The sequence below is a fragment of the Melospiza georgiana genome, chromosome 2 (genome assembly GCF_028018845.1).
Source record: "Melospiza georgiana isolate bMelGeo1 chromosome 2, bMelGeo1.pri, whole genome shotgun sequence".
In the NCBI taxonomy this organism is placed as follows: domain Eukaryota; kingdom Metazoa; phylum Chordata; class Aves; order Passeriformes; family Passerellidae; genus Melospiza; species Melospiza georgiana.
In genome coordinates, this window is record NC_080431.1 from 91,863,677 (window position 1) to 91,935,765 (window position 72,089).

The following is a 72,089-nucleotide window of genomic DNA, read 5'->3' on the forward strand; positions in this document are numbered from 1 at the left end:
TGCCACAGGCATCATGCTGCCACATGTTCTTACCTTGTGTTGGCAGATATTTGTTTAGTTACAAAGCTCATTTTCCTACCTTTCTCCTCCTTTCTGTGTATATGTACAGGCCCTAGGTTTAAGTAATGTATCTCCAGAAATATTTGCCATATGAAGTCTCTCCACTGGCAGGGTCTATTAGGAAATATCTAGACAGAGATAGATTTTTCTCCTGCAAGCTCTTAACTTATAAGTTCCTGAAACAAAATCAAGAAACAGACATGGAAGCCAATAGCTGGAAATGTAAGACATGAATTATTCTCATGCCATGGATCATTTGTTGAAGCTTGAAGAGGTGGATCTTTTACATCATGCAATGTATTTTCTTCTGAGCAATAGAACCAACAGCAAAAAAATAATCAGTTCTCCTTCCAAATGAGGTGAGTCTTTTGATGTGAGGTGTTCTGAGCTGACTGCTCAGACATGTTCCCAGATGATAAGAACACAGATCAAAAATCTTACACAGAAATGAACTAGAAAGCCCTTAGGACCAGAGTAAATACTATCTGACTAGAAAAAGAATTCTGATAGGTTCCTATCAACTTTAATTACTTTAAGACTATTAACCACATAACAAGCTTCTCTGGCATTTCTAAGGAAAAGGTATATTTAATAAATGAAGAAATTAGTAAAAAATATTCCCTAATTAAATTCATTAGAAAATTTAAGCTACAAGAAAACCAATAAAGCTTCTGCTGTTTCTCACACAGACAGCAATTAATAAACAGTTATCTTAAGTCTGAATTAGCAAGCAACCTTTGCTTTCTTGAATTCTTGAATGTGACACTTGAGACATCGTTTCAGTGAAGGAGGATATCTTATACACATTCGGAGTAACTGTTCTCAGTCTGCGATTTGAAAACCATGTTGCCATTAATTAATGATGTACTGGTGTTGGAACTATAACAGATATGGAAAGGAACATATTGAAATAGTATATAAACCAAAAGAAAGGCAAAAGGCAAGCTACAGAAATGTGCATTTGGATTAATTATTTTCTTTGAAGAACTCCACAAATTAAATAGTGCATGAAATCACTTGCTGTCACACAACTTACCACATTGAAAGGTCTGCAGTAAAAATAAAGTTTTTTGTCTGCCTTCGCACACCTCCCTTATCATTGTCTTTCTGGACTGATTTCTGTCAAGGCAACTCTATTCTCTAGAATAGATGACACATGGAAGAAATATTTCTATTGTTTATCAAAGGAACCAAAAAGAATTAACATTTCTGTATTTTATTTTTTTACCAAGCTGTACTTAAACTCTCTGCCTCTTCTGTCTTAGAAATGGGCAGGGTCCTGTATTGCATCTTATCCCCAGCCAAATCTTAAGACATGTAGGACTTTAGTGCTAATTAAATATGTTATGAAAACTATTCCCTATACAAAACACTGTCCCTAGATAGCAAAAATGATTTGACTTGTAAAGAAATGTTAGCTGCATACAGCAAGAAACTCTTCAGTTAATTAGACACCTTATGTTGTAAATGCAAAGATAAATAACTTATATTGAAAATGCACAGATACATTCTTGAGTTAATACTTTGATCAGTTAAATGCTGATAAAAAGTGTCTTAAGTAAACTGTTGAGACAATGTGATGCTTAATATCATTTGGATCAGTTACATATGTTTTTCTTTAAACCTAAAAGTAAATAACCTCTCACCTTTTGGTTTGATAACCTTTCTCCTCAACAATAGGTCATTTAAGATTGTTGCTTTTCCTCCAGTTCGTCCCTCTTGGAAGCAATACAGATTTCAACTCTCCTTTTTGTAGGTTATCTAAGACTCATACAGGAAAGGTCCGTTCAGGGCAAAGCAGAGGGATGAAAAGGTTACGATGACCTTTTCATCCCTCTGCTCTGCCGTGAAAGCAGTGGTGTTTTGTCACTGGGCTATATAATTAGGGCCTCCTTCACTTCGTTAGATCTCAGGCACCCTGTGGGGCCAGTAACAAACTGAGCCAAGTTTCCAAGGAAAGCTCTCTCTCTCTCTCCTGTGTGCAATGTCTTAATTAAAAAATTAAGTCATTCTGAATTCTGACTTGGACAGGTTTAACTTTGATCACAAAGAGACATGCAAAAAGAATTGCTTTCTTCTGTAGGAAAACTCCAAAATGTATTGGAAAGCTGCATTAATCTGCCCCACTGGGAAAAGGCTCTCAAGTGTTGAGAGAGAAAGCTCTAGTATGACTGAGAACGAGAGTATCACTTTGTGTAGGTTTCATGACAATTAGGAAAAATTGTGAAAAGACAAAAATTAGTATCCTATTTCCACAACTGCATTTTTGTAAACTGCTAATTACAAAATGCTACAGTGAAGATGGAGGGCAGTCAGATTTAACCAAGATCATTTTTTGGACAGAAATAGTCCTTTCTAGTTAAAGACTGATTTTGCAAGAGAAGTTGAAATGACAGTTTTCTCTTTAACAAAGAACAGGTAAGAGTAATGAAACTGATTATGAATACAATTGCTAATCAGTGCTGGATGGTAGTAATTTTTGTGCTTATGTAGTTGACAAAATGCAGGTCAGGTCCAACAAAATCTGTAAAACTCCCTTGCGAGTCCTGTTAGCCAGGATGTTAGCACTGCAGTTTCCATTGCTCTCTTCACTCTCTGCCACCCATACTGACAGTCAGGACAAATTTATGCTGAGTTAATAATAAAGAAAAAGGATACAATAATTGCAACCAACTAGAGATCTACAGATTATTACCCTTACATTTTAGGCCTTTTTTTTCTCATAAAATATGAGTGCTATCAATGGAAAAATATTTATTATTCAGAAGAACAATATAATATAAATAGAAAAAAAGTCGTTTAAAGAGGATACTTTGAAAAAAAAAAACCTCTGTACTCAAATATCTACAAGGCCTGAAGGAGTATACACAAAGAATGAAGTAAACATTAATAGAAAAGGTTAATTTCTCAACTTCTGTTTTCTATGTGAAAGAACACAGTAATTTACACCTAATAACAGGGAAATAATGCCCTGAAAAAACACAGCTAACACAGCTATTCTAAAGAACGCACAGAAATTTTCTCCAGTCTAGATGCTGAGGTCACCTTAAAGAGTTTGCTATGAAAAGACCTGCTGTCAGTAATATATTCAGCAGTAGATTATGGAGATTTACAACTCATGTACACATTTTTTGTGCTCTTCACGTGCAGCAAGTGTGATGTGGGAAGCATTGCGCCCACTCCTTTTGGTCATATCTGCACTGGCAAATCTGTAAGGTTGAGCTCAAGGATGGTAATGAATCATGTGGGAAAGAGGAGGGAGGAGTAAATACCAAAGTTATAATAAATTAATTTTGGCAAGCATAGAAGAGAAATAATAGAAAAAGCTAGTCTTGGTCAAGAACCTGCAATCTGGGGAATTGCTACAGATTGGAGAAAAGGTCATGGAAATACTGAAACAGAAACTGTGTATTTCACTGCAAAATTTAAATATGATGTTTCAGCTGTGGAATTGTAGTGCTTGCAGGACTAAACCTTTTACCTAGTGTAACCCAAATGTTATTAACATTTGGTTGGACTAATAATTTCTTTTTCCCTAACCAAAAGGTCATGTGCCTTCAGGAGTCACATTTTAGAAGTTATACTCACAGGACTTATTTTAACAGTATTGTATTATTTTTAAAACAAAACACTATTTCTGAAGGGATAGTATAAGATAAAGGAGACAAATGTATGTCAACTCAAACCATTTGAATAAGCTTGGCCCAGATGGGGTGGATTAAGTTCCCCTGATGCTATACAACTTGCTTTCTGTGTATACACAGATGGGCTAAGTTTTGGTGTCATCAATATGACAGGCTTTCTAAATCTAGAAATGGTTTTCTAAGTTTGAGGTCAAAACACTGGTCTTGGTAAGATTCACCATGTGTTTTTGTGATCGGGAGACTTTAAACGCTAGTTCTGATGAACTTTCTAATTATGACAAGGGTTTTCATTTTTCCCATTCTCCCAAAGATGGTGAACAAAATTTAGTAAGATATGTGTCATATGTATAAGAAGAATTGTAGCCCAGCAAAATATTTATAAGAATTTTGCTGCCCACACAGCTGAGGCAGATGAGAAGGGTTAGGCTGTGTATCTGTACAGACTGAGGAAAGCCAGAACCCGGCTGGATACCAAGAGGCCTCGTATTTGCTATTGGTCAGCTAAAGGCTGGGGTTTCTGACTATATGCCTATTTTGTTAGTCTTTGTGTTTCATCTATCTCCCAGCTAAAGAGAGGAAGACAAAAGGAAAAATACATGAGAAAAACCAAGTAATGGTTGAAAACAGGGCAATTAAGGAAGGCAGGTTATGAAACTAACTCCTCTGTGTCTATCTTGCTGTGCAAATGCAGGTTATTCTGAATCTCTTGAAAAAGCTCAAGCAAGAACATAAAATCAGAGATTTCAAGGGATCGCATATAAGGAAATTGTTTAAATGAACTTAAATGAAGCTAGTTTTGCTCTGTTCAAAGTTTGAGAGCTCCTCTTTTGGCCTCCACGAAAGCTTTAAAATGTGTGTCAGCTTGCTATGGCATTAGGTAGCAGTCACATCAACAGCTGAGCCACTCATTCTGGTTTTACTCTTGGTTTTGCTTGCTATGAGCAGCCATTTTTCTGCTTGACAGGCATAGATATACTAGAGCCAGCAATCACACAAAGACTCAGTAAAACAGAGGGCTAGAAGATAGGTACTCACAACCACTGATGAGTTCTTGGGGGTCTTTAGGGGCCAGGTCAAAGGCACCTAAAAGAAGAAAAACAAATTAAGACATGGGTAATGTCACCTCTGCTCCATTTGGCTTACCTTAAAACATACCGTGCTGAAATGAAGTGTAAGTGAATTAAGCAAGGATCCAGCTGACAGGGGGTGGCTGTTTTTCTCCTTTCTCTACCAGGTTTTAAATGACTCAAGCATTTGGCCTCACCCTGAGGTTCAAAGGCTATGAACCTGAGTGAGTATACATTTTATGTGAAAATACTGGCAGAGCAAAGCCCTGAGTCAGGACAGTGAGACAGAGTGACAGGTGCTTCTTTCCCCAAATCCTTGCTGAGCCTTGTGTTTTTCACTGATGGGATTTTCAGAGACTGCTAGGAGTGCGCAGCAGAGACCTGGTGCTAGAATAGCAGAAGATAGTCTTCAGTTGTGATCTTTTACAAATGCTTAACACAAAAGTAAACTTCCTCTGTTTCTTTGGTATAAAATCCATTGGTATGACTTGTACTAGCCCCAAGACTTTCAAAAGCCTTTGGAGCACAGTAATAGAAGAACGCACTTCATCCAGAAGTTGACTCTTTGCTTAAGATTTCCTAATCCCTGCAACAGCTGCAGCTTCAGTACTTGAGGGGATCTCTTGTTAACCCACTGCACAGCATATTGCACAGGCAACAAATGCTACTTTTGTATATTTGTGTGCCTTTTATATTCACACTGTAGGAGAGGGGCTGCACGTGCTTGACCAGTATGTGATAAATAGCTGCAGAAGATAGTTCAGTGTGAAGGGAGCTGTGAAAATATATTCTGGTTGGGAATATTGTGACAGTTACAATAAAGATGCGTTACTTAACTACCTTTGAGCATCTGGCTCCTCCCACAGGGTACTTTGTTTGGGAATATGATCTCTACTATTTCATGCCCAAAGAGTAGCAACTGAATGCGCTCAGACAAATTTACCATGAAAGTATTGCATTCCTTTTATCTTTGGACAGAGGAAATTCTTCAGGCAATGTTTCCTTTGATCGGTAAATGCCAACCCAGCAGTCTGCTGCTGCAGCAGAGATGAAGCTGTAGGTATCTGTCTTTTCTGTCTTGACAGTATGGCCTAAACCAGAGATGTATGAAATTCATTCTCCTACTGCTTTGGCAATGCCAGCCAGGCATGATGACAGTGAAACTAATTGTTGCAATGCTGTTGTCTAAACCTAGGGAGAGGCAAGGAGGCATGCTCATAGCACACAGTCTGTGGGACAGTCTAAGGACTGTAGTGGGAACCCAACTAAAAAGGAAAAATTCTCATTGTCAGGGGGCTCAGCTTTCTTGCTTTTATCAATTCCCTGAAAGCTGGCCTGTAAAACAGCAGCACTTCTGCCACCCAGCTAAGATTGGTGCTGTAAGAATAAAAGCAGCATGAATCACAGTCAAAAGTCTAAATAACAAGAATTTGGGATTAATCATCCCTGCTCTTTATGGAAGTATGGATCTCTTTCTCCGAGTTCTGCTGAAGGTGTCCATCTTGTCATGACAAGTAGACACACTGCGTTTTTAGCATGATTATCCAAATTTAATAATTTATTCTTGCTATAAAATATGTTTTTCCAAACTTACTCTAACAGATATTTGCCAGGTGAGATACTGTGTAGATGGGATAAGCACATATTATCCTACCTGAGTAATGAATATACTCAGACTGGTTACTGTTCTTTCTTGCACCAGTATATTGCTCATACTGGTTAGGAAATCTTTATGGAGTTTACCCTCCCCAAAGGCTTCAAACTAAAACTAAGTCATAGTTCTGGGTTTAGAATACTTGTAGACCCAAAATCTTTAAAAATCAGAAGGAAAGGGAGAAGTGCAAAATAAACATGTGCCATCAACCCTTAAATTATTTAACCTTTTTAATAAGGGTTAGGGAGTATATCTGTTGGTAGTTAAATATCTGACAAGTAATTTCTAATGAAGAGCAAAAATAATGATTTTCTGAACTCCTGTTTTGGGGCAATGAAACACAGCAATGCAGGAGAATATTCTAGATTATATTTTTCTATCAGGTTTGATAGGAGTGACAAACTCCTAACACACAGAAGCTCCAGAGAGCTCCTGGCTGAGCTGGGTGGAAGTAACTTGTATTTTCTTAAATGTAGAATTGCAGCCAGTCAGTAACTGTCGATCTGCTTCTTCAGTCCTAAATTGGCATCTCATACATGTGTTCAGAGCTAACTCTGAAATGAAATATTAGAAGCTTTGAGATAACAGATGACAAGAATCAGATGCACAACATAAACTGATTTTGCAGAGAAAATACCAGTTCTGAACAGATGGTGCTATGTCCTGTTATCTATACTCATGTTGGTTGTCAGAAATGTATCAAAATCTGGTACCCAAAAACATGGGAAAGGTGATGGGCATGCTGCTACAAATCCATGAGAAGGTAGCATGTGCTCTAATTGTACTGGAGTAAAAGCAGACCTCTAATTAATAAAAAGATGCTAGCTGACTTCCGGGTGAGATGTCCACCAGAGACTCATACCCATGGGTGAAACACTTCTGTCACAGAGCTGGTGAAAACTGTTTTGTGTTATGTCATGTAAAAGACCCAGGACCTCTGGCTAGTGGTCTCAAAACTTACAGCAGATTTGGGCACTGGAAAATGAAACCCTTGACCATCCTTCAGAATCTCACATTAGCTGGGCATTTTAAATGTACAATGTGTTGCTGCTTTTGAGAGATAACTTTTCATGCCATTGTTGTAATGAGCGTTTTAGGACTCAAAATTCTTCATATCCTTAGGTGAAAAAGAAGAGCACCTGTGAATACCATCAAAAACATTAAAATTACATTCAAACTGAATTTCTAGACTAAATGCTCAGCTCTCTATCACTTTTGTTTCTTTATAATGTCAGACTTGTAACTTATATTTGAATGGATGCACTAGTATATTAAAGGTATTTTAGGATATAAAAGCTATCAAAGTTAGGAACTCTTGCTCAGATATGGGAATCATCACAGTTCAGAGACCTCTGCAGAAATGGAAGTTGCTTCTTGTGGTTAAAGTCCTATGTGCTAGAAATATAAAAGCTGAAAAATTGTGACTTTATACTGACTGTGAACAGAGTGATAAAAAGGTTTATATTAATCTGGATTTCCCTTTCAGATTGTTAGAAACCAATGTGGCCTATTTTCAAGGACCCTGGCAAGACCTACTTAGTTGTGGCTGAGGTATCTGCGGCTATAGATAAATATTGCTTGACACTTTCAATTGTGATTATATTTCTGTTTCAAAACAACGTGAATAGCACTCAGTCACTCTTTTTGTGGTTCTGTCCTGTACTTGACGTAGTCTGAAATCAAACTGAAAGCTTAAATTTAAATGCTGGATATTACACTTGTCATACGAGAATGGCCTATATACATGTCTGCGTGTGACAGAGCCTCCCTAACTCCAGCCAGCTGAATGTAGTCTCATCTTCGTTGGCAGGAGAACTGAGAGTGAGACATCCTGTGTTCACTAGGTGGCTCTTCAATATTGATAATGAAAACACAGGTGGGAACAAAAGTTTCATGAATCCAATGCAGACATAAGACATAGGATGTTTCATAGGAAGTGTAGCTCAGCCTTGGAAGGCTCCTGAAGTTGGGAGTGCCAATTTGGAGAGGTGCTCACTGTGAATGTAGAGTTCACAGGTTTCTGAAGGGGAGCTGCAGCTCAAAACATAGGCAGCACGGATGGACCTCTTGTCAATCAAAACATGACTCTGTAGCAGAACTATAGACTTTGAAGTTTGCGATACTGAATGTTACAGTTAAAGATTATATGGAAGGATCACTGAAATTAACCAAGTTAAACCCTCACGCTGGGAGTTCCCAATAATATTGTCAAGTTTTGTCCAGGGTTTAGCCTGCAGCACAGACCAGGCTCTAAGGATGGCAAATCATTTCTTGCATACTGCTTAAAGAAAATTATGTTTAAAAAATATGATAGATAGAATAAGAGAGTGCACTCAGTTTTGCTTGCCATACAACCTACAACCATTTTGTTGTTGGAAGTTAGTGCTACCCCTTTTGGTGATTAACCACCATTGGTTCAAATTATTATTAGTTTAATATTTGAACTACTGATTTATAATTTTGGTAACAATAATAAAAATAATGAAATAAACCTCACCTTCTTTTAAATTTTTGAGAGATAAAACTTAATAGACACCTGGAATTTCATAATCAACTGTTATTTTAGCTTAGTGCAAATATCTTTACACATAACTGTGCCAAAGCATAGGAAAAAAAATTGCACATTTGAAAAATCATTATATGGAATCGAGACCCAAGGAACAATTGCACCTCAAAACAGAGAGGAGAACTGGCTAATCTAACTGAAATGGAGGGAAAAGATGGACACAGATTTAAATTTATTCGAGAGGAATTTGAAAATTTTTAAAAATAGTAATATCAGAGAAACAGGTTTTTGAATCCAATGTCCATCTACAAACTTGAGGGAGCAACAGTTAAGTTTCAACCCAGAGAGAAAAGGAGGTGATTCCCATGGCTCCACCTGCAGCTTTTGTGTTTACACTCCAGGTCCTGTCTGAGCTGTGAGTGATTTTGGTTGTGAGCATGTTGTGTTGCAAAAGGCTGCACTAAGAATAAAAATTTCTTCTGGCATTGCCAAACACAGGACACAGAAGGGAAAGAATGCAGTAATGAGGGTGCAGGTGGGGTGTGTTAAATGGGTTTGAAGCTGAGCAGGGTGGTGGCAGCAGGAGAAACCCCCTTGTATTATAACATTACCTTAAGGCTAACCCTGCATATTGAGCTGTCAAATCTGAGAGAAAAGACACATAGGAAGTCATTTTTCTACTTGATGTGCCACGGTAGGATTGAGGAATGAAAGTGAAAAGCAAAATTAGATTCTGCCAGCAGTACTTAGGAGGTAATGTAGTAAAAATTGGAAGAGTGCTAGGAGCCTTTAGGAAAGAGATGAGGGTTCAGTAACACAGGCCATTATTTGGGTTCCTTGAAGTGCCTACATTTCTGTGATCCTACATTTTTCTCTGACATATTTATTTTTATTGTACTTTAAAACACTTACTGCCTTTGTAGCAGGTAAGAATTGCATACAAACATAAAAGCATCACCATATCAAAGTAGCCATTTAAACAGCATATCATGAACAAGAGAAGCAAATCAACAAAAGGTGAGCAAATTATGTTAATTTTGTGAAATTGACAATATTTTTACTAACAATGAAAAATTGGTATAACGGCAATAAGTACATTCAAACAAATGTTTTGATTGTTTCCTAGTTAATTGGCTGACTTATCCACTGATTTTTGGGTTTTTTGTTCAGCCTTCAGAACACATTAAGGTTTGCAGTAGTTGATACATTCTTAGACATCAATTTATTTTGACCGTTCCACATTTATGCAAGTTCTAGACTACTACATAAAACCAAAATTTGAAATCCTTAAGTTTAAGATATAGTAAGAAAAGAAACATGATTCTTTTTAGGAAAAGCAGTAACGCTTTTCTTTTTCTTTAATAAAGAATAAATAATATAGCTGGATCTCTTCACTCACTCAAGCAACCTTCCCTTCTAAACTGTGAAATAATCTTACAAGTGATGTGGTCATATTGTCATTATTCATAGCCTTTCCCCACCTTGTTAATCTTTTTAACCTTGTTAAATGCCCCTACGTTCACATTGTTCTGATGCATGGTTTTAATACAGCTGGTCTCAGGAAAATATTCTGTAAGTATCATTCTGAAGTGAAAAATCAAGTATATTTCTTGAACACTTTTATTAAGATGATGTCTTCACCATTCATGTAATACATACAAAGAAGACATCTGCTTGACTATGCATTATTTGCACTGATGATGATTTCTGCTGTTCAAATCAAACCCTCTTTCATCATGGACATGGTGGCAAGACAAAAAATCTTTCCTTTGTATAAGGGAAGGAGTGCATCATTGAGGTCTATAGTTTTGCACATTTTCTGCAGTTCTGTGTTTGTTTTGAGGTTAAAAATGAGCTGCTTGAAACGGTGGTTGTGACTTGGAAAGGATAATAGAGTAGCATAGTGTGTGTTTTTAATAGCTTTTCAATAGATCAGCCCATCTGCTTGTTGTTCAAGGCTGGGAAACAAGTAACAGTAATCTGTTCTTCTGCATTTGTTCTCTAGTTTGTCAGGAAGAAGTTGTGTCTGAAGGGTTGAACAAATTGCAACCATCTTGTCAGATAATGTTCTGAAATACATGCAGTATCCATCTTCCCTCAGTCCCTCATGGCTTCAATGGGAACTTTAGTCTTGAGCTATTTCAGTAGATGCCCTATTTAAAAGAATATACAGCTGGGGGTGGGCAAAGAAGGTGCAAACTGCCAGCGTTTACCCTCTGGGTTAAATTGAAACTTGCTTTTTTCTAAAATTTAACAGACTCCACAGCTTACCTTGTATTCCAGGCATTTCTTATTCATATCTGCTACTCTGTCTGATCACTCCTCACCAATGATGATAAACAACTGAGGGGGTATAATTAAGCTTTGACAAAGGAAGAAAGTGCCTTGAATTTGAAACCTAGAAAGAGAGAGACTAAGCTGATAGAGGAAAGAAGACAAGATACTTATTTTATTGTGCACAAGAAAATGCTCATCCAAATGTATTGATTAAAGCATGTCCCTCATCACCAAGCCCTGAATAGGAACTTCCTTCTTGCTTTTCTCTCTGTAAGCATTATACACTTTGTGCCCCTTTGCTTGCTGGTGAATTCACTGCCTGGCTCTTCAGTGCTTGCTGTCTCTGCCTTACCCTGGCTCTTGGAAAAGAAATTAGGATTTAAACAGGATTCCTCTCAGTCCAGGTGTCAATGGAACAGAGCATAGGGGGGAAATAGCACTATTTACCTAAGATTTACTATTTTCACAAAAGAAATTGAAGACATTCAGGCACCCACACGTTTGACTTGCTGAGGTATGATGCTGGCCTTAAACAATATAAATTCTCTAAAATATTCAGATTATCAGTAGTTCAGTTCTTGATAGGCAATCAAATCATATTTACCAAAAAGAGAACCCAAAGTATTAAAGGCCTTTTTGCATTTTTTAAACAATATTGCTCTTGTCTAAGAAAATATTAACCAAGTTAATTTTTCATTTTACAGGCACTGGACCCAAGGACTTCTTTTAAAGATTAGTAGTTCAAGATCCAGCTAGGAAAGGTTACCACTGGTATCAGATTCTTCTAACTGCCTTCCTATGCAATACACTGAGACTAACAAAATTGGTAATAATTTTTTAAACAGTGCTGTATCTATAAAATATAAATCATTAGAATTATGCAGATAATATTTCTTTTAACAGTACTATACATGTGGTATATTACTTGTAGTAATAATCACATCTATAGGTAACAGATTTAGAGCTTTAACAGTATTTTTTTTAAAGGGTAGAAAAGAGGATGGATAGTGCTGTCATATGTGTTTGCTTAGTACTACCTGGACTGCCTATATTCTGTCACACTGAAGAAAAAATGCTATGGGTAGTCCTGAATGCTGTTTTTCCTGTATGATTATAGAAAGGGGTTTGACTGCCACCTTGCTCTGTAAGAACGGGAACAGAAATCTGGCACCAAAAAATAATAATGGGAAGCAAAACTCATTCTTAATGCATTTAAATGAGGAAGTGAGACACTCTATTGGGTAACTTTAAAGATCTCAGTTATTAATATTATAGAAAGTTCCTCTTGATGAAAAGAAATTCAAATCAATGATCTCTTACTTTGGAGACTGGAGTAATTGTAGAGCACCATTTAATTCAACCTACAAAAGCACTTGTTCTTCATTTACTTTTTCTGTAGCTTTTGAGCTATGATTCAGTTACAGTTGGTCTGTGATGGAAATAAAAAATTTGGCTCAGTTTTTCCATGTGGGTAGACTTCTCCAAAGCTGGTAAATTCCTAAGTAAAACTGGATCTGGGAGAAGTAGAAAGACATTACAGCCCTTCTCTTGTGAGCAGTGGTAGTGCAGGCTTCCCCTTTGCTGCTGTAGGAGAGAGTTCTTTTTAATAGTGATACCTGCAAACCCCTTTGGGGCTCCATTCTGGAGCAGGCTGTCAGGTTCCTATGTACTCAAAAGCATTTCCTAGTTTATATTTCTCCTTCATTTGGCCTGTTTAACATGCTTTAGGCATGGACTAGGCTTTAGAAGGTGAAGGCATCTGTGCTATTTTCTTTATAGACATCTGTGCTATTTCCTAATATACATATTGGGTTGGTTGAAGCTGCTGTGCCTCCCTGCACTGGGATCAGCAAAAGAATCTAGCTGGGGAAGAAAAATAAGAAAAAAAAAAAGTGGCTCATTTTCAAGATTGCTGCCAATTACAAGGAATGAGGAGAGAGCAAGTTGCCACAGTCCCAATGAAATAAAATATATCCCAATTAGGAGTGAGAGTCTCACTCTGCTTCCCAAATCAATTCAGCTTTTGCTGCCAAGTCCTCCCTCCCATACCTCTAGTCAGCTTTGGAAGAGCAAGGTGTTAATTTTCTTTGTTAAGTATGTCGACTCTCACTTGCAGAGAAAGTATTACTGGACCCTTTGGGCCAGGACTAGCTGGGCACATCAATGCACGGTTTTAGTGAGATGAATATGCATGACCTCTGCATAGGCAAGAAGATGTGGGTGTGCAATTGGTAAAAGTAGGTGAGTTTCTATTCTTTTGAGATAGTAACAATCACAAAAAAAGGCTAGGACAGAAAAGGAAATTATCTTGCTTTAGATTCTTGTGACTTTTCTCATAAGAAAGCAATAACTATTTTAACTATGGAAGAAGGAGAACAAAATTAAGCTGCTGATGACATTTCAAAGTTGTTTGTCAGTAAGAATGCACATGCAATCTGATCTTTAACAATTCTACATGTAGGAGTAATTTCCATTTGTAATACCTTACCTTACTGAGTATAAGATAAGCATTGATCTTTTTTTTTTTTTTCTTATGGCATGGTGCAAAATTATTTAACAGCTATCTTGCAGATACATAAATCAAAATTAATATGTGAAATTACTTAAGGGGGCTATCCTGAAAACCTGCAGCTACAGCTTTTCTTACAGAAAAATCTACTTATTCAACACTTGCACGCTTTCACCTCACTAAATTGTTAAATTTTAAAATTCTTAAGATTTTAACCTGCTTTTGGATATTTTAGTCTGATGAAGGTCAACTGCAAACACTATGCCAATTATGCAAACAATATGATTACAATAAACATATTGCAGTCGAACTGTAATGGAAAATTTCCTAACATTAAATCTTCTATAAAGCCAGGTATCATAAGCTTCCAAAGCAGACAAATACTTCACAACTAACAGTGAGGTACTGAGTGAGTGACCTTGGCTGAAGTGCTGACAGACTAGCATAAGTCAAAGTGATTAAAATCAGCATCTTGGACTTCTCTGATGGGCGCTACTGGTAGACCTGATAGATCTTCTATATTTGAAAAAGTACATAAAGCCTCTCTAATTTGCAAGCAGTATATTGTGTTTTCACTGGTGAAAAAATGGGTTTACTCCTGCCCTCGTTTAAACAAAACTATATGAATTGCAAACTTATCAGTAACATTACATCTCTGCTGCATTTTTTAAATTGACATAAATGTCACACATTTCTCTACATCTCAGGGCTACTCAATTCTGCAACATGATGACTGGGATATTTTACTATTTTTTGCTTATTCTAATATACCAATTTCTAATGCAATGGAAGGAGAATGCTGAGCTCAGTTTTGTCTCTTTACTAATCTACTGCAGATGAACATGTGTCAAATAATATACATGTATCAATTAATAGGGACAAGACAAACTACTTATTGAATTAACAATTTGTGGGTTTAGATGAAAGTTTTAGACTACAGGGTATTGAAACTTGTTTTAACCATCTGCCCTTCCATGGTGCGTTCAAACTGCACCGAAGAAAAGACTCATTTTGTATCTCATAGAACCAGAGAATCATAGAATGGTTTGGGTTGGAAGAGACCTCACAGATCATCCAGCTACAAGACTCCTGCCATGGGCAGGGATGCCGACTTGCTAAGTCAGGGATTTCAGAGCCCCGTCCAGCCTTGCCTGAAACATCTCCAGCTATGAGGAGTCCATAACCTCTCTGGGCAGTCTGTTTCAGTGTCTTCCCACACTTACAAAAGAATTTCTTCCTCATGTCTAAACTTAAGCCTAATCTGTACCTACTCTCCTTCAGTTTATAAGGCCATTCTCTCTTGTCACTACTTGCTTGTGTGAAAAGTTCCTTTCCATCTCTCTTGCAGGCCCCTTTAGGGACTAGAAGGTACTACAGTATCTCCTCAGAGCTTCTCTTCTCCAGATGTAAGAGCCTTTCCTCATAGGAGAGGTGTTCCAATCTCCTCATCATCTTCATGGCCCTCCTCTGGATTTCTTTCAATAGATCCAATAGATCTGTCTTGTGCTGGCAACCACAAAGCTGGTGGTGGGGTCTCTCCAGAGCAGGGCAGAGCAGAGGTGCAGAATCCCCTCCCTTGCCCTGCTGGCCGCACAGCTTTTGGTGCAGCCCAGGATATGGTTGGCTTTCTGAGCAGCCAGTGCACACTGCAGGGCAACGCTGAGATTTTCATCACACACACACACACACACACACACACACAGAGCCAACCTGTACTCATGCCTGGGCTTGGCCTGACCCCGGTGCAGGACCTTGCGTGTGGTCTTGTTGAAGCCACTGAGGTTTGCATGGGCCCAGCTCTCAGGCCAGTCAAGGTCCCTCAGTGCGGCATTGTTTCCCTCCAGCCCACAGGGTGCAACACACTTAACTGGGTTCACCTGGTTGTTTGGTTTTCAAAGAACTCTGCTTATAGACTCCTTATAGGTTTAATTTTGCTAAGATAGTAAGGATTTGATTTTGCTTGGATAATCTGCTTTGCTTGACAACATGGTTGACAACATGAAAGCCTAGATAAAATCTCAAGGAGAATTCATTGTAAGAAAAGAGTAATTTAGATGCAGGAAGAAAGAAATAAGGTATAGCTTCAAAAATTGTTTTCAAATTAATCCTTATGAAAATCTGTGTAATTATGGAAAATAACTAGATAAACTGTACCTACCTAACAAAATGTAACATTTGAACAGAGATAATTTCCTACCTTGATTGAATTAGCAAGATTCTGAAACCCATGCATTAGCTAAACAGCACACTACAGACACCAGCTGTCAAAAGGAGTTAGTGAGAAATGCTTCAAACTTCCTTGCTCTTAAAAATCTCCTTACAGCACTCCTTACAGGTGCTATCATACATAATTAGTTCTGCAAACTGTCCTACTGTCAGCATCTGATAGCTCATATCACAGTGGGTAGACTAACTGCTTAAAAAACAGTCATAGCTTGTGACCTGAAAGCTTTCAGAAAACTTGCATAAAATTCAGCCTTATTGTAGTAGGTAGTGTTTTGTCACCCTACCTCCACAGCCATGGAGAGCTACACACATTTTAAAGAGACAGAAGGAATGGGAGAGGAGCAAGTGTGGGACCAAGTAAATTTGGTCCACAGATGAGGTGTGAAAAGCATTTATTTTCAGTTGGAAGTGTGGGGTGAGGTTTTACCATATTGTGTGTTTAATATAATGGGAAGTGGTTAAATTGCAGCAGAGCCCCAATATGCCATGCAATGCAGTTGCTCATACAAAAACACTTCATGAGCTTCTGGTGATATTGGTGCACTTTGTATGCATGAAGCCACCACTGTCTACATGTGTAGCATTCTGATAAAGCTCCTAGTAAACACTTAATCACCATTTGCAGGACTGTGAATAAATGGAAAGGTCAGTAAAGACCACAGGTGGTTTTTAGCCTACAATAAAACAGGACAATCCTTAAAGCCGTATTTCTAAGTGAGACTTTTTGTTGATTTGCTGTTTTACTGTGAAGCATCCCCATCTACCTTCCACTTTGGAAGCAATGGGGCTTTTGACTACAAGGACAGAAGCTCAGAGAAGAGGGGTAGCATACTCATTTTTGGGACTGCTCTGCCTTATCCTGCCTGGGTTAGCCGCATGTGGTAAATGTGAGGCTACAGCAACAGACTCAGTAACAGCCCTGCTGTACCCCCTTCCTGCTCCCTCTGTGGGGCCAGTGGGGTTTGAGCAGAGCCCAGCTTGACCTCGCTGCTCCTCTTCACTGGATCTTAGATACTGTGGGACATCCTTGATCCTCTGGCAGCTGGTAATGACCAGCCTGAGCAGGGGGAAGCGGCACAGAGGGGGCCACTCATTCCTGTACCTGGAAAGACAGCTCTAAGATTTCTGGGAAAAATGTGAAAACCTTAACAATGAAGTCCTTAGAGCTTGATGGTCCCCTTTCCACACCTGGGAAAGTGCCAGGTGCACCCAAATGCCTTGGCTTTTCCCACAAGAGAAACAGTTTCAAAATTATGGCTTGAAAATTCAGCAAGGATGAGAAAAGCTTTAAGGACTGCATTGACCAGTCCCAGGTGGTTTAGGTGAATTAACTTCTTGAACAATCTTTTCTAGCCTGAAATCTGTGCTTATTTTGTAAAATAAAAGTCAAGTGTGAAAATGAATTTTGGTTAACATACCTTTTTTTTTTGTTTTCACAGTTTTGTTTTGAGATTTTAAACAAGATTTTGTTCTCAATATAATATGTGGGAGAGAAAGAAAAAAAGCCATGATTAATACAATGGAAAAAAAGAGGCCCCACTGTGTAGAAAGCTGGAGTCATAAAAGGAGAAAGGATGTCTCTTTTGGTCCTCATATTATATTGCAAAGGATGAGTTGCTGAGACTGAGTCTATCTGAGGGGTGGGGCTTCCCTCTTTCCCTAGAGCCCAATGCTGCGCTTAGTCCCTGATTTGTCTGTAAATACTTTAAGAATTGTGCCACAGTCCCAGGTGCACTAATAGGTGTGCAGTAGGCTGACCCTGGCCAGGTGCAAGGCGCCCACCAAACCTGCTCTCTCTCACTCCACTCTGCAGCTGGACAGGGGGTTCATTTGTTTGGGTGAACTATAAGCTCCTGTGGGCAAGTAGCTGCTCTACCTCTTCAGACTCCTGAGGGTGACTGCATTAAGAAAGTGGTTCTGACAATAGCAACAGGAGTAGCAGCTCCAAATCAGAAGAAAGCTGGGGCTGAGGATCAATGGAGAATGACTACAGGGGAGGGATAGGCAGAAGCTGCGTCTCCCTTCCAGAGAGATGTGTCTGTAATGTCACTTGCCTGTGGCTCTGCAGTTGCTTAATTTACCTGGTGAAGTGCATGGCTGGATTCATGTGCTGTGGGGCTGTGTCTGATGGATGCCTGGAGGGAAGAAACAGAATGAAAATTAAAATATAATGTTATAATGTCTTTTGGAACAAAGTGGGTGTTTGACTATTTGGTCTTCCTGGGCTGGAGGCTTTCTTTGCAGCCAAGGCGGCAAAGCCTCCACAGGTTGCCCCCTTTCTTTGGCCTGCTGCTCATGTCTTGTTTACCTTGATGGAATGAATAGTCTCCAGTATCACCATGAGGCAGACATGAAAACAGGTTTATCTTCAACCTCTTCTCACCAGAGTTCAACTCTATTGCAGCTAATTTAAAATACAGTTGTCATCCTCATGCAGATAAAGGGAGGCTTACCAAGATTCCTTTTCTTGGAAGGGGACCCGCAGGAAAGATCCGTTCATCAGAAAAGACACATGGAAGTGTTGTCCTTTTGAAAGACTTTAAAAAATTCTTACATTCTTTTTCTATTACCTAATCCATGTTGCTAAGCACTGGCATATATATGTGGGGAGGTTTTCCCAGCAACCAGAGGCAGAATGTGTCTTTCTATTGGACAGCTAATGAATACCATAGAAAACAGGAAAATTAAATATGTAGTCAGTGAGTAATTTCATTCCATGTCCTGATACTGGTACACTAGTGAGGCACACAAACCCAGAAAACAAAGAAGCTGGTGAGTTAGTAGTAAACTTGCCACATGATGTCAGTGACCTGTGTGTGCTGTGGCTAATCATGGCACAGCTCTATAGCTGTGTGGTTTGCCTTTTGGCTTTGTGCTTGGTGGTGTACCTAGGCAAGCTGCACTATGTGCATGTTGCCAAGAGGCTTGCCAAAATGCTCACCAGGAACTGCAGTGCAATAGTATTTGGTATTTAGCCTGTATAATAATAGCTACATATATACCAGATATTTTGAAATTCTAAAAAGAAAATATTTTAAACATTTTGTATATGTATTGCAAAATTTTAATGCAAAATTTTAGCTGTGTGAATGCTTTAGGAGTGCAGGATACATTGGTTTAAGATGCTGATTATGGAACATATTTTTGAGGAATTTAAATTCATGTAAAGAATAGTTGTGACAATTTCCTGGGAACTCACTGTAGAGGAATGTGTATCTGTGTCCTTGTTTGTTGTCTTATGGACCTTATGAAAAAGCTTTTTTTTTTTTTCAAAGCACGATTTTGAATGAAGGCCTTCAGGGAACCTCCAGTCCCGTTCTATTTTCTGTGGACTGAAACTCTTGGAAGAGTACAGTATCTCATTTTTCCACTAGAAACTTTATGAGATCCTTTATTATACATTCTGAGGAAGCCCATCTTGTGTTTGCTTTTATTTTTCCTAAACACTGTTCTGAAGCTGAGTTACAAGTATAAAAACAGGAGGCTTGGGAGGACAATATATTAACTCATGAAGCCTCAAGCCTGAAATCAGATCCATTGTGTTTTTTCAGGTGTGTGATTTTTCTTAAGACACCAGCAGAAGTTCAGCTGCTTTGAGATCTGCAGGGAGCTTTTGTGAGCATCAGGCTTCTTCAGGCTGAATATACTGCTTAATCATGTGTTGCATAACAGGCACTGATCTGCAGGGTTTGAACTGAGCTTTATCCTGTGTTGTGGATGAAAAACCTGTAGTCACCATAAAGGACTATCTTAAGTAGTCACACAGAGGCCACTTACAACACAGGGGGGCTCATCAACTTTCTACTGTTTGAAACCAACCCATGATTTTATGCCTGTGGGTGTAGATGAACTGCAGTATGAGGGCCAGCAATCCTCAGATGAAAATCTTTCCTCTTCTTTGCTCTCAAACACAACTTTTAACATCTCCAGTTATTGTTACCCTTTGGAATTGCATAGCTCCTTCTTAAGTAATATGTTACAAACCCCTATTTTGAGAAAGTGATTTAAGACGTGTAAAAAAAGTCTACGTGTTAATTTGTGTCCCTAACTTGGAAATATTTCTCCTTTTTTAAAGGCTGTCAAATCTTCAAGCACAGCACAAGTTAGTTTTTAGAGGATGTTCAAGTATTTCTCTGCTACAGGAAGAAATGCCAGGAGGATGTTTTGGGAAAAGGAAAAATAGTACACTTGAAATTCTGTATTTAAATCAGATAAGTTGAAGTATGAGGAGTAGTTACAAAGGTTAGTTACTGAAAATTATATGAATGTCCCACATAAAGGACCAAAAGGATATATGCATCAACCTTCACGTTTCAATCTTTAAGTATCCATGGAATTGTATGAGGCTGATGAAAATTATTTTCTACTCTGAATATTGTATACATGTGCAAGAGCTTAAAATAGTTGCTTTGAACTGTCAGGAAAGAATATGCTGTGTAAGAAATATTTTGGTTGAAGGTGACTTAATGAAAAATAACTTTGGTAGCTTATCTGCATTCTTTCAATTAATATTCTGATGAGTCTTAGGTATTTTTAAGTGATTTCATACTTAAAAACTAAGAAAAAGATGGTTTAGTACCATCAGTCTGGATTTCTTGGGAGGAAAATATCTTCTGTATAGCTATAAAGACACTGAGCATTGATTCTAAGTAGCATATTGATACATTAATATTTTGTTTCTTAAATTGCAATAAATTTCAGTAGCTTGAGGGTGGTCTTGTGGATCTTCATTTGTGGTTGTCTCTTTGCTTGTCCTAATTTAGAGCAACCACAGCTCTTTGACTATAATTTTAATCAGAAATATAAATTAGTAATAAGGTAATTTCCAAGTACTAATTTTTTTTAACTTTGTGTGTAATGGTTGGCTAGGTCTGAATATGATCCACACCTTAATTCTGATAGCACTTACTGATGTTTCATACAGACCAAAATGTCAATGTAAATGAAGAAATTAATATCTCGGATAAGTAAATGTACCTTCTTGGAATCACATGTCTACTTCATTCAGTTAGAAGTTACCATGTCGAAAAATTTTCCTGGGAGAATACTCTGTAACAGTTCCCTATTTTTGAAATGTCTTAACACTTCCTGATTCCACAAAATTGCATTTATTTCTCAGTTTTGGAGGTTCCTGCTAAGTAGTTTTTCTCAAAAGTAAAACCATGGTATCTTCAGCTCTATTTGGGTCTGTGTGTGCCTGGCTAGGATGTGAAGAAATGAATAAACAATGTCTTTTTTATTCAGCCAATCCCAAAATTACTCATATCTGTCAACCCATTCAAAACAAACTTCATATCTCCTAAATGTTATTGATGACTTTTCCTTTGCTCTGTAAATTTATACGAACTACTCATCGTCATGTAGAATACTACTAGAATAATGCTGTTAAAACCATAGTAAAGCTTGTATTATTCAGTGTTTTAACTTTGAAGATATAATGTTCCCTACCAGAAATGAGTACAAAGAAAAAAGTCATTTATGTGCTATAGACTGCAGAATTGGTAATAATTAGAATGGTTAAAAGTACCCACCAAATTACATGTCTGTAATCTCCTTAAATGATCTTTATAAATATCAAGAGATCACTCGATTTTCTAAATTTGTTCAATTATACCAAGGTAACAGGTATAATTATAGTCTTTGAAAATGCATGCTCCCTGAAAAATAGGCACGTAGTTTAATTTTTTTTGCTAGTGTGTAATGTGGACCTGTGAGTGCTGAGAGATGCTCTAGGGTCTGCTGTGCAGGGAACAGTCTACTATGAAGTTTTCTTTGAAATTGGAACAGAGTTACCTTGTCTCCAAGTGAATTTATTTCTCTATACTGATTTTTTTCCTTGGGTCTTAAAATTTGATCTTGGTTTTGGAGCCTCTCTATCAATCTCAAATGAAAATACCTCTAAAACTTTTCCAGTTTTCACACCTAGTGCACCTAGTGATAGAATAGCTGTGTAGCAAAAATGTTAATATTTAGGTTTGAGGCAGTTGGACATGGGGGTTGCTGTAGGAATGTCCATTTGGCACTTACACCCAGCATGGTATCTGAGGTTGTTAACACATTTGGTTAAGGGATTTTGTAGCAGGTGGTAAGCAGATCACTGGGGGCAGAACCAGCCTGAGTTGTACTGCTGTCACAGAGAACATATTAACAACATGCACTACACAGCATTTTTTCTATGTTTTAAAGTCAATAACAATAGAAATTATTGAAGTTAAAACAGTTTTTGAGTTTGGTTAGGGTTGGTGGGGGTTTTTTTTGGGTTTTTTTGAGGCACTGTCAGACCTTGCAGGTCAACTTTGTTTTGATGCGGAGGTGTCTTAAGGGGGTGGAACATTCATTGAGTGCAGTGGAAGAAGATGACCAAAGAAGATCTGATGCTTCAGTAGGTTCAGTGTGTGATTAGAGGAGCTGGGCATCAAGGAGATTTTTCTGATGCAAAATTTTTTATTTGACTGGCATTGATGATTGCTCAGGGATTGTGGGACTGCTTCCTATTGTCCAGTTGAAGTGTGAAACAGACCTAATAACTGTTCTTGGTATCAGAAAAGAAACAACAAGTCGTGTTTCTTGTGCTTTCTGCATGTGAAAATATTCTACTCTTCCTCTGACACTGTAATTCAAGATTGCAGCAAGATGTAAGGAATGGCCTTAGTAAATAAAAATGGACATAATAACATATGCATACCATATAGGTACATAATAATCACTAGAAGGCATAAATAATCACTAGCAGAAATTTATATATGGTGGTGGTATTTGGTGGGTAGGTCAGTTTCCTAAAAAGAGTACATCTTTATAGTATTTCAATAGGCCCTAAATTATTTGGATATTAGAGGCAGAGAGTTGAATTTGGATGGCATGTACCAAGGTGACAATATGTTGTGTCTTTGTCTGCAGCTCCCTTTTCTACATGTTAAATAGTTAACCAACAGTATATATTTTTCTATAGTTGTCATCCATCCATCATTCATCTGTGACTTTAATATTTTTTAGTTAATTAATTTATTTAGATACCCTAAGCACGTACTTGAGGTTCTAAATTTAATGCCATCACAGAACTAAATGCATTGAGAAGGGCAATTGGATGCTTCCCAGTTCGCATGTTCACACTATGCAATGCCCTGTTAAAAAGAGCAGAACACATGTGACGTGAGTAAAATGAGTATAGTCATTTGGACTAGAGGAACTTAAATGTTTAATAGACAGTTTTGGTTTTTTCCCAGTGTTATTTCACAACCTCTGTCCTTCCAAGGGAAGTGAAGGAAGGACTAAGTTATTAACTTTCAATAGTTTTCTTTCTCTTTATAAGCAATCCTTATACCTGTGCTAGGTTCTAGAAACAAAGCAAGGAAGGGCTGTAAGCACTGTGTCAGGCTGGCTGCCAGGCTGGGGTGAATAATTCAGCTCCTCCAGGAAGACCTGCCCAAGGCTGGGGTGAGTCAGTGAGGAGTGGTGGCAAAAGCAGGTTGAATGCCTCCATGATAATCAAGGAAATAGCATGGCCTTCCTAAATCCCAGCCTAGGCACAATGTCAAAAATGAGCTAACTGCTGTCCCACAGGACTATATTAATAAGTAGATAGTTATTCTGGTTGAAAGGCCATATCAGGCCTCCTATCAAGGGCTAAGACTGTGATTGCCGTATCCTCTGATGTTTTATGTGAACACAAAATCTTATAAATGCAGTAAATGTTTTGTAAATAGATTTGGTCTGATAGCTTTTGACATTTCTTATGTGCAAAAGGAAGCAATTAAAATAATTGTACTCTTGTTCATTTGATTTTTGTCAAGATGTTGATAATAGGATTAGTGTGTGCTGCTGCTGCTGGGTTTTAGTGGACCAGCATAATTTTCTTCACTTCAGCATGGTCTATTCCCTGCCCTCCTAGCAACTGGTTAGAGCAGTAGACTCGTGTTTTCAGTGTAGGGGGAGAAATGCACACATCTGTAGAGAGCAGGTGACTGCTGTAGCAAGATTTTAACTGTGACCCCACATTGGAACACAAGCTTGTACTGCACCTTGTGCCATCTCAGTGCATCTCTTACCTTTTCTCTAAGTTCTTAATATATAATTAATTTATTTTAATTAAATGCTTTATAATTTAGAAACTGGGACAGTTATATCAGTTTCTTGGCTGGAGAGGTAGAGAGAATGAGGTGGAAATCCAGTATCAAGATGTAAAATCAGTGTTGTGTGTAACCTAATGCTCAAGCAGGTCTTATTCCAAAATAAAGCAGGACACTGAAGATTAAACACAACTTCACAAAAGTATTCTAAACAGAAAGATCCCAAGAACTACAGAACAGAAGGTAATCCTACATGTGGCACTTAGTAGTATATACTAAATAATAGAATAACTTTACAAGGGTGTATGACATGGGGAGAAGTGTTACCAAGGACTTGGGTCCTCAGATTGCCTGAGGGAGCCATGGCTGATGAAATGTGATGGGAGGGTTCAAGGTCAGCCAAGTGGGGTGTAAGGGAGAAGGAAAAGGAGATGGAACAAAGGAAGCAACTGGAATTCAATAGGAAGTAGACGCCTTCCTATTTTGAAAAAGTCTTGGCTGCTGTTGCTGGTTCCCTGAAAAGGTTGATACAATGTCAATAAGAAAGCAAATTAAATACTAAAATTGGTATTTCATTAAACAGCAGTTAAATATATTTTTTATTTCCTTTTTTGTGCATCTTATAACACACACTCATTCTGAATGTTCTGTGCTGTTTGAGCCCCGACTGTCTTGGTTTTTGGTAATGAGGTGTAGAAAAGGGCAATTTTTGTAGAGTCGAGTGGAAGTCAAATATAAAACTTAAATAAGAGTGAGATTGAGTCCCTTTATGGAGTTTAAGAGTACAGGCACAGCTGTTTTGAACATAGTTTTGCTAGAGTTACTGCCAGATAACTGGAAGGACAGGCATACATAGCCAACATTCTGTGTACATGTATTTTATGTGCATATGCTATATTAATAATATTAATTTTAAAATTTTTTGATTTTGCTGTTGGGACGATGCTCAATTGGACTCAATGCAGATGTTGCTGTGGGATTACATTGAATATGTGAGCTGCAAAGCATTTACTTGATTTAGTTGACTAAACAGTGCTTGAAATTTCACAAAAGATATTTTTATTCTTTGTGCCAACTGTCTAATAGCAATGTGGAAACTCTTCAAATACTAAATTCTTGTTAATCTGGGTTTGACTAATGAGTAGGAAACAGAGTAGTGTTCCAATTGCTCTAATTTGCGTGAGTCATTCGTTTGGCATAGCCTGTACACAATAGTCCTGCAATGGACATTCAGATTCTGATGTCAAATTTACTTTACTCATAGATACGTTTACTTTCAGACAATGCTAAGTATTTCTTAATCTGACAGTTAAATTACTGCTTTTGCCCCCCATGTCTTTGTGCCGGTAGAATTTGTGCATTATTGAGCCCATTATAAATGTTGAAGAATTAAACTATATCAGGAGATCTGATGTAAGATCATGAGTATCATTAGTAGATATTCCTTTAGGTGGTTGGAATCAGTAACATGTTTTCTTTTACAAAATGTCAGACATGGTAGGTGACAATAAATCTATTGGACAGAATACTGGCTCATAAAAAGCTGGGATTTTAAATTGTCTATGTAAATGGGACCCAGTATAATTGATGTAAGGCAAAGAAAAGCTATACTTTGGTCCAATAGCAGAATTTATTTGGAATTCAAATCAAAAATGTATTTGAAAAAGGTTTTCTGGTGGGAGATTGTGAATTCTGTTTAGCTCTAAATGATTACAGGTATTTGGGAGTTATTCTAACTTTCCAGCCATGTATGTTCCTATGTGTCTCCTAAAATGCAGAATTATCCCATGCACTAGAGGTCTGGAATGATTCTACTGAGCTAATAATGCCCAGACTGGTATTTGCCTTGTAATGCTGTAATGTTTTGTTGCTATGCAAGAGAAAGCAGCAACTTGCTAATTTAAGTCTAACATTCAGATACCATTCTTCTTTTGTTCTTAACATAGGTCCTTGACTAATCAGGCACAGTCAGATCATTTGACTTGACTGAAAGCTCTTGTAATTTACTGGCTTCTTAATTTAGTACTATAAAACTGCATAGTACAAGCACTTGCCTCCTGAATGTGCAGCCTATTATATTTCATAATTATTATATTTGATTTAAATAAGATAAATCTTTTAATTAAAACTTTCCACTGAAGGCAATGTGAGAAGTAAAAACGGTGTGTGGAGGAGCTGTTACTGCAGGGTTTATATGGCTCTCCTGGCTAGTGGGATTAGGTAGCACTTTTCAAAGTTGTTAGACTAAAATACAGCAGTTATGTCTATGATAAGCCAAATCATTGAAAGTGGGTTTCTAATAATAACTTGCCCTTTTTCTGTATCCCCTAACCCTTTGTTTAGTTAGGAAGGGTTTGGGAGCTCAATTGTTTGTACATTGCTATTCAAGTGGAGCTCTGGGGCATCATGTGATTATTATTCCTATGTTCACCTCTGGTCTTGCTTCTAGTTTATAATTTCATATAGAGGAGGAAATTTTTGGATCCAAATAGTTGCTGGTCACACGAGTTCTTAGGAGGATTTCAGACTATGCATGACGTGGTTGAGTTAATCCAAGTTCTCATTTGAAACTAGGCCTCGTGTTTTAAGTTACACCTTCTAACTACTCTGAAAGAGCAAAGCCCAAGTAATTAGGATGGCAATTAGAATTAAGCAGTCAGACTGCATGATCCTGATTTATGTTCTGAGCGAATCTCTGAATTCTTCTATGTATCATGAAAATACATAGCTCAAGTATGGTCAAGTGAAATACTGGTAGATAACAGAGAGTTTTCTGGTTGCAGTCACCAGAACACAAAACATAGGAGCAAATAAAATATTCATTTATCTGCTTATCCCATTCAGGGAATTAGAACACTACTTGTGACATTGGGAAGCATATGACAACTATAGAAGGATTTTGCCTTGATCCTAAAGTTCACTCTCCTGCCATGGGCAGGAATATCTTTCACTAGAGCAGCTTGACCAAAGCCCCACTCAACTGACCTTGAACATCCCCAAGGATGGCACATCCCCAGCTTCTCTGGGCAACTTTGTCTGATGACTTTTCAACCTCATAATAAACAATCTCCTCCTTAGGTCCAAACTAAACTTACACTCTTTCAGTTAAAAGTGATTGCTCTTTTTCCTGTTATTTAAGCCTTGGCAAAAAGACTCAGATTCTTATAAGCTCCCTTTATATATTAGGAGGCTGCAATAAGGTTTACCTGGAGCTATTTTTTCTCCAGGCTAAAAAACCCCAGCTTTGACCTCACAAAAGAGGTATTCCAGCCCTGTGACTTTTGTGACTCTTCTCTGGACCCACTAAATAACCCAGGTCCATGTCTGTCTTTTATTTAGGATGCCAGGACTGGAGGCAGCACTCCAGGCATGGTCTCACAAGAACAGAGAAATATAAAGGGAGAGAAGTGGGGAAGAAGTTAGTGTTTCAGATAACTAACAACCAGGATACCAAGTGCAGAACTAATCCTAAATGTGTGGTAAATGCCTTCTTACAATTACAACATACAGGTTTACTTCAGAGATGCGAGCAGCCAACTTAATGAACAATGAAATGAAGCAATACCCTTAGACTCCAAATGTTTTCAATTTTATTCTTGATTTCTCCCATTTCCCCTATCCATTGGCCCATAATTAACTTATTTGTTTAAAATTCAGTAGGTACCTAGGGATTTAAAAGCTAATGTGTTCTTAATAATGGTCAGTAATTCTAATTCTAATCCTACTCTCTTTGAAAGTGGGAGAAATATGCAACTGCAGTTTAAAGAAGAGTCTGCCTCCTTCTACCTTCCCTTCTAGATATTTGTCCTTTGCCTATTGCTTTCTTCTCTCTTGCATCAGGAAGGTCACCTCCATGATAAATGGAGAAATTATTTGGGTCAGTTTTGTGTATTTGTGCCCATGTTTGTCATGTGTGCTTTGTTTCACATGGATTGTGTTTCCAGCATGATTTATTTCACTGTCAGAGCTGGCTGCGGAAGCGCGGGGGAAGGAGTGGAGGACTGAGGGGGAGTGGGGCAGGAAGTAGGGAAAATGTCTTTCCAGGGTGCATACTGACCATAATTGCTTGTGTTGCCTGTACAGTGCTTAATCTGATATCTCCTGTCAGTTTTCCACTATTAAGTAACAGAGACAAGGGGAAAACTTTTCATCTCCTTGTTTCTCACTCTGTCACTTCTATCTCAGATCTGTAGGTTGCCATCTGTAGGAATATTAAATATGAATGAGTCTTACCACCTGTCCTGGGACATTTTTGGTAGGACAGACATGATTTTCCTTGATTTTGAGTAAAAATAATTCCCATGAGTATATCCCATGCTCCAGCTAATAGAGTTTTGGCTGTGCCATGTGGTCTTTATGACAACACGGCCTGGTAAGGGGAAGATGGTGTTTCTGAGGCGCAGGTTTGCCTCCGGGATGGGGGAGGTATGTGGGCTTCAAGCACTCTGATTATTTAGAACCCATTGTTGCTGTCCATGGTATCCATTTCAACTGAGCTGAAGTTCCTACTCTCACCTCCTGTCTCCTTTCCACATGATGCTGATTCTTATGGTCACTAGGTAGTGAAGTATTTCAAGAAATCACAGCTTGGAATCTTACCCATGTGTTCAAAGAGGTGTAAATTACATTGTTCTGTGTTGAGGGGATCTGTTGAACGCTTCTTGTGTTATTATCTTGTGTAATTATCTGTGAGGATAATTATAGATATTCTGTTAGGAGACCTTTCTACAGGGATATAGAAGAAAGGACTGATAGGGTATTTTGTCTGTGTTCTGCAAATAGGCTTTGTTCTGCCTTGATGTGTCCTAGGCTGTGCCCTAAGAGGGTAGCAGTAAGAGCACAGCTCTTCATTTAGTAGAGGAGAACTTAGAGAACATAACTGCAACCTCCCAAAAGGTTTACAAACTTACTGGATAAATAAAAGAATGCTTAAATTTAGTGTTAAAGCTACAGCTGGGGAAAGACTTGAGTCTTCCAGAATGGGACTGGGACTACCATTTACTGATAGCTAAAAAGGTGATCAAATATACATGAATTCAAAAATGCAAAATGAGATAGTAACTTAAGGATCTCCAGAGGTCTTCTGGTCCTCCTCAAAATAGACTCCTTTCTAAGCTCTCTTCTGCTTTCCTATCATTCTTTCTGGAAATGATTAGTGGGACAAAGCACAATTTAAAATTGTAAACTTCTATCTTCCAATACAAATGGCTCTTTCATAAAAACAGTCTCTGAAGCCATTCGCATGCAACATTTTGGGGGCTTTAACCAAGGTGGTAGAGATCAAACTTGTGACCAAAACTTTTCAGATGTACTCCTAAGAAAAATTTTTAGTCAGTAATCATTTCAGAAAAGTTTTGAAAGACTTTTCCTTTTTTCTATTAATCAATATGAAATTGGAAAGAGGCTCTTCTATGCTTTGTGATCAGATGTTTTCCATGTAGCCAAAGCTGCATCCCCTCATACAGACCCAGCAGACAGGACACAAGCATGTGTGGTTTACAGGGATGTCAGTCCATGGCTGGCAATACAATGAATGTTGGCACAGTGGAAGAAGTTACAATGAGCTGCCAGCAGACACATTTTTAAGTGACACCATGTGCATGCAGTGAAGTCTGTGGTAGCTTGTGCATGGTGTATGTTAAGAAAGTTGCTTTCAATAGACAAATAGGCGCTTTAATGACAGAAATGGAGCATAGTATCTTGAAACCAGATAGGGAGACTGTAACAGCTGTTCAGCTATTTCTTAAAATGTACCCTTACTACTATGGAAGAAATGCAAGACACATGGTGAGACTGCGGCCACTATTTATATACAGCCCCTCAGTCCCAGGAGAAATTTCTTTCATTTACGAATATCACAGTTTTAAAATAAAAAGCCAACATATTTTATGGGTTACATTTATGTATTCAGAGTTGTGAATGTGTACTATCATTGTGTGGTAGATGCCAATCCTAGATTTAAAACTTCTTTTTCTCTCAGGGTGGAAACATATTATTCGCATCTGGAGCTCACTAGAAAGGGGCATTGAGAGTTGTTTGGCAACTTACATACATAATTATTTCAGTACTAGAAGCTTCAGTACAGGAGCCCCAGAAAAAGGGCAAAGTACCTCAGACTTCATGCAGATAAAGCTCATGTGGGTGTGGTGAAATATCTTTTATAGCTTGTATGGAGTATAAATAGTAGAGCTGACATTTATTAAATATGTAAACTGTTATAAGTGTTCATATCCAAAATTTTCTGTCCTCTATACGCAAAAAATTTGTTTTAATTTGCCCAAATTAAGACCAAGCAGTGAGAGAACACTAGTCAAGATTCCTTTTCCTGAAAAAAAAGACTGGTTTAGATATGCTTATGATATGTATATTTCACCTCCCAAAGGTACAGGTATATCAGACATAGCAAGCCATTCAGAATGTTGCTAGAATGACAAGTTCAAATTTCCTTAGGAGACTTCTTGAAAGAAAAAACTGACTGTATTTTGGACCATCAAAAAGAGTGTGGCTCACATTAATTTTTGATGCTTGTGTATGTCCTCTTCCAGACATAATTTGCTAATTGTTTTAAAACTGTTTGGAACTGCCTTTTAAAGCATATCTTCTATTCTAGATTGCTGCTCCAAATACATATAAAGTGACTGACTTCTGGATTTCATTCTGATTCTCTTTCCTCTGCCAATTTTGAGTGGCCCAATTAGACCTTTTAAAATAAAACCTCAGTATCAGGCTTATTATTGCACTGAATTAGATATTTCTTTATATTTGCATCATTAATATTACAGGTCTACATTTTAAAACCTTGACTCTTTGGTAACAAGTGTTGCAGACAAATTGAAAAATTGGCATTCTGATTACAAGCAAGAGAAGACTCTACAGAAAGTATATTTTGCTGCTTTAAGTAAGATATTCACAAAATAATAGCAAGGAGCTAAACTCTATTCAGAATTTTAGGCTATGATTTATAGGAAATAGTAATTTGCATTAATGTCTCCCATATTGCAAGAGTATAGGCAATCATGAATCTCACTATGCCTTCAGAAAGTAGACATGCATGTGTTAGCTATCCAAAATCCTATTTTAAAACTTCAAGGGAACTCCAAGTAAATCTTAGAGCTTTTTCAAACTTTTGTGCTTGTTGTGTCCATTGCAGTCCCTGAAGAGAGAAGGCAACAGGGTCACACCTGTTCCTTGAAATGAATCATATAATTTATGCTCAAGTGGCTTTGGGGTCACAATACAGAGATACAAAATCCCCAAGGGACAAAACGGATTCTTTCATCTGCATGATTTAAACAGGTGTTGCCACCTTTTATGCCAGCTGCCAAATCTTGGCAGAAAGCAGTGCTAAGGAATAGAAAACAAAAATAAAGCAGCAGTATATTGTCCTGAAATGTGTGTGTCACTGGTTGGTTTTTATTCCACATGGGACTTGCAGAAAAGCATAAGTAGGAAGGAGATGCCATTCTGTTTGCAATCTACTTTTCTGACCCTTGGACGTACTGAGTGCTAATCCTGAGCTAGCTGATGAATAATCACTCTAGGCTGAAGAGCTGAAAAATGCTGTATATATTTTTGAGTGGGTTTCTTACCAAATTAGAACTGAAAGATAAATGTGGATTGGAGCTGAAAGATAGCTTGATTTTGTTTTCAAAATTCAAACATAGTTAAAGGCAAGAGTTTGGTACAGAACTTGCAATTCTATGAAGTTATAAGTTCTAAAGTAGGTTGGTGCGACAACCTTCCTTGTTATAACCAAAGGTTTCTATATGAATTGCTGTTAGAAGTACTGGAGTAATATGGGTAACAAAATACCTTGCTTACAGTGTGCATTTCTGTGCAGATGCTTCTTTTTGATCACTGAAACAGCACTGGCAGTTCAAATCCTGAAGAATAAGCAAATGTGATATTTACAGAGATTTAGAGTTTGTGTGGCTGATCTATATAAAATTCTTAAGGGAAAGAGGAAAAATATAACTCCATATAGTTAAACTGAAAAGAGACCTTTCAAACTTAATTGTATGGTTAATTTTTCAAGACAGAATTTGAAATTGGTATGAAAAATCTTAAAAATATATATAAAAATAGAATAAGCAGGTAACTTCTATTACTGCAGTTGACATCTACTAAAGAGTAAGTAATTTGATTTTCATGTAAACCTTTTTTCTTTTTATTGAGAAAAAAATTCACTGTAATTGAGATGGGTTTGTAACAGGATCACTAGTTCTGGATGTTGAAGAGCATTATGATTCCTCATGTGGATTACCTGAGAGAAAATGACAGCTAGAGATAAGCCCTTAAAGAGGAAGGGCAGGAGACAATGCTTTTTCAGGCCAGAGTAGATGGGCCAGGATGAGTATGTCAGTACCAATGCACTCTGAGAATGGGCTAAATGTCAGGTTATTGATTGCTGGGAGAGGAAGTGACTTTGTATGTGATGGAAATGTCATGTAATGAGAGGCTCAGTGCTGCTCCTGCCCTTGTGGTTGCAGCTCTCCCAGACCACTGTGTTCTTGACTCATTATGATGACAGGCACAAGCTTAAATTAATGTGTGGCACAGGAAATTTCAGGTGGTTTGTGTATGATGAGGGTGCAGTTATGTTTCAGCCTATCAGCATTCCAGTGGGCTTGTTCCATGACAAGCCCATGGACGTCATAATGAGGATGAGAAGAGTATGTGCTCGACTCAAATCAAGAAGTGAAGAAACTAATCTGCCAGTAAGTGAATGTGTTCCCCCAGAAACCAGGTAGCTTAATCACAGTTAGGAAATCAAACTTTACACCTTCTTTTTTGTAGACCTTGATGGGGATCATGAAGTTTGTGCTGGGTTAATATTCCAGTCTGAGGTGACATGGAAACCTGTCCTGTGTGACACTGCAAACAAGACTGTGCCCTTCTTTCTACTTCTGTATAATATTACTTTAGTGGCTAAGCAGAATTATATAATTAGAGGTCTGCATCTGGAAGTAATAATTGAAACCTTTGATATGGACTCAAAACTCTGCGCACTAATTAAATCATGTCCATAAATCTATATACACACAGAGGTGTTTAAATTTATATCTAGGATCTGCAAACTACACTCTTTTGTTCCCAGCTCCTGACTTCCTTCATTATCTTGTAGAAGTGAGTCTATAGAACATAAATTTAACAGCAGTCTCTGCAAAAGTTCTCATTTAAAAAAAAGCAAAACTCAAACAACCTCCCAAAACATCCTATATAACAAAACAGTATTTGAAAGTAAAACAGTGATGCAATTCTAAAACTCCAAGTGTCATATGTAGCCACGTTCATTTGTTAGTCTACGCTGCCACTTCAAATAGGTTCATGGAAGATGGAAAATGGAAGTCGTAATTACCCTGATTAGTTGTGGGATCAAGAAACTGTCAACAAATAATGACTCTCCAAAAGAAACCCCTATTTGTTATTTTGTTTTGAAAAACTTTTTTGTTTCTCTTATTTCAAGAACTTTTTTGCTTCTCTTATTTCGAATTCCTCAGTTTGAAAGACTAATTATTTTTTTTGAGCTGAGTTAGGTGAAGCTGGTCTTTATGGTGAATGAACGGAGACGGGCTTATATACTTGGGGAGGATATTGGTTTTATTTGTTTTATGTTTTCAGGGGTTCTTTCCCTTATGGGAAGAATTGGCTTGATGCTGTTCTGGAGAAAAGAAAAATCTTTGATCAGGCTGCAACTCCGCTTTTCAGAGGAAGTAGCTAATAGGATTGTCTGAACACAAAAATAATCTGGAGTTCATAATAGTTGCTATATTGCTGGTTCCCAAACTTCTAGATGTCAGATATTAACCATTCCAAGGCCTGACACTTGACACAAGTTTTCTCTTGTCATGCCACTGCCTTGGCACATGGAGTTCACCTTATTTACAACATATTTGATGAGCTGCCATTTCAATCTTCAAGTATTTCCTTGGGGAAGCAGGGAAAGAGATGTAATCTGTGGTTCTGAATTGGCAAAATTACCAAATGCATCAATTTGTCTAAAAAAGTGTAAGAAACCATAAGGGATTTCACCAACAGTATTTTAATGTTACTAATAAGTCTTAATGTTCTATCATAATACTGAATAGCCATGTTTTTCTTTTAAACTTTCTGTTTATTGAAAGTAATAAGTGTGACAGCTTGGCCTAACTCAGTAGATTGAGTGTAGAGATGTAACCTGAAAGAACTCAGTTGCACTGACAAGTTTGCTGTCACAAAATAGAGGTAAAAGTAGCACAGTTAATGAATGACCTGAACTTTGGACTTTCAGGGGTGCATCTCTGACAGCCTGGCTACTCAGTTGCAGAGCATAGTAGATCACAGGCTTTAAACAAAGAAGGAAAATGGGTCTTACAGTATATAGTTGTATAATAGTTTGTATAATTATATGTAATATATTATAAAATATATTTTGGTATAAAGAAAAATAAATTAAGACTCTTTTTTTTGCTCTGTATAATTGAATTTTTTTCTTCCTGCCAGTCTCTAGGAAATATCATGGGCTGATAGGGATTGAGTTGGATAAGAATTCAGATTTCAAATACATTGTCTTTAAACTTGGAAACTAATTGGATTCACGTTTTTTTTTTTTCTCCAGCTGCTTACAGCTTTTAAACTCTTAGTAATAATTCAATTCTTCTGAATATTTTCACTGAAAAAATATTCAAACGCTCTTTACTGAAAATTAAACAGCACGGAGGCACTGGTTAACCTTTAATATTTTTTGCATTATTTGAAATGGTTGATGCTTTTGGTAGCCTTGCATCAGAAAAAAACCTGATCAACAGTTAAAAAAAAAACTAAAACCAAAATTCCTTGTCTTGTTTCAGAAAATTTATGTAGAAGTTGGGGTGAAGATGAAGTACCATGATCTGGGCACCCTGCACTGATGGATGAGCACTGCTGGATTTCTGACTGTCTACAGGCTACCCTTGGCAAGTGATAGAAACAAAAACTGAGGAAGTCAGAGGAAAGCACCTCTGAGGACTGTTATTTACAGGAAAACAGTTTTTAGAAATTTGTCTATGGCATTTTGGGCTTTCTATATTGGAATCAGCAGAATTCTATATTCCCTGTGTGCTTCTTCAATTTGCAGAAAACATTAGTTTACAAACACGGGGAAGCACTGGTTGTACTCACTCATTGGAGCCTGCTATTTAGCCACATTCTAGGATGGTGTGCTGGTACAAAGTCTTCCCCTATTTCTTGCAATAGGTCAGAAGTAATTTCTGAATATTGAGTCTTTGAATTTCCCAGTTGTCTGTTCCAAGTTCTTAGTTTGCAATATACAAAAGATCTTTAATGCTTCCTAACACTAGATGCAAAAAATATTTTAGAGAAAGCAGGAAAATAAGAGAGGCTTTAAGCTATGTTACATCATTTGGTACTTTAAGAATGGCCAAGAGGATTTGCATTTTTTTAGAATTGAGCAAAATTATATGAACTAAATTACAGATTATTAATCAACCTCTGATAAAGAGCATTTCACCTCTGCCAGCTTAGGCAGCCTACATTTAAATGAATACTTTCTTTAGGAGGGACTGCTAATACTGAAAAGAGAATTTTGTTCTATTCTTGATGCCTTACGTGCCCCCAGCATGTGATTGACAAGACCGTATCTGTTTTGCTTTTACAATCAGATTTTAGAGACATTAGCATTTGCCCAGAAGTCATCATGCTTACCCAGGGTTGGGGTTTTCTTAGGTGCTCGAGAAACTTTAGCAAAACACAAAGCTGAAGCTTTATATGGAAAGCTATACAGGACTACTTTTTAGGCTTAGTTAAGGTGCTGCTGGTGGAATTCAGAAAATGACCATTCACTTCAGTGAGAAGAACATGTAGCAATTGATATATGCAGCCTCCCAATGGCCTGGAGAGATGCAAGTGTCTCTTGTGAGCCTTTTGGCAACTTCACTCCATGTCCAGTCATGCTAGTTAGGCAGGGGCTTAGAGAACAGAGGCATGGAGGAAACTTATATTAGAAGAAAATATACACTGTTGAACAAGATTCAAAGGTCTCTTGTGTAACTGCCTGGTACCTTTGCCATGATACATCAGATAAAGTTCAAAGGGATAAAGTAAAGGGAGAAAAACCTCACCATCAGGGCGGAATAGATTTAATGCAATGTCCACACTGGCATTCCCTACATAGTTCTCAAACCAAGCTGTAATTTTATAGGTGGGATCACAGCCAACCAGATGGTAAGATTCACTCACTTTTCTAGAGGTGGCAGTCCAACTGGAGTGTATATCACTTGAGAATCCACAGGCAGGAGAATCCAGTGGCTTGTGTGTATAATGCTTTGGATGGCAGTGTTGCACTTCCAGCTACCTGCTGTTCTTGCCAGGTCTATGTCCAAGAAACTGGTTAGATAAAAGGGCAGGGAAGCTTTCAAAGTCTGTGGGAGACCACCTTGTCACCTTGTACAACTGTCTTGGTTGCTCTGGCCTGAGCTTCAGGCAGTTCTTACTGGAGTATGTAAATGCACATTGTCCTTCTGGTAGCTCTGACCCCATCACCCTGACTACCAGCACGTGGGCTTGTGGTGTTGGAGTCCTCTGCTGTCCATAGAGCTGTGTTCTAGTCCCCAACCTGCTCTCTTACCCCTTCCCATCACATCTTGCAAGGGGGTTAAATGCAGTGCAGTAGCTAGAGTCACTGCTGTGTAATTCAGCCATTTAACTATGCTGAATCATTTAGCCATTTAACCAATGCTTTTGAACCAGAATTTTCTTAGTTGACCTTAGGTTAGAAACTCACCACTTAAGCATTGTTCTCCCTGCTTTAAAATGGTTAGATCATACTTTTACTAATGTACACTGGGATTGTCACTGTACTTTAAGTTGACATAGTGTTTTCTCGGAGGTTTATAGGCATTTCCTATTGTTAGAAGACTGAAACAAGACAAAATGCACCATGTGCTTGATATGAAGTAAACAATTTATATTCCATCATTTCCCTTGGAGATTCATTTCACGTGCTCAAATTTGCTTTTCCAACAAAAAGAAACTGGATGAACAGACAATACAGAAGTTTTGTCCCAATATAGCAATTCAATTTAAAAAATCAGTTTCTTCTATCACTTCCTGAAATTTGCAATTCCTGATAGTGGCATAAATATAACTATCTTTTCTTATAGGTTGTAGACAGGGACATAGTTGAACTTTTTTCAAATTGGTTTAATTTGCTTGAGCTAGAGTTTAATGCACTTGTGTGAATTATTATATATAGTACCTTGCCTTAAGTATTGTTTAAGTATTATGTCACCTTGCCTTCCAATTTACTGTCTTCACAAATCACAGTTTTTCAGTGTTTTGCTGAATACTAATAACTTTTCATTTGAGGTGAGTTGGAGAATATGGGGTGCCTTCCTTTCATTTAGGATGTCCTTTTCATGTGTTACATTCACTTATTATGACATTAAAGCAGCTCTGTGCTTGTATCCATAGATGCAGAAAACTTAAATATGCTGTAGCTCACAGTGGAATGAAAATGCAATTGCTATTTAACCACTGTTGTTATTACTCATATGTAAACTACTTCAGTAGTTATCTGCATTACATTCTTAAATGGACTTTAAGAAACAGAAGCTTCACAAAGAAAGAATGACTCTGATGGATAAAGGGATAAAGTCATCTGCAACACTTTACTCTGCAAGGTAAAGAGTGCAAATTGTCCTTTTGTCAAGAGCCAGAATGGCTATAACCAGATTGCTCAACAAATTGTCAAAAGAGTAAACCAGTTAATCAAGCATGTTGCCATTTTTTTAACAAAAAATTAGGACTTGAATTTTGGCACCTAAGTACATGGACACCTGTGTACCTCCTTAGCATCTTTGAAACCAAATAGATTACCTCCTTCAGTGGCTTTTGAACACAAAACTCTATGATTGATTTTGGTTTTCTGATAAATATTTTGCACAGTGCAGAAAAGAATTTGTAGCGACATAAGCAACCGTAAGACTTAACCAGGAAAGCTTCTCTTCTTTTCAAGTCTCTTAAATGATGTAAATAGTTATCACAATTTAGGAATAACTGCTAAGGTTTTAATCCCATAAGTGACAAAAATTGGAACAACTGATGTTTTCTATTTTGAAATGAGCAGATGGTGTTGTACATCTAAGTGTAATTGCAGTGTGGGAGACTGTTTTGTTTTTGGATTTTTCTCAGTTAGAAACTAATATTTCTTCGGGTTTTCTAAAGGGGGGTAAAAAGGATTGTTTTCAGAGTTTATTTTTATGTATCTTAACAGTCATTGCTTGAATGCTTTTGTCTGTATAGCTAATATGGCTTGCTTTGACAGATAATGAAATTGATGCAGTTGCAAAGGAAATGAATGGGAAAAAAAATCCTGTGTGGGGATTTTTATATGAGAATTTATTATTAGCTTATTTGTTCTTGAAGTATGGCTAGAGAGTGAGAATTAGACGGCTCCTGCAAGGATAAGCCATGCTGCAGTTAAACTGTAACACCTCACATTGACTAGTTTTGGAGAGTGCTGCCTTTCTGCTTTCAGGAAGTCTTGTAACAGCCAATAAGTGCTAGGAACCCTCACTAGTAGAAATGAGTAATTTATTAGTTTGATTTTTGTTTTGCTTGATCCTTACAAATTTTAATTGACACCAGTAATGGCTTTTTAGTTGTGGTGAGGCATGAAAGAATCTGTCAACTGCTCCTTAGGGATTTTGGAAGCGTGTAAAAAGTATAGGTAGAGTCAAAGAAAGAATTCACAGTTATTTGCTGAAATGTGTGATAGTGAAAATCTGAAACAGACCTGAAGTTTGAGGACTCAAGAATAATTAATTGAAGGATATCTTCAGGAGTAATATCACCAGCATGTGTGAAATACAACTTGAAGGCAGATGTTTTAACTGGAGGTTTATTGTTGCTGTAAAATGAGTGTCAAACAACCAGCAGTCCAGCTTGAAGCTACCTTGGCTCTGAATCACTCAATCTGATAGAGGTTAAGGAGAGTGAAGAATTTCTAGCCCACACTGTTACTGGAGATAGGGTTTTTGGTTTTTTTTCACTGCATACAATATTGATTTATTCCCAAAATAATCACAATTGCTCCTTCTTTTGGGAGAGGATGTAAATATTGAATTTCCCTTTATTTAAGATGTAAATCTTTGGAGTTGTCAGATGACAAGTACAGTAACAGCTGCCCTAATTATTTTAAAGTGTGTGAAGTCACTTTAGCCCTTAAATCTTGTGGAATGTGTCCCTGTGCAGGGAAACCAAACTTGTTGAAAATTATTTCAGGATAATCTCAGGAAAGAGTTCCTCTAAAGGGAAAAGGTGGGGGCAAAACAGCAGAAAGTTACTAACGAGGCTCATTGCTGGTCTCTGATGATGGTATAAGATAAATAAAAACACCCAAAGCAAACACCCTCTGTTTTTTAATTCCTGAATGTACAGTGCTCTCTGTTATATTTTTAACAATGTAGTCAGTGGAAAAATAGTCAGTACCACTTCCTCCTATTCTCAGATAATACATGGTGTTCAGAGTGCCCTGCCTACTGCAGATCTCTTGCATGTGTTGTGTTGCCTAGTCAGGAAAAGAGAACTAATGCTTTTGTAACACCCAAGTGCTGCACCTCTGCTTGCTATGGAAATATAGCTCATTTAAAAGTAATGTTAATTTCCACAGGATGAATCACCAACCAAGGAATTACATAAAATGTAGAAAGGCTCCTGTACAAGAAAAAGTTTCTCTATGCAGGAAGGAGATAACAGGCAAGGTATAATAATCTTGAAAATCCTTGGTGAAATGTGCAGAATGGGTGTGGATTTCTAACACAAGAAATAGGGCTACCATCAAATGAAACTTGAAAATTAGTCCAGTATCTCAATAGAAGATTGGAAGACGACAGAAGATTGCTTTAAAAATGCAGAATATTATAGTGTCAGAAATTGGAAAGTACTAGAAATAGAGTGAAAAGGAACTGCTACTGGTATCTGAACTGGTCTTAACAGTCTTGAAAGGCTTACCATATCTCCTTTAGAAACAAAGCCTACCATAAAAGCTCAATGATTTTCAATAAGCCATAATTCTGCGTATAGTCCCTTCTAAATAAAATGCTATCAACTCAACCTGTCATTCAATTTCTGTGGCTTTACACCTTTAGAGGACTTCTGTCAAGCTACTGAATGTTTCTTTGCTATATTAGACTTTTGCATATAGCCAATGGGTTTAAAAGTGCACACAATCTGATTCTTGACTTTGCAAGTTGCAGCTCTGGTATGAAGCCCTGCCCATTGCTGTACCACAGCTCTGAGATGAACAAATCTGTACAAATTGATACAAAATACCTGGTTACTGAATAGTAATCTATAATTGTGAATGCTTGAATAAAGTTTTAAGATGGATAATTGACTAGGAAATAGCTCAGTCTTTTGGCTGCCAATACTTTCTTGTACGCCGTACATTTTTATTAGTCTCTTCTTAGGACTTTAGATAAGATAGCTGGTAATTTATCTTGTCTCCATTCTCAGAGTATTTATCTGCTGAAGTAGCTGATAGTACCTTTCCAAGGCTTGTCAAAAACTTGAATTAAAGCAGGGTATAAATGATATTTTGCTTAAATTTTTTTTTTTGGGCTTTGGCACTTTATTTATTTATTTATTAAGTTAATAAATGCCAAAAAAAATAGCACTGGAAGTTGTTGGTCCTACAGTCTTAGAAACACTAGCAGGGGCAAGCCTGGGGAAAATATCAGAAGCAAACCAGTTTTCTGTGAATCAAATGATAAGAGACTTTCTTCAATGTGATTTTCTGCCTTAATGATTGTGCTGAAGGTGTCGGTACAGACTAGGAAACATGGATTGCCTCATGCAGCTTTCCTTCAACACAGGTATCTTGAAAGACTGCCCAGTGCTTTTTTAAAAAAAAGCCAAACAAATGGTGATTTGCAGGTAACAAGTGCCTTGTGGCTCTGAATGGCGAGAGTCCTGTGCTGCAGCTTAGGGAAGGTGGCAGGGAAGGGGTGATGCTCCCTGGTCCCAGCAGTGGGGCAGGCTGAATATCCATCCTCTATTCCTACAGCTCTCAAGTACAGGCTGTGAGTCCTTGCTGCCATTGTGCACTGCACTTCACAAATATGGAACAAATATGAACTAGCTGAAGTCAACAGCACACAGAAATAAAAAACAGGGGTAATTGTGATGCCTAGATAGGCTTTAAAACCTCAGAAATACTTTAGGCCTTAAAGGGCATCAAAAACCTTAGCTTTTGAAACCTGGCATTGTATTGCTGATAACTGGCAGGCAAATGTCAGCAGCACTGATTTGCCATTGTCAAGATGTGGGAAATGCTTTGGGTACTATGACTGGAAATACACTACAATAAGCAGAGCAAATAAATAACTATAATTTATGTTTGCTTAGCCTTCAAAATTGATTTAATGGTTCAGCCTATAGGCAACATCCTTTACATTGGTACTCCATGTAGAAGCTGAAGGTGCCAGTTCAACAGCTGGGTTCATTACATAAAATTACTTAGAGTTAAAGCCATACATTGAGAATTGAACAAAATCTTCAATAGTTTTAAGGTGAAATTGATTTTAAATGCCAACCTGTGTTACTGTTACATTGCAAAAAACTTCCTGAGTTCCACATGGTGAAGAATGGGGGTTCTTAATTAAATCTAAACCTCACTTAAAATGTATGACATGTTTCTTGTTGTTGAATACTAGAAGGAAAATGGCCATGGTAAATTGTAGTGGGAGACATCAAGAGTAATTGCCAAAATATTTTTCTACTTTTCTTTTTCTCTTTTTTTTTAAGGTAAATGAGAGGAAAATATCTTTGGTGAAGAACTTCAGTGCCACTGGTTAGCTATCCTAATTTAGTGCCACTCAATTCTTTCCTATAGTGTAATTCAAGTAGAAAAGTTATAGGAAGTCAGCCCATAATTAAACAAATGCCAGAAAAAAATATCTGCCTTTATACACCAGCTTTGAATGCTTTGAATCTGTGAGGTGCCGAGGAAAATATTACCTGTGAATGAGCAAAGGAGTAAAAGGGGTGAAAAAGGGGAGCTTCTGTGAACAGAGATGGCAGGAACTGCAATGAATAAGGGGTAAAGCAGAGTCACTTTGGAACAATTGGTTAGAAAGGGTGGGAGGATCCCCATAACTGATGACATTTGAGGCTAGATATTTACCACAAAGATGTTTGACAGCCTTCAAGAGTGGCTGTTATTGATGTGACTCTTGGTTTATTAGCAGTAATAGAAGCCGGACTTAACTACCTCTACTTCAGTGAAGAAATTTAATATGTAGTGATTACTTGAATGTGCTATTTTTGCTTCATGAGTTACCTTATGTTGTTCAACACTTGAGCCACATCCTCAACAGGGTGTTATGAAGGAAGCCTTTAATCAGAACTATTTTGTTTTAATGTTGCTCTTTAGTCTCGCTCCTTGACAGGCAAATCTTTGCTGATGTAATTGGGAAATGTTTTAAGGCTGCTGTCTGTTCACCTAATTAAGAAAATGATTGGGTCCCCAGAGTGACACATCTCCCTAGGTGAGGCAAATGAAAGAATTGCTCTCCTGCTGTAGAAAAACCAATTGGAATGTTTTGAGAATGTCTCTGAGATCAAAGTATGTTTTTAATTTTCCTTTGTGCCTCATCTGAGCTAAACCAAAGATGAGCCCAACATACATGTTTATATTGAATGAAATTAACCACTATGATAAGTCATATATAGAGGGGTTTCTGGCATTCACGCTGAGATATTCATCCCTCCTGTGCCTGATGAATAAAAAGGTAGTCAGTGGTCTCTCAGATATATTGTAGTGCTCACCTAAAGCTTCCTTTTTTGTTATTGGCTTATTTTTCAGAAGATGCTAATGATAAAATCTAATTCCACCTAATAATCTGTACACTGAAAAGGCAGGCCAAAATTTAAATGCTGAGAAAAAGAGGAAAACTCAAATAGTTTAGTGAAAATTTCCAAAACTCTCTCTGAATTTGTTTAAATTCAGGGAAACTTGCATTAGGAAAGTAAAAGACATGCATTAAGGAAGTAAAAGATCTAATATACCATTGGATCTTACCTAGTTTAAAACCAAACAAAACAAACAAAAATCTCTAAACCAACCCAAACCCAGGAAAGCCAGTAACAAAAACCAGCATCTTAATCTGATGTTTGAAAGTCATTATTTTCCTTCTTTATGTCAAACCAGGACAAATGGTTTTTATCCATGCCTAGTTCAGTGAGTAGTTAAGGGAATGAAAGCATGCATGTGTCACTAATATTGGGAAGATGGACTGGGAGAAATGGACTTCACTAGTAAGAGTATTAAAGCATAAACAATGAGATTTCAGAGTCCTGTATCATAAGGAAAGGTCTATAAACCAACATTTTTCTAAACTTAATTGTGTGCCCAACACCCAGAGGTATAAAATAGGTATGGCATTTGGCTTACGCTATGATTAGTCTCATTTCTTGAAATGTTTAAAAAAACTCAGCAAGATCTGTGTTCCCTCTATACCATCCATCTGGATAGTAAAATTAAGCAGAAAGGCAGTCAGACCTATTTCAGGATTGTGGCATTTCTCAACAAAAAGGGCATAGCTAAGGAGCATTAGGGATAATGAGTTCATCTTAAAAAAAAAAAAAAATCCAGCCATAATACAAACAGAATTACCTTCACCCTGTGTCATTGCAATAAAGGTCACTTAGTCAGTTTCCAGAAACTCACTGGAAAGCTAATGCAACCATGTCTGTATTCCCAGAACCTGGTTGTCCTTGCTTTTTGGCTAACTTTAGTTTGGCTGTTCAGATGACTGAAAATGCAGAGTCAAACTGTGTAAACAGCAGATTTCTAAGAAAGTAAATTTATGTACTGACTGAGAACCTGCTCATCCAAGAGACTGTACAGCAAAAAGCTTTTGGCTCTGCTTGGGTGGAACTGAAGGAAATGAATGCAAAGCTTCAGTTGGTGCGAGACTGTATTGCTGCTTTGAATCATCAAAATATCACAGGACCATCACCCTACTGATGTTGCTAGAGTTTAACATTACTCAAAAATCTGCACTTGGGAATTGTTAGGGAACAAAATAAAATGGTTTGCAAATTTAAACCTCTTTGTGAAAACACACGCTTTGAGAAACATGCATATCTGACATGCTAGGAATAAGCAAGTCTTATTTTGATTTTTTTTCTAGCTTGAACCCCTGGTCATAAGTGTTCTGTGATGAATAGGCACACTAGTCCTAAAGGAAGACTTAAGGAACTGAGAGTCATTAATGAACAAAATATACTGGCAATAGCCCTGCATAAAGGTTTAGGCTATTTTAGTCTTTGAAAGTGTATTTAAATATACTTCAGGGAAAGAGGAAAAAACGCAACTCTGTAAGCTTCTGTTTTGCTTTTTTGGTGATTTTTATTACAAACTACAACAAAAAACCTATAAAAAAGTAATAAAGATAGAAGGAAATCTAAAGAGCAAAATATTGTCCAGGGAAAGTAGTGTCACAAGCTAGGTTCTTGTAATTTTTATCTCTGACATAGCTGGCTTAGTATCTTTTATGGTATACAATTGTTTCTTCATAATTTTAATTATAATCTGATATTTTATGGTAATATCACTAAAGCAATTTTCTTTTCTTTTCACGAAAGCTATAAGTAATGCTCGTAATAAATACTTAATGTAACATCGTCAAAAAGCTGGAATTTGCTGTTTCACTCTCATCCTACAGAATACAGGTGTTAAAACTGTGGTTAAATGATAATGAGAACCAACTATGTGAACTTGAATAAGAGCCTGATGGGGATGTATTGGAAAAAAAGGCTCCCAATATTACCAGTTAGATTGTGCCTGGGCCAGTCTGACCCTCGCTGCTGGGCCAAAGGCAGCAACTGCGGTGTATCACCGCAGAGATACCTCGGCTTGCTGGTGGTTGCAGCTGGGCACTGAACAAGTCCAGGCTTGTAAGGGACCCCGTTACCTCAGGAGGGATAGCTTCAGGCGATGGTGAAGAGAAAAAGGAGATGGATTCTGCTGGAGGGTTTAATGTCCAGAGGTTTATTCCATGGTTACAGAGGTCTGAACATGAGGAGCTGCTCCAACAGAATCCTGACCGCATGGTCTGATCACCTTTTTCAGCTCAGGGACAGGGGGAGGGGAGGTACAGGTGAGCCACCAACCAGGTGAGAGGGGCAGGGTCTCAGGGGAAGATGACACCCAGACAGGCCAATGACCTCTGGGCATAGGGGCATCTTTTGAACTTGACCAACCACACGACGCCTTGCTAGAATGTTAGGTCTGAGTGACAGGATTCACTCAGCATGGGGGTAAGGGGGAAGGGAGAGAGACATAGGCACACCTGGGAAAGTGACCTGGAAGGCCAAAATGGGACAATACAGCACACCACAACATCTCCCCCTAGTTTTGTTTAAAAAGAAGAGGACTATGTTTGTGGTGCAGAATGATTGCCAAACCATGGTTGGTAAATCAGTTCTTCCTTTACAGGAGGGTCAGTGTTTTCTACTGAGGCTTCCAGGTCATCCATTGGAGCACTGAGGGCTTCCAAATGGTAGACTTCAGGAGGGGGAGATGAGCTTGAAATTAATTTGAGAACCATGCGTTTGATTAGTCCAAAAACAATGCTAACAACTACAATAACTATAACTCAAATAAACAGCACTAAAAACACAGTTTTCAGAATAGATCCCAACCAGCCCGAGAGTCCCCAGCCTTTGAACAGTCCATTCAGCCAGTTGTCAGTTTCTCTGTTGATGTCTGAGAGCCTTTGTCAAGGTAGTCCATATATGGTTTGGGCTGAGGCACTATGCAGGAGGTCACAGGTGGGATGATCACGAGTAGGACGAGAAGCAGGCTCGGTCTCATGGTGTCTCGAGGCTACACACGAACAGTGGGATCTAAACTGGCACAAAAACTTGAAACAAATATATATTATAAACTATTCCAGATAGGAGGCTTAAATGGAATTTCCTCCAGAGAACGCGTGCGGCGTTTTCTTCTCCAGGCAGCATGAGCAACCTGGGGTGCTTCTGTAGATTTCTCTGAGACCTTGGGAACATAGGGCTTTACCCATTTGGAAGGAACCCACCTTAAACCAGAGGGGGTGGACACACAGGCATATCCACGTCCCCAAGTAACCAATTTGTAGGGTCCCACCATTTTCCAAGTCTCAGGGTCCTTTACTAAAACTGGAGGTTTTTCCTTAATTAACCTATGATTGCTCCCCCCAAAGTGGCGTAGGATGGGTGGGTTCAGGCTGTCAAAAGAACAATTCAGAAAATTGATTGTGAATAGCGCCCTGGATAACCGGATGTGGGGAGGTTCTACCTTCAGAACCTGTTGTTGCTGGTCCAGGACCCTTTTAATATCACGGTGAGTTCTTTCTACAATGGCTTGACCTGTAGGGGAGTAGGGGATGCCAGTTTTGTGCTCTACTCCCCATTGCTGCAGGAAGCTCACGAATTCCTTGGCTTTATAAGCAGGCCCATTATCAGTTTTCAGCTCTTTGGGGATGCCCATGAAAGAAAAAGCCTGTAAGAGGTGCTTAATAGCATCAATAGATGATTCTCCTGTGTGGGCAGAAGCATAGACCGCTCCAGAAAAGGTATCGACACTAACATGAACATATTTCTGTCGTCCAAAAGACTGTATGTGTGTTACATCTGTTTGCCACAGTTCACAACTGTTCAGTCCCCTTGGGTTTGCTCCCGTACTCACTGTAGGGAGTGCATGTTGTTGGCAATTTGGGCATGTGGCCACAATCGCTTTGGCCTGTTCTCGAGTGATGTTAAACTGACGAACCAGGCCAGGTGCATTTTGGTGGAAAAGCTGGTGGCTGATTTTTGCCTGTTCAAAAACATTTGGGAGAGTGGCCATCACTGCAGGTGCAGCAAGGGCATCTGCCCTTCTGTTGCCTTCAGCGATAAACCCTGGCAAGTCAGTGTGTGACCTGACATGCATCACATAAAATGGTTGCTCTCGGTGAGTGACTAACTTCACCAGTTTTGAGAGCAATTCGAAAAGTGCAATGTTAGACACATCTTGCAGTATTGCTTGATCTGCCCTGGATACTACTCCTGCCACGTATGCAGAGTCTGTAATCAGATTAAATGGTTCTGAGAACCTTTCAAAGGCCCTAACAACTGCAGCCAATTCAGCAACCTGAGGTGAACCTTCCACCTCAGCAATGTCTGTCTCCCACTGCTGGGTTTGAGGATCCTTTCAAGTCATAACGGACTTGTGGGACCTCCCGGATGCATCTGTGAAGACAGTTAGAGCCTTTTTTAAAGGTCTCCTACTTAGAGCACTTCTCAGTTTTAAGGTAAATTGAACATCTTGTTCGAACAATTTGTGAGCGGGCCGCGCTACCGAAATTTGTCCTGAGTAGGAATCCAGAGCAAACTGCAACACTTCATTTTCTTGAAACAATTGTTCCAGTATTTTCATAGTATTTTGACCTGATTTGAACTCAACTGGAATGTGAATGCACTTAAAATCACATCCTGCTAACTCCCTGATCAGGGTCCTTGCTTTCCGGATCAGTTCTGCTACCAGCTCCTGAGGCTTTGTCAGTCTCTTGGACCTTTTGTGACTGAGGAAAACCCATTCTATGATCAAGAGAGGGTCCCTCTGATCCCGGTCCTTTTTTGGTGTGTTCTTTGCCTTAGGTGTTTGTTTTTCCTCCCACTGGAAAATAATTCCATGGAGGTGTGGCAACTTACCTAGGATGATAAATTTGAATGGCAGGTCAGGCCGGCATCGGTTGGCCTGTCTTGTGGACATTGCAATCTGAACCTTTTCTAGAGCTTTCCGTGCCTCTGGGGTAACAGACCTAGGAGCACTTGGGTCCTCTCCCCCTTTCAATAAATTGAAAAGAGGGGCAAGGTCTTCATTAGTCAGACCGAGCCATGGTCTTACCCAATTCAAAGACCCACACAACCTGTGGACATCCGCAAGGGTCTTGATCTTTGGATTGATTTCTAATTTTTGAGGAACAATGGTCCTATTTCCAATTTCTAAGCCCAAATACTTCCAAGGTGGCATCTTTTGAATTTTCTTTTCCTGGAGCTCGAGCCCTGCAACAATCAATGCATCGATCGTTAGGTCAAGCGCATGCGTGAGTAAATCATCATTGGGGGCACACACAAGGATATCATCCATATAATGATAGATAATGGCCTTCTCTGCGGCTGCACGTACTGGGGAAAGCAGGGAAGACACATACCACTGGCAGATAGCTGGAGATACCTTTAATCCCTGAGGAAGAACGGTCCAATGGTACCTTTTCATAGGGGATTCCATATTAATAGAAGGGACTGAGAATGCAAAACGCGGTGCATCGTCAGGGTGCAAGGGGATTTGGAAAAAACAATCTTTAATATCAATAACAGCTAATTTCCAATCTTGGGGAAGCATTGTTGGGGATGGCATACCAGGTTGGGGAGAACCCATATCTTCAATTACATTATTAATTTGTCGGAGGTTGCAGAGGAGCCGCCATCTCTTTTTGTCAGCTTTTTGGATGACAAACACTGGAGAGTTCCATGGGGACATGGTCTCCACAATGTGGCCCTTTTATAATTGCTCTTCCACTAGTACCTCAAGCACCTTTATTTTTTGTTTACTGAGCGGCCACTGTTTCACCTGAACCGGTTTGTCTGTTATCCACTTCAGTTTTTGGGTGGGGCGCTGTTGTTCAATGACTGCTGTACAAATATGCTGTGGAGAGTCTGGAATATCAATTGTGACACCCCACTGGGCCATCAAATCTCTCCCTAACAAAGGTTCTGAATAATCCAACACAAATGGACGGATATTTGCCAATTGTCCGTTTGGTCCCTCAAATTGAATAATGCTTTTGGATTGTCTTGCCAATTGCAGACCTCCTACACCTTGAAGGTGACCGGCAACATTTTGCAAAGGCCAATGTGCTGGCCAGTCTTGTACTGGAATTACTGTGCAGTCCGCACCTGTGTCTACAAGCATCTCAATGCGTTTAGACTCCCCACCCCCAGTGACATTACACCATAATTTGGGTTTGTCTTTCCCAATAACTTGGACTTGGGCGACTGTGGGCTCTTGTTTTTTGATATTTTCAGGTAAAGATGGCACAGGGATAGCTTGTGCAACAATTTGTCCCTTGGGAAGAAACAGGGGTGGGTGGAAACAATGCAGGCCGAGAACGAATTGCTCAGGATCTGATGTTGTCATTCCTGGAGCAATTTCGATCTCTTGTGGTGTGTGTTTGGTGTCCCCAATGACGATGTACTCACAACGAATCCGGTTCCAAGTACCTTTCTGTTCAGGATTGACAGAGACAAAATGCCAATCAGTGTCCTCCAGATGGAGTGACTCAGTCAGCTGCAACCTGTAAGGCTCATTGACAGAAGACGTGGTTAACACAGGATCACTTAAATCATACACAGTCTTTGAAGCACCTGCTTCACTTACACGAACATTAATATTATCGCGCGCTTGATTTGTTTTGCTACCCTTATTCCCTTGGCCTGCTCTTTTTGTGTCTACGCGCCTGGCAGGCTGGCGCTGGCTCTTCAGTTTTTTTGTTGTTGTTGACCCCCAGGGAGGGCTTGTAGTTCTCCTCCCCTGCCATTTCTAAATTCATCAAATTCCCTTTTCAGGGGGCACTGGTTACTCCAATGCCCAAGGCTGTTACAAAGCAGGCATGGTTTTGTGGGTTCAGCCATTGCTGGTCTCCGCTGCTGCCCAGGGTACTGCTGTGCTGAGGGGAAAGGCGCAGGGCTGGCAACGGCGACACGCTGAGGTGGTCTTGGCAGCAGCTTTGGTCTGGTGTCTTCAGCTACACTCATCAGAGGCACTTTCCTGTTACACACTAGAAGCATATCTTTTAACGTTGGAGAAGGTTGAAAAGGAAGGCTCAGGATTGCTGCTTGACACTGTTCATTAGCATTTGTAAATGCCATTTCTTCTAAAATTGCTTCCCTAGCATTCTCTTTTTTAACTTGTATTTCAATAGCTCTAGTTAACCTTTCTACAAATTTCAAAAAAGGCTCAGATGGTAGCTGTTTAATTTTACTATAGGGCTCAAAAGGCCCCTCAGGTTGTAGGGAAAAGAATGCTTTTTCAGCTGCTTCTTTTACTTTCTCGAGTGTTTCTGCAGGAATTGCAGTAGCTTGGATCGAGGGAGAAGACCATTGGCCCTCACCACAGAGGTGCTCAATGGTGATAGGGTTACCACTGTTGTCTTTGGCTGTGTTTGGATCAGCATGCAAGCCTGGGAGAGCATCTTTTAGCATTTGTTTCCATGCTATTTCCCATAATTTAAATTCCGTGGAGGTCATGAGACAGGAAAAAAGCTGTTTTAAATCATGTGGAATCACTACAGTCCTACTCAATTCAGAATTTAAAAGGCCACGGAAATATGGACTGTGTGGACCATATTCTTTATGAGACTTACAGATCTCTTTAATCAATTGCCGTCCAAAAGAACTCCAATTGGCAGTTGGAGCTGCTCCCCCCTGAGCTGCAGGCTGAAAGGTAACAGGAGCCAGTGACAACATGGGACTATGCATTGGGTCTGCTGTTCCCTGCTCTGTATCCCTTGAAACAGAAGCATTGGGATCCCAGCTACAGGTTTGGGGGATGGCAGTGGGTGTGTCCCCACCGTGGGAACCCGGGGAGGGGGCGGGGACGCAACGGGTACAGGGGGTGGGGACAGGGGGCCGGCAAGGGGCGGGGAAACTGTGGGAACAAGGGGCGGGGTCAAGGGGCAGGCAGGGGGCGGGGACACCTGGTGACATCACGTCAGCAGACGCCCCCTGGGAGGAGTAGAGGGGCGGAGCTGAGGGAATTGCAGGAAAGGGAGGGGGAGGGGGGAAGGTATCGCGAGGAACAGGAGGAGAGGGGGATGGGGCTGGAGTTTCGGGATACTTAAGAGGATTTTGGGAAGAAGAAGACCAGGTTTGGGAAGATGCCACGTGGCATCCACCATCTTGTGAACCCCCTAGGGGCTGGAGGCCATTTTGGGTAACACTACTCTCTGCAAAGCTAACACATGCTGTTGGTTTCTGAGGATGGGACACAGGGGATTGGGAAAGATTCCACGCAGCCTGGCCAGGGCCTTGTGGACAGGGCAGCTCAGGCATTTCAACAGACTTTGGGCGTCGACTTCCCAATGAGTTTGATCTGTTTAAAATACTAAGTTTTGGGGAAAGAGGTTTAGGGGTTTTAGAACTAGGAGAGGGAGAAACAGGGAGAGCAGAGGTACATGGCTTTACATTTGGCTTTTTCTCCATTTCCTTTTGTTTGAGCAATGCTGTTCGAATTTGTAAACTCCAAAACACAAATTTAGCTGAGGGGGCATTGCCAGATTGTCCTAAGGATATCAATTCATTTCCAACTTTATCCCAGAATTGAATATTGTGGATTTCTTCAGGGGAGATTTGTGGGAAGTGGAGGAAAAGCCATCTTATAAACTGTTTCAATTTTCCCTTTGAGAACTTCACATTACCATTATTTAAAATGCTAACAATATTATAATACGCTCCTTTTTGTACAATGCTGAGTTTCAAACCCATGTTAGATGTAAAAAGCAAAGTACTAAATCCCGCCTGACCAAAAACAAAGCTAAAATCAGCTACCGATTTCTAAAAAAAAAAAAAAAACACAGATAGGAAAGCGATAACGAGCCAACAAAAGCTTCACAATGCAGCTGTATATACTGCTTTTAAAATTCCCGGGCAGCAGCAGCAGGGCACGCCCTGCTGAGCTGAGGCAGAAACAAAGCCTCCCCCGCCGTGGAATGCACCCCCCCGCGGAGCAGAGAGAGCAGCCACGCCACGTGGCAAGCCGAAACCGGGGCCCCCCGCGCCACGTGTGCAGAGAACCCCCCCTTCCCCCACAGAGAGAGAGAGAGAGAGAGAGTCCCTCGCGGCAAGAGAGCCGAGAGCCCCCCCTCCCCCGCACAGAGAGAGAGAGAAAGATCTCCCGACCACGTGGAGAGAGCCGAGCCTGCAGAGCCGGGAGGGAAGGGCAGAGAGCTCCCGCGCGAATTCCAAAAGACAGCAAAACACGCGGTAGAAAGCTAATAGCTAGAAATCAATGAATTCCCGTCTGTGGGGCTGCGCAGCCAAAAATACAAATGCAAAAAGGAACAGAACTCACAGCAGAGCCTGTTTTTGAGCTCCTGCCCTACCGAGAGCAGAGATACTCACCCAAAATGGAAGCTGTAGCTGGCTGGGTACAGGCAGGTCTCTTCACCGGAACAGGACCCCTCTGTGGGCGAGAGAGGCTCCCCTGTTCTTCCGCTGGAAAATCTGCTCACCAGAAAGGAGCTGGGCTTTCCAGAGGCGCCGAACAGTCCACGAAACTTCTTCTGGGAATATTCCCAAAGTCTCTAGCCGAGGGCCTTGCGACCAAAGCCCCTTTCAGCTGGATGCACAGCTGCCAGAAGCTTCTCCAAGGTGCTGCGGGTCCGTCTTGGGCTGCAGAGTCGCTTCGCCCACCCAGGGACGCCAAATATTGGAAAAAAAGGCTCCCAATATTACCAGTTAGATTGTGCCTGGGCCAGTCTGACCCTCGCTGCTGGGCCAAAGGCAGCAACTGCGGTGTATCACCGCAGAGATACCTCGGCTTGCTGGTGGTTGCAGCTGGGCACTGAACAAGTCCAGGCTTGTAAGGGACCCCGTTACCTCAGGAGGGATAGCTTCAGGCGATGGTGAAGAGAAAAAGGAGATGGATTCTGCTGGAGGGTTTAATGTCCAGAGGTTTATTCCATGGTTACAGAGGTCTGAACGTGAGGAGCTGCTCCAACAGAATCCTGACCGCATGGTCTGATCACCTTATTAAGCTCAGGGACAGGGGGAGGGGAGGTACAGGTGAGCCACCAACCAGGTGAGAGGGGCAGGGTCTCAGGGGAAGATGACACCCAGACAGGCCAATGACCTCTGGGCATAGGGGCATCTTTTGAACTTGACCAACCACACGACGCCTTGCTAGAATGTTAGGTCTGAGTGACAGGATTCACTCAGCATGGGGGTAAGGGGGAAGGGAGAGAGACATAGGCACACCTGGGAAAGTGACCTGGAAGGCCAAAATGGGACAATACAGCACACCACAACAGGGTTGTATAAACAAAGTTGAATTTGAGAAAGAGTCAAATGTGCCTAAAAGGCCATTTATGATGTGTAATTCTGGACATAAAATTGAATTATTAGTATTAGTAAGTGGTGTGCTTAACATGATTTTCTGTATCTTTTTTCCTAGAAACTACATAATGTGTTGGTTTAGGTTGTTTATTCTGTTAAATTGTAAGGGAAACCATTCTTTAGAAATATAGTGGGCTGGGGTGGCAAAATGGTGTACACCTAATAGCTAGGTAACTCTGAAACTGGGGAAATTGGACATATCAGAAAAGTTGCACAAACCTGTGCAATATATTGGGACCAAGAGGCAATTATGTTCAAAATTCAGCCACTTGATTTTTACATATATAGGAGGTCTTATATATTTATATATATTTAAGACCTTACATATATATACATTTTTACATTTATAGGAGGCCTTATTACTCATAAAATGTCTTTCAGGTCTCAGGAGCTTGAAGTAAGATGGTAGCTCTCTCACTAATGCTGGGCATAAACAGCCCAATGCAACTAGGTAGTTCCATTTTATTGTGAAATATTTTAGGTAGCTTCTTAATTTCAAAATTTCTCAGCTACAACAGAGTTGTATTGCAGTATACAAACTGAGATCGGCTAAATGCTGCATGGTTCACAAGTCTTAGCTACAAAAACCCTCAAACAGATCAACATGCCATCATCTTGCTTGTTGACTGGATTTGGCAGCTCTGGAATTATAGGTTGTGTCTCTTCTGCTTCAGTAGCACTTTGTAAAATAGTAGCACTTTGTAAAATGACGTATGGACTCCTTCTCAAATAATTTCCATTTCTTCACTCAAAATGTATAGTGCTGGAGGCTGAAAGCATCCAATATCCAGAGGTTTGTACATGGACTTGAGAAAACATTGGTGGATGAAGTAGGATCTGTGCTTAAGGCTGTAAATGTGTTATTAATTCTGATTAGTGTAAATCATGCTATATATGTTGGTTTTTTAATGATTATTAAAGAAATGGATGCAAGATAAAATGGCAAGTGAAAATAATACACAGGTCTGTGAATACAAAACATTGTATTACAGGGTCTATAAATGATTTATTTTTTCCATAATTTCAGTTGCATACTACTTCTAGCAGTCAGTAATTAGGCAAAACCTGTGGCATGGAAATAGCAGGTGTACCAACAAGGTCAAAGACAGTCATGTTTAGGATGGGAATATGAAAGGGAAGCAGTGAAAAGATATGCAAATATATTAGTTAAGTCTGAAATGTATCAGACAAGTCCAAAATGTTTAAATTCTGGCCTAAAATCCCTGGATCTCAAATACTGCAAATAACAAAATCTAAAACAGTGTGAAAATTTAAAGATAATAAATTCAATCTGTTATACAAAGGCAAATTTCTGAAAGAAGAGCAGCAGAGAACATGGAATTGCTGACCCAACAGGCAAACATAGTTATCTTGTAAATATAAGCAAGATTTTTTCCTGAAGAAGAGGAATTTGACCTCAGTAATCATGTGTTTTGGGGCATGATCCCAACCAACATCCAAAGGACTACCGGCTCACATGTGTGTTAGTCACTTGAGCTGGCTACTTCACTTTAACTGGATATTCCATTTGGAGATTCAGATCAGCATAAGTGTGGAGAGCCTGGTTCAAGCATGGCTTAAAGAAAGAGGCCATGAATGTATACAGCTGATGGGAAAGTAAAGGGCAGCTGTAAAGCAGCAGTTTCCAGGCTTGATTTCGTAAATAACTAGGTTCTCAGACAGTCTTCTCATAACAGTCCTTGGCTGCTTTGGGAACAGATATGAAGGTTTTGAGAACTTTTCGTATCACAGTGAGAACACTAATTTTGGTTTCAATAAACAACCACGGGTATTGTAAACAAAAGGAGGGGTTAGAGTTTTCTCTGTAACCTATCGTGAGCTCAGATTTTGGAATATGCATGAAGTTAATTAACACTATTATAAAAAGTGACTGATTTAATCAATAAATCGGAGTCGATGCTGATCAAAAACAAGATGGGTTGGCTCCCTTCGCTTTCAACACATAAGTTAGTCTTTTTCTACCTGATAATATTTGGTATGTATTGGGTCCTTTCTCCAAAGAAAGTGCTAAACTAGGATTGCCTAGAATTTAAGCAGCAAAATGATGTCGAAAGACAATGACTTGTGTATGTGTTTTTCCCCTTCTTGATTTCCTTTCTTGAATTTTCTAGAAGAAATTAAAGATATAAGCTGTCTGCCACCTTTCCCTGAAAGCAGGAGATGCGTCTCTGTTAAAACATTGTCAGTATAAGACAGGAGGAAGAAATTCATTCTAGCCTTTGTTCTGCAACATTGGCATATTGAACTTGACATTGCTGGGAGATTTGCATCAGTCTACATGGTCATACCTGCAGATAGAATTGCCTTGGCTGACTTAAAAACTCTTTGTTAAAGATTAAGTGAAGTGTAAGAAGAAATGAAGACCTGATCATAAAAATTAGAAAGAAGCTGGCCTTCAGTGTGTGTAACTAAAGATTATCTGCATCAGTGCAAGGTGTTTTCCATACACCTGTGCTGTGGAAAAATTCTGTGGGGAGTTACCAAGGCTCTGTATAACTGGGCAGATCAAGAAACACCTCCTGCTAATAACATAGCATTTGTGTCATGTCTAGTAATTATTTTAAACATTTGATATTCTTAAACACAAGAGGTAAAGTGACATTGAAGTAATCAATTGCTTAGTAGAAAAAGTCACTGCTTTTGTTTTGCTAATCATAATTTTGACGTAGGTTCTGCCTCTCTAACCTTTACCAGTTCCACATTTCAATTGTACAGGCAACTGTAGAAAAAAGACCATGCCTTAAAAGTTAAATATGGGGTGATAATGTACCTGTGGTGAAATGGAATCTAAAATGCAGACATATCTCTGACACAGTTTGGTGTTGCTATGATTGTTAGTAAGCTCTTGATTTATCCAGCACAGCAAGCCTAAATTTTCTGCTGAAATGGACAGACCCCTTCTGATAAATGATGGTGTTAGAAATGAGAAAGGGGGAAGAAGCAATTTAGTCAGTTAAGCCTTCTAGGAAGAAGATACATGCTGCAAGAAATTATGAGTGAAGGCTAATCTAAGGTGTAAAAAGGAGGCCAAGCTTTTCAAATTTATCAGAAAAGAAAAAGAGTAGGACTAAGCATCCTATCTATCACATGTATAAGTTGAAGACTAAGAGGCTTGACTCATATTTCAAGCCTAATGAAGAAAGTTTGTACGGTTAAGCGGTGATGAAGATCTTGAGAAGGTATATTACATAATGGTGAATACCTAGATGAAGATAAAATGGGAGAGCTTGAAGATATGCAAATGACTCTCCATTTATGGCAGTGAAATTGCATTATGCACTCATTAAGTTGACTTCGGGTTACCTCTATGACAGCAAAATTAAAAATAAACAAGAAAAATAGTCATATGCAGCACTTGAAACATCAGTAATTTAAAAGGAACAGCATTAAATAGCTTTGTAAATGTCTTAGAATATATTGTGATTTATAGCATGGGTGAATCACATTTACAAAAAATAATGCTGACCTTGCTAGCTCTTGAGCAGCTAGGAGACAAGTAGGATCTGTGACAAGTCAAAGCTTTTTTATACAATTAACTTGTTTTTCTGGCATCAATTTTGGCTTTTTAGTAGAGAAGTACCTACAAGTCCTACAAAGTAAGGGATGTAGTCTTCTTAGGTGCTACCAGCTGCAATAAGCAAGTGGAGAATTATGAAGTAGTTGAAGTTATTTTAAATACTCATTTGTGATTTTTGACCCTCTCTTAGAAGCATATTTATATTTTGTTATGACTGAAGGGAATGAAACAGGAATGATTGAGATACTTTTGAAAAGCTAGAATATCTCTCTATAGTTCTATTTAATGTATAATAATTAGATATGAATATTTTATTTTCTTTTGAGGAAAAATACATGAAGGAGGAGCACATGTCACTCTGTTACTAGTGAAGCAGATTGTATCTTCCTAAATGCACACTGAACTGGGAGGAAGAAGAGCTGTCAAGGAACAGTCAGAATGGGACACACAATATTAGAATTGGATAAATTGCTGTAGTACTGAGCAGGCATACTTGATGCAAAGTTTCTTTGTTAGCTACCTGAATGAGTTATTATCTCACTTCAAAAGATGCTTCCTGAAAGCTGTTTGTCCTGTTAGGGAATATCTCCACGTTTCAATACCTGTGCTAAATACAGCATGGATTCAACAGGCACTCTCAGCTGAAAGCTTTGTAGAGAGATAAAGCTGGAAGATGAAGATGTGATTATCTGTGCCATGGTTAGACATTACTTAGACACCAGCAGCGAGATCCCAGTATGATACAGGGTCATTAAAGAAGTGATGATAAAAAGAAAGTTCAATCCATTAGTTCATTGGACCGTTCATTCCATGTACTAGGATCCTGTAAGTTGTTAACATTCACATAGCTTGAACACCCATAGAGACAGAAGCCAAATGCTGTGCTTTAGGTTGTGGGAACTTGGAAAAAGGTATTGCCATATTGATACTCAGCTGCCTAAAAATGTCTTCAATTGAAAATGTTTAAAAGAAGTATAGCAGCTGTCTAATCAATATTTCTAAGACTAGTGAATAGTAGGCTTTGGATAGAGAAGCAAGTTAAAAGGGAATGTAAAAAATAACAATATTTATCTATTTTAAAGGTATGATTTGAAGTTGTAAGCTCCAGTGGAGATCCTTGTAATCAAGAAAAGAAAGATTTAACTTGGAGGGGAATATTCTGTCCTGTGCTTTATTTTTGCCAAAACTGTGTATACAGTACTTAATTCTGTATTATGCTGAAACTTAATTCTATATTATGCTATTGCATATCATGCTACACATAGAAAAAAAAATGAAATTATTTGATGATAGAGACCTCTATCAACTTACTATGTACACCCAAAGTTTTAGCATTAGGGTGCATATTATGTCATTAATTTCATAACTTGTAGCAAATCAGAGGGAGGTTCATAGAAACTTAGCGCGATTAACCATCATATGCCTTAAGGTGCGCTGCAATATTTATCTTCACATGCTGCATCAAAGAGCAGCAAAAAGCAAGAAAATTGGTTGGGACCAGTCCTATTAATATTGTTCAAATGGTGTACAAGTATCACACAGCATGAGCTGCATGTTGGGCATGCATGCCCAGTTAGCATAATTTCTACTCCCAGCCCTGTTTGTGGGGAGAAACTGGGAGAGAGAGAAGGAACCTGAATGCAATTGGAGCTGTGACTAAAAGCATTGGCTGGAATAGCCCTCTGTACTTGCATATATCTTGTAAATCCACAAGCTTACCTGGTCTGTTAATGGAGCATGCAACAAACTGCAACTTCAGGAATTCAAAGCAGGATATGTTTAAGTACCTGCCAGTAAAAGGAAGGTGAAATTCAAATTGATCTGGACTGATGATATCCGCAGGAACCAGTGGGCTGCTTTACAATAAGATTGACTGAAAAAAATGAGAGAGCAGTGGCCAATGCATGGTTGTGGTGCATTAAGCAGTGTCCTAGGGTACAGAAAGAAGTATTGTGGAAATTTTTGATTTTAAATCAGCAGCGAATCTGGAAAATTCAGACAGTCAAAGTGTTTTTTGGTGGTAACTCTGTAAGAGTTGCTTGTGTGAAGACTGCAGCAAGATGAGAACTTTAACAGTGAACTTCTGCAGTATTACTTGCATTCTTGAGTCAATGTGATCTCAGTTGTGTGAATCACTGTAGGCAGCATCTAAATCAGAACTATAAATCTGAATGACCACACAGCAAAAAGGATTTAACCTTGCATGGTGATCTGAGACAGTGCAATGTTCTCTGCCAAGGTCAAATTTGCAGCAGATGAGTTGAACCCAAACATAGACCTTATTTTAATGTTTTAAAAACTTAAATCAACACCTTCCTTGGCTTTTTTGGTACCTAATTTTGTGTTTACCTGATGGCTGTGTGAGAAAAGTTTTGGGAAACAGAATTCTAGAAATGGTTTACTTAGCAGAGCTTCATGTGAGCCAACCAAAATCTCTTCTGCCTCAGCAGGAGCTCAACAGGGAATTGCCCTTGCAATGTGACATTGTGGCATTGAGCAGTCAATAAAACCGAAGAAAAATGAAAGCAAAGCATTTGCCTGATCAAGCATAGAAAGCTACACTCCTATATTTGAGGGAAAAATATCCTTGTGGACCGGCTACAGAATTGATGTGCCTTTACAGAGCCTGAAAATAAGCTTTTATTTTAGATGATCCCTTCTCTGTGTAGGGAACAAAGTCCTTTCTCAGCATCTGCTGTTAAGTCCTTCACAGCTTTATGGCTCTTGAGTACAAGTAAGAGGATTCAATGGTACTTTTTTGTGGCTGGCTGTGTTCCTAAACTCCCTGAATATCAGAACCCTTTAAACAGGGTGTTTCTGATGTTTAATGACCTAGTCCAAAAATTCCATCTCTTGCTAGTGCCTGTTGAGGAATCTTTTGCCATGTGTATTTCCATGATCTGTACTACTTTTTCCATAAATTTGCATCCCTTCTGAGATAGTGAGATTATTTTCTGGTGAGATAGGAAACATCTGGGAGATATGCATTAGTTAGGTTTCTGTTAGGATCTGGAAAGCAGTCAACACACATGAGACATTTTGGAAGAGGGTAGTAAAATGTGAAGAGAGTTTAAAATTTAAAGGACGAGAGGAATAGAAATGAGCAAAGCTAAGAAAACAGTTGTAAAATCATTCAAGTACAGAATATAAAGGAGAGGGATTGCAAGATTAGGTATCTTGAGTGGGATTTAGCATGTACTCAGCTTTGGGAGGAAGAATATGCAGATCAGTACTTGAATTGCCACATTAAGAAATTAATATTATTGCCAATTTTTAAAGCTACTTGTTATAGCTTTAACAGGGAGACCAGTGGGAAAAGGTCAAACCTTTTAATGAAGCCTTAGAAATTGGTAATGAAAATGTGTGTAAAGTAAGAGCATATTGGACCCTTTAAGTCTTAAGGTTAGCCCATTTGTCAAACAGAACAATGACAGGTTTGTCACTACAACTCCACCTGTGTATACCCTGCAGGAACAGGATTAAGGAAAGGAATGAGGTGAGTGTGCCAAATTCTTAATGTAACTGAGCTGACCTGTCTTGTTCTAACCAAACCTTATCATTATGTCTTAGCATATTTGCAAATAAGGCAGTACATTATTCAGTTTTCCTCAAGGCTTTAAGCTAGAAATTATGTTAGTTCAAATACTGAACTGGAAATAACACTGTGGAGGCAACTTTGTAAGCATAATGGGTAGACTTACATGAGAAAAACTGAATTTTAAAAAAGTGCTGTAGAAAACATGAGTATGGATGAAATATCTTTTTTAAATTTGCCACTCAAAGACACACAAGAGCTGAAGCCCAGGAGAATTACTTAAGCAATTAAATGTTTGAGCATATTTTTGTCCTCTTGAAATCTTGAAGATTTCTAACTAAAATGTTTAATGGCTTCCTGTAATGTCATTGAAGTTACCAAATAAGGTTCTAAAACACAGGTGAGGTCTGTAGTTATTTCACAAACTTGAACTGAGTTTTTCTGTAGCATCATGATCCTTTTGACCCTACAAAGCAATAGCTCTTGACCTAAAAAACATGCTAGCTGACCTAGGAGAACATTCACAAACAATCTTGTAACCAACTCATTGTTGTTTAGTGCTTTGGACATGAAGGATAGGGACATGACAAAAATATCAGATTATAGGAAACAATTCTCATTACCATGATAGGGAAATGGGAATGTTGCCTAACAGGCCTGTGAAGGTCATGCTGTGTGTTCTGAAGCTGATCACTGGCAGAGCCTTACTGACTGCCTGGGGTGCTCTGTGTGTGATGGAGTAGGAGGATGGTGAGTGGCTCAGTAGAAGGCAAGTGCCATTTAATTAAAATAAGGAGAGGAGGAAATACCAGAATGTTGTGTTGATATCCCACTGCTTTGGCTGACAGTGGTTAGTATTTAGAAACACAGCTGCTTGTCACTTAATCCATGTCCATATAGGCTACTGTTGCTTCATGGAAACAAAACTTACTTCTGCTGGTCAATTAAAAAATGTTTGTGCAGAGCACTTCAATAAGAAATGATAAAAAATATCTGCTCTGTGCATGCTGTAGGTTTTACAAGGTACTGAGTGATGCAGCTCAGTGTAGAGCTAGTGATGTGGTTTCCCAGAAAGGCATAATGACAAGATGGAGTTTTTGGCACCTCTTTGAAGCAAAAGCTATGACATGCAGATGAACACTTATAGACTGGGATATAAGCAATGCAGTATTAGTTTTCCTTATTGCAAGAAAGTAGTGTAGGTGGTAGGTTTTGGTGATGTCTTACTGCCTTTGTACAGTGCTAGAGTCAGTTAGCAGATAATCAGCAGTATAGCAGCTCAGCAGGGAGAGACCTACTGAGTAAAATACCAGTAGTAGGTGAATGTTGCAGTATAGATTTAATTCCTTGAGCTCAATGAACTAATGAGTGAGGAAAGAACAACTAAAAGCCTCAAGGGAGCAGCAAGATTTTACTTAAGGTTATTTATTAGACACCTAAACTTAAAAAGACTGGTCAGTCAAAAAAAGGCTAATGCCATTTTGTAGACTTTTGTCTACTATTTCAAAGGTATGACTTCTTCCTATTCCCATACCCCTATTATTACTTTAACTTTAGGTTATGCTGAAATGGGCAGACTTGCTTAGTCTCTTGAGATTACTGAAAAATATTTGAAAATACTTTGTTTTCGGTTTTAAATTTTTGATATCTTAGGTGAAAATTTTCCTAGTATTTTGCATTATTCTTGCACAGTTTGAAAAAATCAAGCACTTGGATATGAGAACTATTTCTAATACTTAAGTATTAGAAGTAATGCACCACTCTTTATTCAGCTGATTTGTGATGGAAGAGAAAGGTAGAATATCCTCAGGGGAGGTTTAGGCTAGGTATTATAAACACCAGAGGGTGTTTGGGTACTGGAACAGGCTCCCCAGGGCAGTGGTTGCAGAACCAAGCCTGACAGAGCTCAAGAAGTGTTTGGACAATGCTCTCAGACAAAGGGTTTCACTCCTGGGGATGGAGCTGTGCAAGGCCAGGAGTCAAACTCGATGATCCTTGTGGGACCCCCTGCCCAGGATAGACCTAAAGGGAAGCTCCAAAAGTTACACCATGTGTCTGGGAGCAAAATGGGAAATTTTGAGGAAAATCCAGTGAAAAACAAGGGTGATGATAGAACCCATGGAAAGGCAAAGTTTAAATTGTCTTCTCTTTGTTCTTTCAGGGCACATTATGCTCTCTCCTCTATCCTTGCACTACAAGTATACTGTTAGCTTACACAAAGGCAATGGAAAGGCAAGAAAAAAAATTGCTTAAATTACTTTTTATTCTGTCAGTCTGACCTCTTCACAAAATCTGATAGATAAATGACTTCTGGTTTTTTTCTGTCTAGAATTCTTCCAATCCTCAAATGGTGTCTTTGATAGTTTCCTGTTTAATTTAGTTCTGAAAAGTGTTCTTAGGGTGTTTTTACTGATTAGTATTATTGTACTGAGAAAAAAAGCCTACAGCTTTGACCGCAAATAAGACTTCTCCTCCTCAACAGTTTTCTGGCAGAGCAGCCCTATATAGTAAAACTCTTTATACCTTAATTGAGAGGAGGGAAGAAGGGAAAGCAGGAGAGGAACAACCCTCCCTCTGTTGAAAACAGAAAGTGTGCCTTCTGGTGGAAAACATAACTAGTTTGTTGTTATTTGTTACATGTAGAACCTTCATGTGCAATATGTGCTTAAAAATATACACTGATATGATCATGCTAAGGTTGAGTTTTGAAAAAAACCAAAGCCATTTGAAGATGTGTATTGGTATAGCAATGACTGTGCTTAGATGCAGATGTGGTTTACATGGGGATTTTCAAATCATCATAAATGTTGCCTTTGTACTCATCTATGACGGATGAGGAATAAAAGGAATTTGGTGTTGCACTCATACCTTTGGCCATACTGTATACAACAGTGATTCAATCTTTATGGAAAAGCAACAAAGAATAGGGTTTTTTCTCTATCATTTAGCAACTGTAGATGCTCACTTTTTCTGTGATAAATGCCAAAAAAATTACAGTCAACTGGAGCCACGGAACTGCTTTTATACATAGAATTAAACATTGATACTATCAGTTGCTGGTCTCAACAGGCTTTTTTGTTATATTAATCTTGTCAGTTCTATTTTACCTTATGAGCTTTTGCAAGTAAAAGCTTGTGGAAATTTTCCTCTCTGATAGTTGAAAAGCTTTTTGGGGTTCCTTGAGCTCTCTGACCTTCTTTTATACCTATGGAAAAAAAAAAGGTAAAACAGTTCTACAATGGAAAACCAAAGTGCTGTGTGATAAAACCATCTTTCTTCTTTTCAGTTACCTCTCCATTGCTTTTGAAAAGTCAGACGCGTGCAGATATAAAACAACTGGATTGAAAGACAAAAAACCAGGTGCTGCTACTTGGCCAAATCATTGTGTGCTAAAGGTAAATTTCTACTATCTTGCGCATTTGAAGACTGATGGCTAAAATTGAAATGCCAAAACAGCATTAATTGTAGGAATTACTGTGAAGATGATTGTAAAATGTTTCCTTTAATTATTTAGTGACATGATAGAACTATTCTAATAAAATGATTAGGACAAAAAGAATCACCTTTTAACATTTGTGCTGCTAGTGGCTGAGCAGAGCAACTGCGTTGTGTAGCTGTGCAGTAAAGACAGCAGCTAGAAGTGGAATTGCTGTTGCCAGTTGCAACATGGGCACTAGAACCAGAACTTTTTGCTGGTTGTCAGCTCTCTTGCAAGACTTTTGTCATTAGACTTAAGTCATTAGGAATGACACTAGATTAGTAGTGGAACACTAGGTGAGACATCTTCCTGTAATTTAACAGGATTAGAGGTGTCTTGGAAGAGGGAGAGGTTTACTAGGCTATATTCTTTCATGGTGGAGTGTTTATTGTCTTCAGCACCACCTTTCTGTGCTTGCAGGGAGCCTGGGGCTCCAGACAAGGGTCTCCAAGCTGTATCACAAAACAACTTTTTTGTCTGAATCTGATATCTGAGTGAACCCTCCATCAAAACAAGACCCTGATCAAGACTGAGGCCTAGCTCCAGTAGAGGGTTGCACTAATTGAATAGCATGTGGAGGTTTTAGATGTTAGAAAAGAAGTGTGGATATCTTTGACTGGGATGTATTTCTGTAAATCTCATTCTTCATTTCCCTAAAGACTATGGGAGTTTTCATTGTTCCAATAAAATAAGGGATGCTTGAGCTTAAGTAGGCGTCAGGGCTTCTTGAGGGTAACACTAAGGCCCTCCCTCAATATTTGACATTCCAAATTATTAGTCTTTTGCATTTCTTCTTAAACTGGAAGTGCTTCCATTCAATGCATGGAAGCTGAATGATTCTTTCCAGAATTATTCTTCAAGTAGTACCCAGGGACGCTTAGATTGGATAACAGGAAAATTTTCTTCACAAAAATGGTTGTCAAGCCTTGGAGCAGGCTGCTGTGGCTAAATCACTAGCCCTGAAGGTATTTATAAGATGTGTAGATGTGGCATTTAGGCATGTGATTTGGTGGTGGAATTGAAAACATTAGGTTTACAGTTGGATTTAAGCGTTTTTTTTTCCCCCTTGCTTAAATGATTCTATGATTCAAAGCGTATGACCATAACGTTAAGATCAAGTAACTCTAAGTGTAATTAGCTGCTTTTCTGACATGGCTTCCCACTTCAACAGTTTGTGTGATTATGGAAGAGTTGCTGCTAAAGCCAAGTTAATCCTCAAGAATGGGCGTCATGCCACTGACACAGCTGGCTGTAATCCCTTTGTAGTCACTAGTAGAAAAAAAACAGCTGAAAATTTGGATTTGTCTGATCTTTACAGGCACACCTACCTCAGGATGAAATAATCAATTCCTCAGAAACATTTACATTTTTTCTTTGGCTTTTAAAGAAATTTAAGTGAGTATCCAAAATTGCTACCTATTATATCTACATTGTAGGTGTAAAACAGTTTGACACAATTGTAGAAATAGTGCTTACCTAGAATGCCTGTCTGATTAAAATTCATTAGGAAAATTCTTAGTTATTAAAAATATGAATAGATATATCCTGTGTGATTATCCTGACCTCTTTGTTACCATGTTAATAGTCCTAGTAATTGTTTCTATATATAAAGCCATTAGTGTGCAGCTAGTAATTGCTGCCTATCAGCATGCTTTAAGACTTAAGCACTAGCATTTAGAAAAAAGTTATATTTTTGCCTTTTCTGTTCCTCTGAAGCTTTCCGTGCTGCTCTGGTTTATCATGTGCACTTACAATTCTCTAATGAAAACTCAATCACAGGATAATAATAATCTTTGTGTAATAATCTTTCTGCTTCCTTTTGATGGCATTGTTAAAATAGTTTTAAAGCAAGAGACAATAAATAGTTTTAAATTGTTACTAATTTCTGCATTAAATTGACAATTAAAACATTTATTTTGATTGGTTTTTTTTTTTTAATCCATTGTTCAGATCTTATAATAGTTTAGGAGTATTGATTGTCTCCAAAGGCATGTAGTATTTTCTTTGGCTCACTTAATTCTTGCTTCTCCTATAGGAGTTCAGTTGAGAAGAATAAGCCTGTGCAGTGTTCATATACTCTCACTGATGTCTTCTCTCTAAGAATGGGTCTCAGAATAGTGTGCAGGGACTGGTATTTCATTATTTTATGCTGGGGGGAGGGGTGTTTGGTAGAATGAATAAAGTATAGTTAAGTTAAATTTGCTATCTTGCTATCTGTAATTTCAGGGGAAAAAAATATTCCTTGATATGATTTATGGAAAAAGAAAAGCACAATCTAATATCTTCAGAGAACAGATAAATTTGAGCTATGAAATCACATTCACTATTGTGTTAAAATGGAACTGAAGCTTTACATTTAAATATAAAGCTTGAAGTTGCAGGGTTGTTGTTTGTTGTTTTTTTTTTTTTGTTGTGGTAACAACATTATTGCTCATTGACCTGACCTGTAAATTACAGCGAGGGTAATGCAAATACACACTTAAATTAATGGTTGTAGTCCAAGTATTCATTAAATGATGAATAGGTGCTTCTAACATGGCCAAAGCTTTATTGTTTAAAAAGAGTTCATCTCAGATGCAACATTTCAAGACTTTATTCAGGTAATTGTTGTAGTTGAGTACATTAACTTGTTTGATGTATTGGCTTTTCCTGTTTTCTTCATCTTAATTAGAAAATACCTAACTATCTCAACATTGTCTCTTTGAGTAATGGGAAAGAAGACCTGCTAGCTGCAAAGTTGTCTTCTGTTGCCTGCAGCTTAATTCTGAGAAGCATATGACAGTAATCACACTAAAGGGCTTTGCCCCACTTGGGGTTCTCTCCTTAATTTAGACATCTTAATACACCAAACAGGTTCAGGGACAGGCTGGAACTTATGGTGCCTCTTGACACTTCCATGTGCAGCGTTGGTTTGGTTTTTTTGGTCATACAGGAAAATACATTTAAGTTGGGTCGCTTTTCAAGCCTGCTAACTGAAGAAAATACTCTAATTCAAGCTGCTAGCATTATGGAAGAGGTTTTAAATTAGTGAGAAGATTTTGTAGTCCTCTTTATATGCAGCTGTTTAACTCTAGGAAAAAAAAAAGTCAATTTTTAAAATGCTGCTACCAAGAAAATACAATTTATTTTGACTTTTTTTTTTTGTCTCAAACTAAGTGACAGAAATTTGCTGTTGTGGCAGCTGGAGAAAAGCAAGAAGTAGGTAAGCAGCTGATACACGTATAAAGCTGATAAAAGAGCTAAACTGGACTTTGGATTGTAAAATGATCTCAACTGGTAAGTGCTAGAATTAGTGCAAGATTAAAAATGTCACCCCAATATAGCAAAATGGGGTACTCACTGGGGTACAGCTAATGTGCCATCTTACGCAAATGGTAATAGCACATCTGCAGCATGAATATGTGTGTAAGAAAAAATAAATTCCCTCTAAACTTGTAGCAATACAGCAACTCATAGTATCTCAGTGTTTTGAAGATGGGGAGCAAATGAGGAAGAAGAGCAATTTGTACTCACCACAGAAGTATTCATGATGTTCTTTAGTTGGTGTTTCTTTTCCTTGAACAAGTATGTCCTGACATTATAAGGACAAATTTTATGTGCTTGAAAAGCAAAAATAGGGAGAAAAAACATCCAATGATTTACCTGACATAAGAGAGACCACCTGGAAAAGAGCAGTACAAAGACCTATGATTCTTCTTGGTACTGTTTCCCGGCTGTGAAGTATAAATAGTTCTTTAAATATTGTGTGAACTGTTATTGATAACCTAAAAATCATTGAGCATATCAAAGTAAGATATTTTTAAAAGAATGAAGGATGTCTGGAAGATAATTGTAACATCAAAGAGACAAAACAGGTCTCACAGGAAAATGGCAATATTTTAGTTTTGCTGGTCTCTATGTCTTTACTGTTTCTCTGATTTTAACACAGAAATCATTCCTTTCAAGTACTTCTAAAGTGTTTGCTAAAAACAGAAATTGAGACTTGAGAGCTACAGTCACATTCAGCCTGGACCACATGACTGCTGCACTTGCTGTTTGAAAGTCAGGGCAAGTTGGTGGTACAGTGAATTACATTTATTATAATTCACTGTCACATTGGCTTGAGGTGAAGAGCACAGTACATGTAAACATTGATGCAGAATAGGTCTGATGCCACTTGCCACCTCTTGAAGTCATCCTGGAGATAAGCCCATAAAGGAAGCAGAATTTAATTAAAAGCAAGAAAGCACATAATGTTTTGTTACCGGTGTCAGTTCTTCTCTAAAAGCCGAATAGTGTCAGAGAAGTTCCTGCCAAAGGTTTGAATTATATGGCTGAAATCCATCAGAAACAACTGAGGATGATTAGAGACAAGCTCGGATGGAAACCTGAGAGAACAGTTATTCAAATTTGTTCTCTTTCCTTAAACAAGCCCTGTGAGAATGCTTAGTGAAGTAAATTGGGCTGTTATGGTCTGAACACTTTTGTACTTCAATTTTTTCCCATTCTCCTTAACTTTTGCATGGGTAATACCTGTAAGCTTGGTTTGTGCAGTCATCACAGTGGAACATATGTATAGCTAGCTCCTTAAATTCTCAATCTGATCAGCCAGCTAATTGCTGAAGGAAAATTTCTTACACTCCCAGCTTTAGGCTGTATGATTTGAGCAAAGTATGAGTTATCTGTTCAGCTTGACTTGAAGCTTTATTTTCTGAAAAAACAAAATTTTCTTTTAATCTCTTTAGGCAATTATACGATTCGAGGACAAAAAAGAAATGAATGAAAAATAGGGAAATAATTTTTCTGACTGCTCTGAATTAACATAAACTATAAAGGAATAAGTTATTCTTACACAAGGTAAACTGACCAGCAAAAAAACCCATAAGCTTTGTGGAATTAATTACTTGAAAGAGTTCATCTACTGCTCAAAAATGTCAAAGGACTAGTTCCTAAATTTTATTCATGTTCATAATACTTCTATAACTTAAGGAAGTGACAGTATTAATTCCCAGAATAATAACAGCAAAGCACAGTCAAACAAGTGCCTAACAAAATTCTACAGTTCATGGCTTTTGTTGAGTTGATGACAATTTTCCCTCTGGTATAAAGTCCCTTAATTTAAAAAATGGGCAAATTCACTATGCTGTAGAAAACCTGAACTGAAGAGACCAGACATGTAGTTTTGTAAAGTGAAAGAAATAGTTAAGATTTTCACTGAGCAGCCTGAAATCAGGGTTTTTCTAGTGAGCCAGGCTGTTAAAGATGAAGGAAACAATTATGGATGTGCAGTCTCTAGCCCTGACTCCAATCAGCAGTACAGGACAGGTGGTCCTTGTTGTGTTGTGATTTCAGGGTTTACCCCAGAACCTCGGATCCCTTCCCTGATAATTCCTTGCCAGGTGTGTCAGTCACCTCTCCTTTCCCCTGCCGAGTGCTGTCTGTCAATCCTGGAATTCCAGAAGCGCATTGAGTGATTAGACAAATTCAAAAGACGCCCTCTACCCCTGGGGAAGCATTGGGCCATCCAGGTGTCCTTTGTCCCTTAAGACCTCCTCTCATGTACCTGGTTGGTGGGATTCCTACCCCTCCCCCCCACCTCTCCCTGGGGTTAAAAAGGCCAGCAACCAGGTGGTCTGAGAGTTCTGTTGGAGCTGTTGCTGGATTCAGAGGCCTGTGGGCCAGAATAAAGCTCTGGATCGAAACCCTCCATCAGAACCAACTCCTTTCCTTCACCATCACTTTAAAGCTTCTCCACCAGAGGTAAACCCAAGGAGCAGACCCTGTTACAGGCAAGCTCCATTCCGCAGCCACCAGACCTCCTGCATACCTGGACTTGTCTCCATGTGCCCAGCTGCAACATCCAGCTAGCCTATAGTGTCTCTGGGGTGAAACACCACAGTTGCCACTATTTGGTCCAGCAGCAAGGGCCAGACAAGCTCAGGCACGTCCCACCTGACTATTTTGGTAAATGAAATAAACAGGGCAGGAGACTTTTTTTCCTTTTAATGCCTTTATTAAAAGCCATCAGCTCAAGATTGGGAAGCTCGACGGGTCTGCAGTCGCTGTCGTCTCTCCCAGGGTGACTCAGAGGAGGAGGAGGATATGCGCAGCTTTGTCCACGAGGAGCAGAGCTGGGGGACCAGACCTTGTGGGAGCCTTTTGGGTGTGGTGACCCCGATGTTGAACTCTGCAACGTCCCCTCTCTGGGTCCTGGTTTCGGGATGACTTTCGTGCTCAGGGTGAGGGGCCACGAAGGTCTCCGGCATCTCTGCAGGCTCAGCACTCTGTTCCTCGTGTTCAGACATCAGTCCAATTTCCCAACTCTATATTGGCTCATTGTTTTGGGGGTCTTTTCAGTACGTCCAAGATTCCTGCCGCCTTCAGGAATCTTGGAATTCCAAGTAGATGTCTGTGATGTCTGTCGTTGGGCTGCTTGTGGTCAGAGACTCGTTTGGATTTCACAGTCTTATAAAATACATTCTCTCTATAAGCATGAATTATTTCATAACATATATTACATGATGGATGAAAGTGGAGGAGATTCCTGATTTTGCAAGGCAAGGTGAACACTGGACATAGGGAAGAAAAGAGGAGATCAAGATTGTCAATGCTGCAGGATGTTTTTCTACTTAAGTCATTGTATTATAGAATGTTAAGGGATTGAAGGGGATTTTAAGGATCATCCAGTCCATAGCCCCCTCCCAGGGCAGGCTGTTCAAGGCCTTATCTAACCAGACCTTGAACACAATGTCTCACCACCCTCACAGTAAAGAATTTCTTCCTAATATCCCACCTTAATTTCCCCTCTTTCAATTTATACCCATTTCTCCTTGTCTCATCACTGCAGTTTCTGATGCAGAATTCCTCTCTGGCTTTCCTGGAGCCCCCTTCAGATACTGAAAGGTGCTAAGAGGTCTCCACACAACCTTCTCTTCTTCAGGCTGAACAGCCCTGACTTTCTCAGCCTGGACTACTGGGTCTAGTTCTGGTGTAATGGAGTTGCTCCAGTCCTCTTACTAACTTTGTGGCCTCCCATGCACTTGCACCTACAAGTTCCATGTCCTTCTTATGCTGGGCTCAGTATTCCAGGTGGTTTCTCATAAGAGCAGAGTAGAGGTATGCTGGCCATGCTCCTTTGAATGCAGCCCAGGATTTTGTTGGCTTTCTGGGCTGCAAGCACTCACTGCCAGCTCATGGTGAGCTGTTCATCAGCCATCACTCACAAGTCTTTCTCTGCATGGTTGCTCTCAATCGCTTCTCTGCCCAGACTGTAGGTGTGCTGGGACTGCCCTGACCCAGGTATGGGACCTTGCATTTGGCCCATTTGCATGGGCTCACCTCTCCAGCCTGTCCAGGTCCCTCTGGATGGCATCCCTTTCCTTCCTCCCAGCAGGTGACTACACCACACAGCTTGGTGCCATCGGTGAACTTGCTGAGAGTGCATTCAGCCCCACTGTCCATGTTCCCTACAAAGATGTCACTCTGAAGCTTTTCACAATAGCTTCAGTGACATATCTTATTAAAGCAACCCTTCTCTGAGTCAGGAATCATTTAACCTGGAAATGAGGTCCTCCTAGAAAGGCCTTGTGCAGTCATCCTCTGCAGGTTGCTTTGAACAGCAAAACAAGTCAAGTAAGAAAATCTCATCTATTATCAACTCCTTCACAAATTTATTTTAATGTTGTTTTTTTAGTGGGTGTTTTAGAGGGTGAATACTGATGAGCATGTCACAGATGCTTGCTAGTATAAACTAAGATCACATGAGGTCTAAAATGCTCCTCAGAAAAAGAGTTTGCCAAAAAGCTAGAGGAAGGCCTGTCTAAGCAGGGAAACGGTATGCAATGAAGAGATGCACACGGGCTCCAAGTGCAACCAGAGGCAGGCTATTCATGATAACAGATTACTTACAGAACAATTTGGTTTTTTAGCAAGTTTTCAATTTGAAGTGCTAACCAGCCACTCACCTTCACCTATTTAGTCTATTCTAGCAGTAGTTTTGTCCATAGGTAGTACACAGGCAGTGTTTGAGAATGCTTTTGTATTTTTCCCATCTGAGAAGAGAAAGAAATGTTTTTAAGGACCAAAGGACATTATTTGCTACGTAAATTTATTCAAGAACCACAGATAGCACAAGTACACAATATATTGCCATTTAAACAGAAGAAAATTTTATATTGGACTGTGCTAAAGAAAAATGCACTATCATGCACAAAAAACCCCACCCACTCGTATGCATTTTGTCATACACTCATAACAGCCCAGTTTCACCACCAATTCCCACACTTTGAGTCAAGAGGGCCAGTTACTGCCCAAAGAGCAGTAAAAGGACTGAATAGAAGTCAAGAATGAGGAGGAGGTTAGGAGGACATACT